Genomic DNA, 72,089 nt, shown 5'->3' with positions numbered 1-72,089 from the left:
GGTTTCTTTTGCCGTGCAGAAGCTTTTAAGTTTCATATAGTCCCATTTGTTTATTTTAGCTTTTACTTCCATTGCCTTTGGAGTCAAGTTCATAAAATGCTCTTTGAACCCAAGGTCCATAAGTTTATTACCTATGTTTTCTTCTATGCAGTTTATTGTGTCAGGTCTTATTCTTCAGTCTTTGATCTGTTTTGAATTAATTTTGGTACATGGTGACAGACAGCAGTCCAGTTTCATTCTTTTGCACTTGGCTAGCTAATTCTCCCAGCACCATTTATTGAAGAGACTGACTTTTTTTCCATTGTATGTTTTTTGCTTCTTTGTCAAAAATTGTCTGTCCTTATTTATGTGGTTTTATTTCTGGGTTCCCAATTCTATTCCATTGGTCTATGTGTCTGTTTTTCTGCCAATACCATGCTGTTTTGATTATTGTAGCCCTGTAGTACAAGCTAAAGTCAGGGAGTGTGATACCTCCAGCATTGTTCTTTTTTCTTAAGATTGCTTTTGCTATTCTGGGTCTTTTGTGGTTCCAAACAAATCTGATGATTTTTTGTTCTATTTATTTAAAAAAGGCCATTGGGATTTTGATGGGGATTGCATTAAATCTGTATATTGCTTTGGGTAATATGGCCATTTTAACTATGTTGATTCTTCCAATCCATGAGTACGGAATGTCTTTCCATTTCTTTGTGTGTTCTTCATTTTATTTTAAAAATGTCTTATAGTTTTCAGCATATGGGTCTTTCACATCCTTGGTTAAGTTTATTCCTAGGTATTTTATTCTTTTTGCTGCAATTGCAAGAGGAATTGTTTTTTTGTATTTCTTTTTCTGAAATTTCATTGTTAGTATATAGGAATGCAATGGACTTTTATATATTGATTTTGTAGCCGGCAACTTTACTGTATTCGTTGATTGTTTCTAATATCTTTTCGGTGGAGTCTTTACGGTTTTCTATATATAGCATCATGTCATCTGCAAAGGGTGACTATTTAAGTTCTTCATTCCCAATTTGGATGCCTTTTATTTCTTTGTCTTGCCTGATTGCTCTGGCAAGGACTTCCAACACTATGTTGAAAAGCAGAGGTGATAGGGGACAGCCCGGTTGTGTTCCTGAATGTAGAGCAAAGCGCTTCAGTTTTTCACCATTAATTATGAGATTAGCTGACGGCTTGTCATATGTGGCCTTTATTGTGTTAAGGTATTTTCCTTCTCTACCTATTTTATTAAGTGTTTTAATCATAAATGTATGTTGTATCTTGTCAAATGCTTTTTCTGCATCAATTGATACAATCATATGATTTTTGTCCTTTATTTTGTTTATGTGATGTATCACATTGATGGATTTGTGGATGTTGAACCATCCTTGTGCCCCAGGAATAACCCCACTTGGTCATGATGAATAATCTTTTTAATGCATTATTGTATTCGATTTGCTAGAATTTTGTTTAGGATTTTTGTGTCTGTATTCATCAGAGATATTGGTCTATAGTTTTCTTTTTTGGTGTCCATTACCAGGTATTGGTATCAGGGTAATGTTGGCCTCATAAAATGCATTAGGGAGTACTATTTCTTCTTCAATTTTTTGGAAGAGTTTGAGCAGGATTGGTATTAGATCCTCTTTGAAGGTTTGGTAGAATTCACTAGTGAAGCCATCTGGTCCTGGACTTTTGCTTTTGGGAAGGTTTTGCATAACTGATTCAATTTTGTTACTGGTGATCGGTCTGTTTAGATTTTCTAGTTCTTCATGGTTCAGCCTAGGAAAGCTATATGTTTCTAAGAACGTGTCCATTTCTTCTAGGTTTTTGAATTTGGTGGCATATAGTCCTTCATAGTATTCTTGGATGATCCTTTGTATTTCAGTGGTGTCCGTGATAACTTCCCCTTTTTCATTTTTGATTTTGTTTAATTAGTCTCTTCTCTCTTTTTATCTTAGTTGAGTCTAGCCAAGGGTTTGTCAATTTTGTTAATCTTTTCAAAAACCAGCTCTTTGTCACATTAGTTTTTTTCTGTTGTCTTTTTGTTCTCTATTTCATTTAGTTGTACTCTGCTTTTTGTTATTTCCTTTCTTCTGCTGACTTTGGGTTTCACTTGTTCTTCTTTTTCTAGTTCTTTAAGGTGTAACATGAGGTTATTTATTTGGGATTTTTCTTGTTTCTTGAAATAGGACTGTAATGAGATAAATTTCCCTCTTAAAACTGCTTTCGCTGCATCCCAAAAATTTTGGTAGGATGTATTTTCATCGTCATTTGTTTCTATGTATCTTTTGATCTCTCCTCTAATTTCTTCTTTGACCCGGTCGTTCTTTAAAAGTATGTTGTTTAATCTCCATATGTTTGTGTTTTTTCCTCTTTCTTTTTGCAGTTGATATCCAATTTCAAAGGCTTGTGATCAGAAAGTATGCTTGGTATGATTTCAATCTTCTTAAAATTGCTGAGGCTGATGATGTTTCCCAATATATGGTCTATCCTTGAGAATGTTCCATGTACACTAGAAAAAAATGTATAGTTTGATGTTTTAGGATGAAGTGTTCTATATATGTCAATTATGTGCATTTCATCTAATGTGTCATTTAGGGCTGCTATTTCGTGATTTATTTTATGTTTTGATGATCTAGCCATAGAGGTCAATGATGTATTTAAGTCTCCTAGTATAATTGTGTTTTGGTCAATTTCTCCCTTTAGTTCTGTTAGAAGTTGCTTGGTATATTTTGGTGCGCCCTTATTGGGGGCGTAAATATTGATGACTGTTATGTCTTCTAGTTGTATAGTCCCCTTCACCATTATGAAATGTCCATCTTTGTCTCTTGCTATCTTTTTCACCCTGAAGTCTGTTTCATCTGATATCAGTATGGCTACACCTGATTTTTCTCTAGATACCATTTGCTTGGAAGGTCAATTTCCACCCTTTCACTTTGAGACTACGCTTGTCCTTGTAGCTGAGATGTGTCTCTTGGAAACAGCATATGGTTGGGTTTAGTTTTTTGATCCAATATACTACTCTGTGTCTTTTTATTGGTGAGTTCAATCCATTTACATTTAGGGTGATTATTGATATGTGAGGATTTCCTGTCATTCTATCTTTAGTTTTCTGGTAAGGCTGTGTTTCCATTGTTTCTTTGCCTTTTTGTTGCTGTCTGTTATTTCTGTGTGGTGGTATTCTATGATGTTTCCCTCTGTTTCTTCTTTTATTACAGTATATATTTCAGTTCTGGATTTATTTTTGAGTGGTTACCCTTAAGTTTGTGTAAAATAAATTTTGATATTTAGAGTATTCCATTTTCTTCAGCATGCTTACTTTCTCCATTTCCATATTCTGATTCAGGCCTTTACTCTCCCCTTTTTTATGTTTTGGTTGCCACAAATTGTCCCTGTTGATGGTGGTCGAATAGCCTCCTTCAGTATTTCTTATAGTGCAGGTCGTGTGTTAGAAAATTCCCTCAGTTTCTCTATGCCTGGGAAGGTCTTCATTCCTCCTTCATATCTAAAGATTATGTTTGCTGGATATATTATTCTTGGCTCATGATTTCTCTCTTTCAATAGTTTGAATATTTGGTTCCACTCCATCCTGGCTTGTAGAGTTTCTGCTGAAAAATTTGATGATAATCTAATGGGCTTTCCTTTGTAGGTTACCGTCTTCTTTTCCCTGGCTGCCTTGAGGATTCTTTTTTTGTCGTTGATTTTTGACAGCTTCAATACAATGTGCCTTGGGGAAGGCCTGTTGGGATTGAGGTAATTAGGTGTTTTATTTGCTTCTTGTATTCGAGGGTCCAGTTCTTTCCACAAGTTTGGGAAGTTCTCATCAACAATTTGTTTTAATATGTTCTCTGTTCGCTTCTCTCTTTCTTCTCCTTTTGGTATGCCCATTCTTCTTATATTGCTCTTTCAGATAGAGTCAGAACGTTTTTGTAGAGTTCTTCCATTTCTTTTAAGTCTCAAGTCTCTTTCTTCTTCCATCCGTGTAATTTCCAGGTTTCTATCTTCGATGTCACTGATTCTTTCCTCCATCTGGTCAACTCTACTACCTAAGCCCTCTATTTCATTCTTAATTTCTTCTATTGAGTTTTTAATGTCCAGAAATTTTATTTGGTTCTTTTTTTTAAATTTCAATCTCTTTCGTGAAATGCTCATGTTGTTCTTTGATTGTGTTTCTGAGTTCATTAAAATGCCTTTCTGTGTTTTCTTGTATCTTGTTGAGTTTTTTCAGAACTGCAATCTTGAATTCTCTGTCATTCAAGTCACATATTTCCATATCTTCAAGTTCCTTTTCTGAACACTTTTCACTTTCTTTCTGAGCTGTCTTGTTGCCTTCATTATTCATGGCAATTACTGATTTATTATTTCTCTTCCTAGACATCTACAGGAGTGGCTTCTGCAACAGGTTGATAGGAAGAGGTCTTTCTCTTGTTTTCCAGTACTTATTGGTAGAATGTTTTACTTTCTCTCCGACTGCAGCCTTTTTTTCTCTCTCGCATGGTAGTGCTATGTTTTCTCTGCATTATTCCAGCTTCTCACACAATGGGGGGATTCCCTGGGAGACTGGCTTCTCCTCTGCTAATAGTTCACCTGGCTCACAGGGTGCAGTGTCCATGTGGGTATGCGGAGAGCTTTTGTAGTTCCAAAGCTCTTCCTGCACCAGATTCAGAGCCCATATGTTTCAGCAGTTCTGTTTACTCCTGCAGGGATCCACCCAGATAGGTGGGGCCAGGGGTGGGGTGAGTTGTGAGATGTGGCCCAGAGCAATGGCAGGCCCACCACCACAGCTGGTCCTGCTTCCACAGCTCACTCCCTTTTGCCGGAACTAGTTGGGCTGCGAATCTGTGTCTGCGGTCCACAGTTCTCAGAACAGCAAATATTCTGTTCTTTTGATCTGACACTGCTACTTTTCCTCTTTTAGCACCAGTCATGTGGGAGTGGGGTGAGCTCTGGGAGGGTTGGTGGCGCAGCTAGTCTCAGTGCCTATGGCTTCTGTTCTTTGCTTGGCAGTGAGGGCTTAAACCACCACTTTCAGCCTTCTTCCTTCCGTCTTTTATCTCAGGTCTCTGCCGTGAGCATTGGGTTCAGCCGTGTTATATGCTGCCCCCTCAGCCCTGTGGGCCATAAGCGGACCCCTAGCAGTCTGAGTTCTTCCCTCTCCCGCAGCTGCAGTAGTTCCGGGATGCAGTGAGCTGGGAGCACTGAGCTAGGTCCGTTTCCTGAGCCCCCGTGGCTCCATCTCCATACTTCTCCCTTCCCTCCTCCCCTGCTCGCGTGATTCGCCCACCTTTAGGTGAATTCAGTAGTGGGCTTCTTTGTCTTGCCTGTCTGCTGTGCAGGGAGTCCTTTGTGGAGTTATAGTTGTTCGATTAGTTGTAAATTCCAGGGGAGATTTACAGAGGCTCACCTCATACCGCCATTTTGATGACATATAATTGCTCACATTTTAACAAAACATCCTAAATGGGTTTTCCGTGTCACCCAGCTCCAGCTCTGCAAAAACATCCTTCACCTGTCTACTGGAGTGTTTCAAAATAAAAAATCTGATATTTCCACTTGCTTGTTTTGAATTCCTAGAAAATCTTTACTTTGGGTTGTTTTGAACATAGTCCTCTATTTTAAGGAATAAGGCTTTGAGAATACCAGAATTATTTTGTGAACAGGACATGGTGTTCTTAGAAATCAAACATCTAAAAGCAGATCCAAATGGCCAGAAACATCATTACAGGAGGGCAACTCTTCCCTAGCGATACCCCTGATAATACTTTGTGATGTCAAACCTCCCATCCCTAGTAGCAGTTCTGTCAAGAGAGAAGAGGGGGTGGGGAGAGAGGCAAATGGGAAAGCAGGCCCAGCAGACAACAGAACAGAAAACTACATGCCATCCCAATTCTTTCAGTAGCTAGAATTTATTTTCCAGAGTAAGTCTAAAAACCAATCACTAGACCCAACCAGGTGCTCACTCACTCAATTTTTCTCATCACCCTTCCACCCCTGTAGTTAACCACTCACTGTGAAAGCAGCAAGCCAGTGCTATTATCCCTGATTTTTAGAAAAAATAAAAAGGTTTTAAAAAATGAGACAGAGAATGACCATTTAACTAGACCAATTCTGCACATTTGTAGCCCAGCAAGATTTCTTCCCAGGGATTCTGGTTAACGGCTAATTTCTCCTCACACAGGGACTGACTCCTGCTGCTTGTCATTCGTTTGTGATGTGGACCTGTGAGTTTATAGAAAACTACTGCCAAGAAAAATATATTACTAAGCATTATTTTTATTAGTTCTCCTCTTATTCCTATGAGATTTTCTCTATGAAGGCCCAAGTTATATTTGGAAGACAGTAACATGTGAAAAAGGAATGTGAGTGGTGGTGGTACATTCTCCTAGCTGCTAAGCCCCCTGGGTCTCACCTGGAGCTGTATTTAAACTCTCATAGTTAAACCTAGAGCATAATTTCTAATGTTTGGTGCCCTGTGGGATCTACTATTATTTCCACCTTAGATATAAATAACCAAGTGACAGGCAAAAGAAAGGAAATTACTGCTGATACTGTCTCTGTAAATACTCTAGAAATTGCTAAGATTATATTTTCCTGAGGGAAAATTGTTTAATATAATAAAATAATATTAATAATTAGTTGATTATTGTTTTAAGGCAAATTCTCCAAAGATTGAAACACACTCAGATGCCTTAGGATTTCTTTTTCATTCTTATAATCTAATTTTTGAGTACTTATTTAAAAATTTCCAAAATTAGTAGCAATGAGGATTTTAGACATAATTTTTTTTTTTCAGAATTAATATTAAGAGCATAGATTTAAAATATAGAAGTCTCCACTGAAAATTTCCTTAAGGAAAAAAATTTTTTTTTTCCTCTCTAGTTCCTCCTCCCTCTGCACTTCTCGGTCTTCCCAACTAGTCCTTCCGCAGAAGCCTATATCTTGGTATGGGGTGTGGGGGGGCAGGATGGTTATTGGGGGAACCTTGCAGGGATTGGGTGAGGGGAAAGCATGGAGAGAGAATTGAAAAAGATTAAGAGCAAATCTACCAGGAAAAAATAATCTTCTAGAAAATCCTCTTCAGATGTGTCCCATTCCTCTGGGATAAGCAGAGTTAATGGAGGCCACCAGGGACACCTCTGCTGAAGTCCCCGGAGATGAAGCTACCAGGGTCCCAGACTCTGGTGCATACAACCAAAAGGCTTTGGCCTGGGAAGTACAGCTCTACACAACCCTAAGTGCTACCAGTGACACACTGTGCTTTAGAATCCTTTGTCATTTGCTTGTATGACAGACTACTCTCTGAGTGATGAATTGGGGACAAGCTTATATTAGAGCTAGAAGTAAAGTAAAACTTGTGTCCCGCTAATGTGTCTTCCTCTAATTCATTTTGCCTTTGAGCACTTGGAAAGTGATCACAGTGGCACCGGAGCTGAGTTCCATGTGCTACAGGAAACGGCACTCACACCCCTGCTCTCATCTCCAATCCAGCACTAAGTGCTCCTGTCTGAACACACACATGCTATTTTATGTGCAGCATTGGCTCTAGATGCTACTTTGGTGTCATTTTTTAAATTTATTTTTTAATCATGGTGTTGTTTCAGCCTTGGTTGGTTTCTCATGTATAGCTTTGGATGAAATACTAAGTAGAAACAAGTGGAAACTGGTAGCAGACAAAGATAGAGCTGTTTGGAAAATCTGGGCATGAGGCATTTAGAAATAATAATGAAGAGTATGGAGCAAAGGTAAGACATGACATGGAGAGAAGAGTGAATATCAAGGGACTCGGGGATTCCACAGGAGATACAACTCGAGTGCTGAACATGCTCTTGCTGCAACCCAAGCAGCCCCATCCTCCCTCCCCAACATCTCCTGTGGTCATGCCACCCTCTCCTATTGACCAGACTCTAGCCATACTAGCTTTCTTTCAGGTTTTCAAGATATGCCACATCTGTCTCACATCAGTGTCTTTGTACATAGTGTTCTCTGTGCTTGAATTGCCCTTGTCCCCACACTTATGTCATTTCCACCCACCTTTCAGGTCTTAGATTAAAAACCACTTTACCTGAGAGGTCTTCCTTAATCTGCCAGTCTAAACAAGATCCCCTAGTTACATCCTTTCATGGGTCCTAGACATTTTTACACTTGTCACAGCTTATGATGATACTAGGTGTATTCTTCACCACAACCACACAAGTATGCGGGTAATTTCTACCTTCTCAATATGCTCTCCACTTCATGAGTTGTAGAGCATTTATCTGTTTTGCTAATGAGTAAGGCTTTGTAAGAGCACAGGGCTTGGCACATGTTAGGGTGAGTCACGGTTGTTGAGTGAAGAAGGACGAACACTCAAGGGGGGAACTAACAGACTCGTCAAGCAAAAGGAGATTATATTGGTGAGAAAGAGTTATTTTAGGCAAAGATTATTTTAGATGATAGCTATAATAATAATCTTAGTTATGTGTTTACTCTTTTATACTTCTCAATAAGTTTAACCTCCTTTATTTCATGAAGGCCCCAGAAGAGGAGAAGCATAGTAGAGGAATACATGAAAGGCAATTGGCAGCTTATTGACCCAGCTCTAGAGATGCTTGTGTTTGTGGTAAGAAGTTATTTTTAGCAACAAAACCTTACATTTTTGTCATATATCAGGCTTTCCTACTTGCTTTTCTATGACCTTTCCTGGCATGCTTACACCTGAGACAGTTTCTGTACAGGTTGCAGCTGGATTTTCAATGTTTTAGCAATAAGTTTTGCAGATGCTTCCAAGGTTACTATCCATTAGACACAAAATCTTGTCTGCATGTTAGTTTTATCACTCAAATTTAGTCATTTCTGTTCTATTGATACTTAAAAACTTTTAACTCTGAATCTATTAAAACAACTTATCCAAAAAGAAGTAAGGCATGTGCATACCTTATTACACTAACATAAAACATAGATTTGATTCTGCTGTAATTCCCAATCTCATCTCACTAAGGGACTGCTGAATCTTAGTCTTGGTCACGGTCCTATGTGGATCAACCTAGACTAAGATTGCATAATTACTTACATCTAATCTTTTTTTTATTCAGCTCTAATATTTCTCGAACCTGATCCAAAATGTTGGTGCAGACTACCACAGCATTTAAGTCCAGTAATATTTAAGCCTTTCTCCTTTAACTGCTGCTGCCACTGCTGCCACTATTATTCATTTCCTTTTCATCCATCTCTGTCTCTTTGCTCTTGCACACCCATGCATTGTACTATATTATTGCAGAAAAGAGTAGTCTGTTTGACCAATCTGGAAAACCACCACATTGATTTTTATCTGATGTACTGTGTGCACTTGGCACCCAACATTCTTCTGTACTGGGCTCAGTTTTCTTGCCCTGCAATAACTGCTGAGGTATACCAACCTGTGCTTCCTTCAGAGTGTTCACTGTAGCCTCAAGAAGCTGACTGGCCAGGAGGTGCAGTTGTACTGTCTGCCCTGGCTTCACACCATCACTTTCTCTGGTCTGCAGAGATTCTTGAGTTTCAGTGATCACTCTGGTTTGGTTAATCCTTGGGTCCCAAAGATTTTTATGATTTGAGTTTGAGAAGGAAGGAACAACTCATGAGAAAGGCACATTGGGAAGATTACTATTTTCTCACCAAAAAGAATGACTCAGTAAGAAAAAGAATGTGATTACTGTTTCTCTCAAATACATACTGTACACATACATTCCAATGTCATAAGCATTTTACAGGTAGAGGCTTCTTGATATCTTGAGAACTGATGAAACTGAAATGGACTAATGAGCCAAAAACATGCACAGCATTCCTGGACTCCAGTGCTTACTTACTGTCACTAGACATGTCTTTCCATTCTACAATTTTCTATTTATAACAAAAAGAAAGACATTTTTGTCTTCCTCAGGAAATTTAGACATTAACAAAACGTTTTCAGCAAAGCCAGCAAGTCTGTAACATCACTGTTATATCAATGACTTACAACTAAGGCCAACAGCCATGAAACCATAAAATTATTCAACCTATCTTGCGTTCATCTCAAGAGAACATGTCACACACAAAGCCTGCGTTCCTGAAGAGCGTTTCTTTTAAAGTGGGTTGTACCAGTTATCTTTTCTCTTACAAGGCAATTTCCTTGAGAGAGAAAAAGAATGGCAATGGGAAAAGATTTCATTTGTTTGTTGGTTTTTTACTGTTTTGAGTTATTAAAATGATAATTATCACTGAAAAGGTATAAGAGGTATTGATTATAGGGGAAGTATAATAAATTTAAAAACTAACATAAGATTGTTTGAAACTGGGGTGGCCAGTTAGCTCAGTTGATTAGAGCATGTGCTCTTAACAATGAGGTTGCTGGTTGGATTTCCACATAGGATGGTGGGCTGTGCCCCCTGCAACCAAAGACTGAAAACAGCGACTAGACTTGGAGCTGAGCTGTACCCTCCACAACTAGATTGAAGGACAACGACTTGGAGCTGATAGGCCCTGGAAAATACACAGTTACCCCAATAAAATTTTAAAAAATGAATGAGAAATTAAGACACTCCCAGAGAAGCAAACACAGATTTCTCATTAGCAGACTTGCCCTACAAAAAATACTGAAGGGAATCCTTCCGTCTAAAATGAAAGGATACTAGATGGTAATTCAAACTCACATGAAGAAATAAAGAACATCGGTAAAGATGTCTATATAGGTAAATATTTTTTTAAAAGATGGAAAAATGTATTAAAAAAAAAAAAAGACTGTCTGAAACTACTTTCATCTTTATGAAAATGTTTTTCAAGAGCCCTCAAGAGAAGGGCAGATCAAGTATTAGCAAAGATCAAAGTCAGCCATCATCTTTCCTCCCATGAAACACTTTAAAAATAATCCTTACAGCATGTCACAAAAGCCAATAAACAGAGGTTTACAAACAGGAATGACACCATCAGTGTTTCTGATTCTTCACCTGTGGGATGAGGCACAGGCCAGCAGGTGATTCTAGAGCTGGTCATCAGAGCCACCCACAGGGAGAAACCACCCTGGACAGATAGCTTCTTTTGATGAGTTTCACTTTACAGTTCCTATTGTCCTGTATTGGCCACAAGTTGGGGCTTGTTATTGTCGATTCAGGGTGTGACTGTAAGCAAAAGAAGGAGCATTTGGGATTTATTAATGCTGATTTCATGTTGGGAGAGAGAGAGCCAAGAGGAGGTGTCAACTCACGTTTGTGTCTGTTCCATGACTGGATAAATGTATGTTATATTCTATTTACAGAAAATGGCACTTGTCCTGCTCTTGTGGTGCTAAAATGGATAAGGATGAATAGTGCAGACAGTTCTGTCAACTGTACTTTAAGCTGTCTAAATGGTTTCTACAAATTTCCACCTACAATGGACAAGGTCAAAAGCATCCAGGAGGTGCTACCTCATTAAGACTGAAATACACTTGGCACCAAGCCCCACACAACTATCCCTGATGCTAAAATTAGTTCTATAGATGCCTGCTTACTTTGTCTTTCCATCTCACATTTTGTCCTATTAAGCACAGAGGACAGATAATAAAGGAAGAAAAATTAGTCTAACCAAATTAATTGAGCTCTAGTAGGAGGGAGGGTGAACAATGCCATTCAGTCTAATTCTGAAAGAACAATAGGGCTTGTATTGCCCATAACGCTGAGTGCCTATGTTCTTATTTAATTCTTTCTTAGGCTTCAGGTGCCCTATAACCCCAGGGGACGGAGTTCAAAAGTATGTCTCTGCTACAATTCCTTCAGTAGAAAAGAGTGCTACATATACTCAAACAAAAGAAAACACACACACAAAATATCAATCACATGAATAGAACCAAGATAAACAATGATTCATGAAATGATATTAGTGAAACTTGCACGATGTCTTACTCAGTATTTTCTATAACTTTACCTCCCATATTTCAGTAAGCATAAGAATCATCTGAGATCTTTAATACAATTCTAGATTTTTAAAAAGATTCTATTAGGTTGGTGCAAAAGTAATTGCAGTTTAAAAGGTTAAAATTAATTGGAAAAACTGCAAGTATGCTTGCACCAACCTAATAGAGCCTCACCCCCCTCCAGATATTCTGATATAGTAAGAGATGCAAAAAAAAACATACGTATATGTGTATATATATATATATATATGTGTGTATATATACATATATATGTGTATATATATGTATATATGTATCTTAAATATATACATCTTAAATATATCTTAAATATGTATATCTTAAATATATATATATATATATATATATATATATATATATATATATATATATTTTAAAAATCAATTTTATTAGGCCCATGGATGGTTCTACTGTGGTTAGACCATGGAACATACTTTGAGAAACACTGTTCTACATGACTGACTACAGTACTGATAGATGAGTTGAGAAACAATAAGATTCTTTTTCCATTTTATGAAAAGCAATTTAAATAATTTCTCCCTGTTTTTACCTCACTACTTAAATAAAAGTAATTTTTATCTTCTCAGTAAAACCTATAATTATGAAGATTTCAAAGGGCTTCTGGTCCTATCACATCTGCTTCCTTCCAGATTCTATGACCTTGACTCCTGCCTAATTTTTTGGTTCAAGACCATCTTCTGGTGCTAAAAGGAAATTTAGGAATGATCAAAATATAAACATACACGAATCCAGAACTTTATTTTATCACTCTCTACGTCCCTTCCTTGAGTTAATTCAACTTCACATATAAACAGTAAGTTCAGGGCTCTGTGGCAGATTCCATGAGGGTTACTTACATAGAGACATAAAAAGTTGTCGTATGCGGAGCTTTGTATGACACTTATATCTCTTATGACACTTAACACTCTTAACTTTGCGAGGGAGCAGCAAAACCAATACAGATATGTGGAAATTCAGAGAGGAGAGAATACTTTCAGCTCAGGGAAACAACACAAGGCATATAAACAGACATAGTGAGCTGAGAACAAGTCAGGAAAGGCAAAAAGGGAGTGGCATTTATTGAATGCTTCAATGTACCAGCTATTTTATGTACATAGCAGAGAAAGAAAAACAAAAATGGCAGCAATATTCCTCTAGGAAGAAACAACAGATCTTTGTTTAGTTATACTGTGTGATTGATGGATACCTTAGATAGTGTGAAAATAGTCCACTTGCACAGGGTTGAAATAAGCTAGGTGTGAGCTGTCAGGAAAAACTATAAAAAACTTTTATTTAAACAGAAAATAAAAAAAATCATGGATTCCTGTCTGCATATCTTTCCAGGTTCTTCCCTCCTTTTATTGTCTTTGAACTCTTTTAAAATTCTGTAAATTACAGAATATTGATAGTAATGCAAATGATTCTAGTCCCTAGACATGTAAATTGTCCAGAGAAGATATAGTTTCGTATTGCTCTGTGAATATTGACCAATTTAGCCAATATATATTTTTGTGATTCTTTAAATTTTCCTTTGAACCAGCTGTAAGGTCTTATTAGTCTTTTCATTAAATAAGTTAAATTTTAAAAACATCTTTAAAGAAAACCAAAGAAAGAAAATTGATCTGCATACGAAAGTAAGCCTTTTTTTTTTTTTTTTTTTCAGCATTTCCAGGTAGACTTGTAAAGAAAAGAGAACAAGAACAAAGTGGTAGATGTAAGGGTCAGTAAACCATGACAAGATGATAAAACTTATGTGGGAGGAACCAGTGAAATGACCCAATGGCAGGGGTAAAATACAGACTTTTAGAATGGGAGAGCTAACACTTTTTTATTGGCTGTGTTTCCTTCCTACCCCCCACATTCATTACTCCCAAACTTTTAATACATTCTTCTACTCACACTGTACTGGTCAGTGCAATTGAACTGGTCAGTGCAATACAATGAGGAACAGAGCAGGCAGATACTGAGGTTGGCGATGCAGCAGAAGAAGAACTTAAAGCCAGAAGAGCCTAGGTAAGCAAGAGAATGCTCCGAATCCTTCAAGATATCTGGTGTGATGCTGGACTATCTAATGTATGATGAATAAGTGATCCAACTAATATTTATTAAATTGCTAAATTAATAAAAGTTACTTTTTAGAGCAGTCTTAGTCTCACATCAAAATGGAGCAGAGAGTGCAGTCTCCATATCCCTCTGGGCAAACACTTGCAAGCTCCTCCACCACGGGCATCCTGCACCAAGGTGATACATTTGTTACAATCAATGACCTACATTGACGCATCACCATCACCCGAAGCCGTACATTAGGGTTCATTCTTTTTGTTTGTGTTCTGTAGGTTTTGACAAATGCAGAATAGTATTATCTACTATTGTAGTATTTGATGCTACATTTTTAAGGACGAATTAATACTAGCTGAATGACTTAGCGATATCCCAGTGTCTGTCACCCAGGTACCACATTCCACATCTTCTTTTAATCAATCAGACAAGGTAGGTCTTATTGCTCTATTTTGTTCAAGAGGAAACTGAGTTTCAGGGAGGTACACTAACCTCTTCAAGTTCAAACAGCTGGTAAGTGATGGAGCTATATAAATTGATGTAACTTCAACATCCCCATTCTTGCCATTATTTTGTGCCACTTCCTGAAGTATTTGTAATGTGGAAATAGTACGAGATGGAATATTTTGCTTGGCTTTATTGAGGTACTAAGTAAGCAAAGCTGTACCCAAAACATTACAAAGGTCAAGAGGACCAGAGAGAAAACACACCAGAAGTCGGTTTAAACCTTAGTTAGCAGAGTTGAGCCCACAGTGACTCTGAGGGCAAGTACACAGGCACATTTGAAGCACTTTTTGGAGCCTCTCGAGAAAAAGAAACGGGTTTATAACTGCAGTGCCCAGGGTCTGAGTTCCTTAAGACCTCAGGATTAAGTCCTCACATCTTTTAGGATGAATGATAATTTACCAGTAAAGAGAGACATATTAGACCTGTCATAGGCAGATTTTGTAATAATCAGAGCTGCATTTGCAAGAGAATCAAAGTTCCACATTGTCAGTTTCAGCTTTTCTAGTTAAATTAACTTCTTCTCCAATAATACATTCTTCTGGGAAGAAATGAAGGAAGCGTAGGGGAAAGGATATATTCAGATGCAGGAAATATGCTATTAAATTTATCTGGCTTTATTTGTTATGAGTTAGAAAAAAAACACTGAGATCAAAACACATCTACACATACTTGAGAATCCATGGTCCTCTCTGTGTTTCTTGTGTAAATTGGTTGCCACTTCTGTCTACCTCTCTTATGCAATAATGGCTCTGGAATTGTCACACTCTTCTCCAAAAGCAGACTCACTCTCCCTTCTGCCTCTTCTTCCTTTTCTTCCCAGAGTATCTGTTCCCATAGCAGCTGCCACATCGTCAAAGAAATCTTCCCTAACTACACTAGCTTAATCTTGACATCCACTTTGTTTCCTAAGCCACTTCTCATCAACTGTTATCTGGCTCCTTCTTTACCCATCTTTATTTTTCTTCAAAATACTTATCGTGAGCTAAAATTATACTACATCTTGATATGTCTGTTTATTATCTATTCCCTACCCACCCAACCACAAAAATACAAGTGCCATGAGAACAGGGACATTTTCTGATTGTTCACTGATATATTCTCAGCATCTAGAATAGCTTCTGGGACACAGGTAATGCTTGATAAATATTTGTTGAATCAATAAATGAATAAAATATATAAGGAGATGGCTAGGGAAGGAAGGAACCACATGCAGAGCTGTCTCCAAATTTTTCCTGTTTCCTGAACTCAGTTATCTCTCTGGACTAAGAAGACAGTCTCAGGCCTGCCATCACCATACCAGTCCCTATAGGGACATATGAAATTGTGTGTTTTTAATGTCCTATTATGCTAACTGAGACTTGGCAATACTTTTTTTTTTTTTTTTCTCTCTTTGACAAACCTATAAGCTACTTGTACATCTGATCAGATAACTTTGCTTAGAAACCCCTGGCAAACAAAGAAAACACAATGGTACCCAAAAGGGTAGGAGAAATGGATGGATTTATAAGCAAGGGAAAGCTTTTTCATTGCAATCTTTATAAAATAGAATTCGGAGTTACAAAATTGAATTTAGACTACTCAGAATTGGTCTGGCCACAGTCTGTCTTGTCTGAGGTATTTCTGTTTCCAACCCTTCAAGATACAGAGAAATTTCTCTCCCTCCCAAAACCTGTATCTAGCCTTCAGTCTGCATGTGGTATCCTGATTAGTCCTATGTCAACCCTGGGGAACATTGTGTGTTGCACTTTTGTGGGTTATTTTTATGGCCTTTACAGATTTACAGCATCTTGGCACCTTAGAAAGGGAGGGTTGGGATGGAGTCTACTGGCAGATATTAGAGAATATCTTGACCATCTTGACCTTTCCAATAGTTCTCTCTTGACTGAGTTATCCATCATATTACCTTTCTTGATCCTTCTTTCAGTCCTATGTCAAAGCATACAAGCAGATGCGGGAGGCAGTATTACAGAGTAGAAAGTTCATGACTTGACAATTACAGTCTAGAAATTAAATTATGACTTTGGAACTTTCTAGATATGCAGCCTTGGAAAAATTAAAACTTTCAAGTTTTAGGAAATTAACCTCCAAAGTTGAAGTAATGACAATTATATGACAAGACTGTGAAAATGCAGTGATATATAAAGCAACAAATTATACTTGGTAGTAACTGAATAAAAACATTTTCTTCATAACTCCTTTTCCCAGGTGGTTGAAGTTATATGTGCCCATTTATGAAACCCGACCCCTATACCCTGCCCCCAATATTGCTTTTGATGGGGAAACTGACCTTAAAATGGTTCCCTGCTGTGTGGAGCTGAGCTAAAATGGTGGCCCCAGCGGAGAGAGAAGTCCCCAGCCTAAGCCCCAGCCCACTTCCACATAACCCCCTCCAAGCCACACCTTGAGCCAATCACCAGACGACACCTACCTCTTCCCCAACTCAAGGAAGTCCCCAACCCATAAAAACCTGCTCAAAATCTTGCTAGGGGCTCAGTATTTTGGAAAGGATCCTGCTGGGCCAGCTGGCGTAATAAAGCTGTGTTCTCCCTGATCTCCATGTGCCGCTTGGATTTCTCAGTCCTTGCCATTTTTCTAAAACATTTTTAAGTTAGTATTTTGACATCCTTTTTCCATGTATTGTCTCTTAGTAGGCACCATCTTTCCTAGTCAGTGGATGCAGATGGAGTTTCCTTGCCCCGCCACTCTACTCACCCGCAATCCCAATTTACTTACCAGATTATGTACAAACACTGTATCATGTATGAATATTTCTGCCTATCAACTAGTTTCCTAAACAGAACATTAAAATTTCCTGTAGCAAATGAATAGTTAAGATACATAAATCCCCAAAAAGCTCACTTTTCACATTAACACTTTATATGCACTCTCTCGTATAAGCCTCACAACCCTGTGATGTAATTATGTTAGTATAGGAATTGAGAATTTCTACAGTTCAAATCATTTACTTGACCCTGTTAGTAAATGGCAGAGTTGGCCTCAAAACAGGTCTGTCTGACACAAAAGCCCTAATTTGAAGCTCTCGCTATATTGCTTTCTTTGATAACTCATTATTCCCATGAAAGAATAGCATATATTCTCAAGATACCTTAATAGCACTCATACAGAACACACTATGTTAAATACTGTATGAAACACTATGGATTACTAGGTACTTATGTGTTATATAGCGTAAATAAGATGAGACTATACTAAGACAAGTAATCTCAATAGAATCATTGACTCAAAATTTAGAAGTGGGCATGACATACTGAGACTGTCATGTAGGCACAATATTAAAAACCTAATGAAACACCAGTTGCCTCATGAACAAAACAGGGATTTGACTTTCTCATTTGACTTACTCAGCTAATCACTTGTGGGTATTAAGTGGGTCATGGACAAATAAGTTCTACTTCCTAGTACATAAAACTGGAACACCTGCCTGACCTTGGAAAAACATACATTGAATACCTAGAGGGACTTCTCATGTCATTTCTGTTCCAGGGATGTTGAAGCTCTGAAATGCCTCCATACTTGGTGCGTGGGCATGTTAATGCTTATATCTCTGCAGCAAATATCTCTGCTGGTATTTAATCCCTGTTTGTCTATATATCCAGAAGTCTATTCAGAAAAGGCAGAGCGATGCTATTAATATTTAGAAGATACTAGTCAGACGGTAGGAATTTTTTGGATATTCTGCTGGCTGACCACAATTTCAGAGGTTGAGTTCTGGGAGAACTGCAATCTCGGGAGCATCTATAAACTAATGGAAGAATTTTCCTATTTCTAAACTTCAGAAACTAAAATCTGCAAGTCAGAATGCAAGCAACTTGGAAGAACTATAACTTTCACTATAAAATAACATATGCTCATTTAAACTCTATTGGAAAAGAGTTTAAATAATTATAATAATTGTACTCATAGCATTATAGTATACTAGCTAAACTAATAACCCCTATGTTTTTAAAGGAAGCAATAATATGCCATATATGTGACATAAAAGAAATTAATTTTCAAAATGATAGCTGTAAAAACTTCCTTCTTTTAATATTGGAGAGGGAAGACATTTCTCTCTCAAGGCAGAGCATGAAACAATATGTTTGGCAAAGTCAGTCTTCAACTAAGGAAAGGACTGATGGTAAGAGTCAGCAAAAATTTCAGGTATGAATACTGACCTATGGAAGTACTTATAGCATTCTATCCCAGGCTTGAGTCAAGTCTGAACATAGACTAAAATTAGACTCACCTAGGCCCACAGGCTTCTCACATTCCCACCCTGTGTGAGGTCCCTCAGGAGTTAAGCAACTCTATGCCGTGAGACAGCCATAGGAATTTGCAGAATACTTATAGAATTTGAATTATTTATCTTCTCCTTGGACTGAAGGCTTGTAATGGCCTCAGACTGTGCCTTTTCCTCATTAAATGTTGATGGAGATTAATTTTTTTTTAAACTTAGATGCTATATAATCATAGGGAAGTGAATGTTTCTGTTTTTTCCGCCAGTTTCCTGTAGATGAAATGAAGATAATCATCCAATAAGCTTAAATGCTCTCATTCATATTGCAAGCTGTAATCTCTCTCTTGAGCTCCAGAACAAGTTTTCTAACTGTTTTTCATACATCTCTAAAACTCTGTTTTAGTAAACTTGAAGACTTCATCATCCCATTCCTATAACCTGTTCCTCTGCTGAGCTTCTCTGGTTTGGTTAATAATACAATTATAACCTAATTACATCTGCAAATTTTGGAGTTATCTTCATCAGCTTTCTCTTTCTCATCAGCTACATATAGGCACTCAACAAATCCTGGTAATTTTGTTCTTTGCAATACTTCTGTTCTTGACTATATTCTTGGGTTTGTTTTTGTTTCAGGCTAGACAAATTCAATAGTTTTCAAATTAGCCTCACAGACTCTAAACATTTGCCTGTCTTGCCCATCATATTCCCGTCTTTTATCAACAAAATGTATAAATCAGGTTAGTTCATTACCCCTTCTCAAAAACTGTATGGCTTCCTCATTGTCTCCAGAATAAAACCCCAAATTCTTATTGTGGATTTTTAAATATCCATTTGCAAATTATCAGTCTAATTGTGTTCCTCTCTGTATAACACTGGGTGCCCCATATCCTAACCAATTTCAAAATGCACCCTGAGCTGTGTGTCTTAATGTATTTGCTCCTGCTGCTCCCTCAGTTCTCAAGTCTTTATTAAAATCTTTCTCATCCTTCAAGACTCAATTCAGTTGCCACTATGCCTTTGGATTATCTAACCCCATGGCAGAAAAAAATGCCTCTTTGGATGCTTATAATTTATTTGTACATTTACTTAGCACTTATTTCATTCTCCTCCCATGGTATCTTAAAAGACAACATACAGGATTTTAAGAGCGAGCGTGATAATAATATTAGAAAGACAAGACTTGCAATTACAGCTTTATGCCTTATTAGCTGTGTGACCTTGGGCAACATAGTTTAAATTGTCTCACCTCTTTTCATTATCTCAAAAATCTGGATAATAATAGCTATTCTACATAATCATTACAAGGATTAGAGAAATCCATATGCTTATAAATATCTGCTATAGTCTGAATAATAGGTGTCAGGAAGAAATGTTTTCTCTAGATGGCTTTCACTAAATAAACTCCTCCTCTGATATTCCTCTAGAGAAATAAAAAGCAGCAACTTAGAAAATCTGAGATAACAACAACACATCTGACTTTCATAGATGAATTGTATAACTTCCACAGATTGTTTTATCTTTCATACACCCAGAAGGACACAGGAAATACCCTCAGGATACAGAGGAGGACATGTGGTATATCATCTAGTAGGGACTGGTGTAATTGTCACAGTAGTTGTTAATATGTCTGGTTACTCATGCCCACTGCTGCCCTCTAGATAGTAAGCTCCTTGAGGATATAAATCGCTTTATTCACTCCTGGATAACCTTAGTGCCTCAGTGGAATATATTGAAGTTAATAATGTTCAATTGAGTTAAATTAAATTTAACTGAATTGAAGCTAATCAAATCTATGCTAACTAAATGTGTATACCAAAAAGAGAGAAATATGCTATTTAATATTCATTTTCTTCCCACTGTATTCTATCTCCTTGACCTGCTGTTCTTTGTTTATATTAGCACAAGAAGCATCTCACAGCCTCCCTTTTCCTTTTCTTCTATTAGCTGCCATCTGTTGCTTCTGTTCTATTATATCCTTCCTAGGAAGAGTTGCTTTCCCTAATTATTTCACTTTGGTTTATTTTCCCTTTCATGATGGACATGTTATTTGTACAATCTGCAGAGTGTTTCATTAGCAAAAATGTGTACACTAGGAAGGGTGTGTGTTTATTATTCATATTTGTCATTATGCTGGAACTGCAATCGTTTTTCTTATTTTGGCTCTTCTGCGCCTCCTCAATTTGTCTTTCTTTTTCTCATCTCCCTTCAAAAACAGCCTGACTCCAGTTCTAATTGTTTGGATTTGTAACAGATCAGTTGGGCCTTCTGATGTCTGTGTAACTTCACCAGAAAGGGAAAATGTGCACCAAAGCCTCTCAGCCAGTGGACTTTCAATTGTTTTCCTCTGCTCCCATCACCAGATAACACCAGGCAGTTCCCAAAATGAGTGCACAGTATGTTTGCTGACCTATTACCCACCTCTTGAAAGCAATCATTGAACTCATCCATCTGCTCTGTCAGTACACATTCCTCTCCTTCCCCCAGTGAAATTAAGAAGATTGAAACCAAGGGTAATTGTTATCTTGTTATCAATAACAGCTCTTTCATAACATATTAAAGTCAAAGTATTACTTCTATCAGCTTGAAAGTTGGTCATTAATAGCAGGATTTAAAAAAATCCTTTCTCTTAAATCAGTGTCTAAGAACCACCTGTAGTCTAATCAGCACACAAAATTATGATCTCCACCCCCATAAATTCTGATTCAGTGGGTCTGGAATGGGGTCAGGAATCTGCATTTTTACAAAACATTCTCCAGGTGATCTTAAGGCAGATAGTCTGCATACAATATATTGAATACCACTGCTCAGGAGTGTGATACATTTCCATAAGATGTCAAAACAACTGTAACATTTAGAAAAAAAAGAAAAAGAAAGAAATTCATCCCAATGGTAATTATGGTAAGACAGTGGGTAAAATGAATGGATTTGTTTGTTAGATTATGAAGACTAGAGTCAGAGTATAAAGTTCAAGGTTGTGTGAGTGTCTGAGACAAACCTTCATTCCTGCATTTTGATGCTTTCACCAGAAGTAATAAACAATGACTCTAGTGTGAATATCTATTGCTGGGTAACAAATTAACCCAAATTTAACGGCTTAAAATAACAATGATTATTTCACAGTTTCTATGGGTCAAGAATTCAAGAAAGGTCAGGGTGACAAACCATTCAAGTTTGCCTGGGACTCAGGGTATTCCTGGGACATGGGGCTTTCAGTGCTAAAACCAGGAAAGTTCTAGGCAAACCAGATGATTTGATCCCCTCAGACTTAGCTGGGTGGTTCTGGCATGAGGCGCCTCAGGCGGTTGTATCGAGGATGTCAGCAGGGTCTATTGTCACCTGATGGCTTCACTGGGGCTGACAGATCTGCTTCTAAGATGGCACACTTACTTGGTCACTGGTCAGATGCCTCCATTCCTTGCTGCCTATCAGCAGGAGACTTCAGTTCTTCACTCCATGGCTCTCTCAATGAATGGACACAGGCATGGCCTCACAAAATGGAAGCTAATTTTACCCAGACTGAGCAGTACAAGAGAAGGGTCAGGGAGAATGCTGCAATGCCCTTTTTATGACCTAGCCTCCAAAGTCACACATCACTGCTTCTGCTTTATTTTATTTGTTAGAAGACACCCACTAAACCCATCTCACAAGGGAGGACAATTAGGCCCCACCTCTTGAAGGACGAAATGTCAAAGAATTTGTGGATATATTTTAAACTACCACAGCTCCCAAGGTTTTCTTCTAATTCAAACCTTCTTAGGAGATGATTTAGTAGCTACTCCTGTTCTCTAACACTGAAAAGAGCGTCAAGTTAGAATAAAATAATCTCCTCTTGACTTTTCCTTTGGTAGCTACACTATAGCTGACCTCTCTGACTTTTAGGAATTATGTTCTCCTTGCTTTAATAAAAAAGAACAACCTTTAATGCTGTTTTCCTCAAAGAAAGTTCATATTTCTAAGGTAAATGCCAGTAGGTTCCTTCATAGCTGAGAGTAAGGTGGAAACTTGGCAAGTTCATAATTAACCAGATCAACATGTTCAGTCAAACCAGAAAAATGCTGTACCAAATTTAATGTTATTTTCTTTTTCCTTTTCTGTTGAATTAGTAGCTAAACAGAGACTGGAAGCCAGACTTCAAAAAATTATCAATGTCACCATACAAGAGCTTTTCTGGCTAGTTTTTATGCATATAAAATAAAGAAATTTGTCTAAAAGTTCTTTAAGATCTGTTCTGTTTTTAATATTGAAAGATTATCTGAATCACTAGGAAATTTGCCTGACCTTAAAACAGAATGGGCCTAGCCTATTTCCTTCAAATTTGTTGACTCTTGAAGAGTGGAGCATATATTGGTATACAGTCCATTCCACTGATGAGTTAGTATAATATAATACTGCAGTCTCTCCTTAAGGGTAATATAGTATGTGAGAGATAATACAATATCTGATGACCTGGATGATTAACACATCCTCAAAACATATCACTCAAAAAAGCAGACCATGTTTAAAAACAAAAGGTTCCTGAGAAGTGTGACATTTTGACACATGCTAGAAGTTTACCTGGCTATTCAAATCCCAGAGGCTACAGAAAAGCATGCAATGTACAGTCCCTTTTATTCATCACCCATTTTCCAAGCCACGTGTTACAAACTGATACGTCATACATATCAGCTCAATTCCTTAATCAGCTTCCCTCTGCATCATCCAACAGAGTCATAATCTTTACTTAACAGTAAGCACGAACAGCCTTAAATATTATTTAAATTTCTTCTTCCATATTTATTTTCCTTCTTGTTTGTGTTTATAAAATTTAATTAATTTAGTGGAGTCTAATACAGTTATTTGGGTTTCTTTTGTCTGTTAGGTGATTCCCCTGAAAATGCAATGACTTTCATAGAGAGAAATATCAATAAATAGTTCAAAATAGTATCTTAAAATCCTAAAACTTGGATATTTGTAATAGGAAATCATCACATTTTAGCAACTACACTTAATTTGACAAAATGCTCTCCCATGCATTGCTTTATTTAATTCTCTCAGCAAATCTGAAATTGATGAGGCAAGTTTTTTTAATCTCCATTTACAAATAAAGAATTTGAGGCTGAAAGAATTTCTGCTGTCTCCAAGCTCACATTATCTAGAGTTAAGAAAATATGGGCACTTATTCTGCACCCACACTTGAATATGCAGTTCTTCTATATCTTGGGTTCCTCCCAAATGCTAGGCATACAGTGTTTATACCTCATACACAAACACAATTCTTCATAAAAGCAGGGGAACATAAATTCCCTCACCACAGATAAAGAACAAACAACTGTGAAAGAAGTTTACTAGGCAGAGTAACATGAGTCAACAGTTAATGACAGAACATGACATATTCTTTTACCTAATGCACAACCACTGATGTTCAGAGGAGTCTAATGTAAGAGTTGTCCAAGTTGTGAAACGTTCTTAGATTCAAATCCCTCCCTACGTGTGACTTCCTTGGCAGTACACAGTGGCCTAACTTTTGTGCCTTAATCACAGACTAACTAAACATGCTAATGTCAGTTCTCTTCAGCATATGGCATACACACAGGTGCCATATGGCACAGGTACAACGTGATGACATTTAACTTATGCAAATTTAAATATGCAAGGTCATATGAAACTAATACTTTTTTTTTGATAAACAGGTTTAGACCACATGGTTCTAAACACAAGCCAACTACTTCATCTGGTATAAAAGCCAATGAAACAGAAATTTCTTTCAACACTGAAGCGAAAAACTGGCTGTGCAGCATATAGGAACTCATAGAGTGTGTTCTTCATGGGGAATTTGAGAGATTTTTCTAGAGCAATTGTGACTATGTCCAAGATTTGACATACATCATGATTTTGGAGCCTGACTTTGGAGCCTAACTTTAGAGGAAGAGAACAGGTAGAGGGTAAGGAGATAGGCAAAAAGTAGTCAAGGACAGTGTCTGTGCTCTTCAGCTTGACTCTAGGAAACAAACTTAACCTGGCCTCATAAACAGATAATGGTGTCTATCACTCCAGTTGGATGGATTATCATAAAGACCTGACCCTGTACTAATACACACACACACTGAAGCTGATGCAAAAGGAGACTAGTCAGCTAGTCTCCTCTTTATTGGTTACAGTATGAGAAAGGAACATATTGAATCACACAGGAAGGCTCCAAAAACACTGCAAAGATCAAGGAGTCATGTTTTCAAAGAGTTTCCAATAAGGTATCTGGCAGTCTCTTCTTGTCTCTGTACCCCCTCCTCCATCCTATTCCCTTTTGCTTGCTTGAAAGGACAATCATTGAATTAAGTGATTAAGTGCTTCCTTTCTTCTGACTCGTGGCTCCTAAGACCACAGCATGAATTTCAATTAGTTTTTCTTACTATGTAAAGGGAAAAAAAGAAAAATCAAACCTAGGAGAACATGGTTGTCAGGAAGCATTTTCAATGTCTACATGCCGTTTTTCCCCCCATTGGGGCAAAACTACAATAAGGTGGTGAATGGGCCCAAGATTCAAATGCGCCTTAAATGAGCAGTTGCTATATTAATTCCTTGTTTGGTACCTTCTGTCAAACTGGATAAATGTGCAACACGGAAAGATTATTTGTAGTTAGAAACTTTAGTTTCAAGTTCCAGTTGGGTGGCTATTAGCTGTGAAACTTTGGTACATTGCAAAAATTTTCTAAAACCCTGTTTTCTTATCTATAAAATGGAGAAAGATTAATAGTTGCCTCACTAGCTGGCTATAAGAATTAAATGAAGCCATATATATATGAAACTGCTTTATAAACTATAAAACACTATGAAGGAAAGACAATAATGCCCAGTGGTAAAGACTGGAGACCCTAGAGCTTGGCTGCCTGGTGAGAAACGTGGCACCACCACCTCTAGCTGTGTGATTGAGGAATTCTCAACCTCTTGATGCCTCAATTTCCCTTCTGTAAAATGCAGATGTCATGATACTGTGATGATTCACTAAGCACTTAGACTAGTGCCTGACACCCTGCAAGCACAACTTAAATGTCAGCTACTATTACTATGTAACTGTTATTGATGTTTTTGTTGAGTAATAATAATGACAGCAATGTGAATAAAAGGAGAAGCAATAGCAATAGAAAGAAAATGATGGCGCTACCCAAAGTAAAGTCTCTCTGAAGAGAGGAAATAAAATACTGTATATAAACAATCCTGCAGACTCAGAATTTAGAAGTAAAAGTCCAATTATTTATAGGAACTGCTTTTCAAGAAGGAAAGAAGGAAGGAATATTCTCCAGTTAGAGCACAACCTAGTTCCTTAACAAGGCACTCAATCATTCAGTATCTTTTTCTCAGGAGTACATCTCAGTACTCACATTGAGAATTGCCTTTTGTCAGCAGGGGACGAAGGACCATACAACACCTTATGATACATAGGTTGGGTTGAGGAGACCACTTAATAGTCAGGTAAGGGTGCCTCATGATACTTAGCAAGGATGGGAGGACTGGCCTTCTATTGATGAGTTAGCAATCTCCAAGAAATAAAGCACTACTCAAATGAGTGAAGATAACATACATATAAATAACTCCACAGTATTTGTTCAGTAAGCACTTGCGAAGTATGAACGGGTCACAGTGTTTGCCTTAGAGGATGAAGAGTTTAACCTCTCACTAATGAAAATAGTGCTGAGGGGTGATTTCCCCAGCTATTCCTCTTCTGTCTTTTGGAATCTGCCGTTTAATATCAATCTTAACCCCAAAGGAAGAGAACAACCGATGAGGGATCAGGAGGAAAGTAACAATAACAATAATAGTTGCAGTGTTTTCATCTATTGTGCTCCTACCATACGCCGCACTGTGATAAGTACTCTTTACATGCATAATTTCACTGAATTCTCTTAAATATCCTATGTAAATAGGACTACAGAAAGAAACTAAGGTTTGCAGAACTAAGCAACTTGTCCACAGTCATACAGCTAAAAAATATTAAATCTGGGATTCAAGCCCAGTTCTACCTGACTCTAGAAAAAGTATTATATATATATATATATAATACTTTTTCTAGAGTCAGGTAGAACTGTATATATATATGTATATATATATATGTATATATATATATGTATATATATATATATATATATATATATATATATATATATGCATGCCAGGGGTGCAAAAAAATTGTATATAAGTGGACACTTTGGTCAACATTGTTCAAGCAGTATTTTGCCATAATCAGAACGGTCTGGATGCTGATGGTAACCACTTTGAGCATCTCGTGTAATTGCAGAAGTCAAATGTGATTTGTATTCATCATTTGTTATTGGTATATAGCGAGTACTACAATTTTAATACAGTTGTTCTTTTCTTAAAATGTGTATACTTTTTTCTGGCACCCTCTGTGTGTGTGTGTGTGTGTGTGTGTGTGTGTGTGTGTGTGTGTGTATATATATATATATATCATATGTTATATCAATGTTAGGAAAGTCCTTATTTCTCACATAAAAGAGGCTGTTTTGTAAGGACTATTCTAGTCAGTGAATCAATAACATCTGTTTCCCACCCACTGTCCATACCCCAATGTTGAATGACTGAGTACACGTGGGAATCTGCTTTTGTTGTTGTTGCTGGTGTTGTTTTTAAATGGATACCATGAAAAAATAACAATCATAAATAGGAAAACAAGCCCCTTCTCTGAAGGAACTTAAAATCCAAAGATGCAGAACAAATACTCAAAGAAGACAAGCCACATGAAAAACAAAAGCTAAGGCTCTGCTTGCTGCAGGCAGGAGTTATTCAAAATTGGTGCACTGACCCCCCAGTAGCAGGACAGTCAAATACACAGGTCCTTTTAGCAGTGGCCAAGGCCCAAACTGTGCAGAGGCGGTTGCTGTTTCTTCCCCTTGCGATCTATCAGAATGCAGGGAGAGAGTGTCATTAATAATCATTAGCCCAAGGCTTACAGGTGCTACAGCAGATGTTGCCTGGCAGGAAAATTGGCAGCATCTGAGAACACAAACCAGGAGTTATTTGCATCATGGGACAATTCTGAGGAGATGACCAGCTTAATTCAAACTGTGTTCACTCTCCCAGGCTTCACATGTGAGGGAATCATCACCTCATCTGACTCCCCCAGGAGTTAGATTCCCTGCATACGTGCTCTCAATACCCCATAATTTACCCGTATCAAAACCTCTATTCTGTTGTATTACATTTGTTTGTTTACATGTATTCCTTTTTCACTAGATTGTCAGTTCTTTGAGGACAGAAGACATGCCTTATTCAAGTTTGTATCTCTAGCATCCAACACATGATAGTTTCTCAGTTATTGTTGAATAAATGAGGGAGTGACTGAATGAATGAACCAACCAATGGATAGATGGATGGATGGATGGATGGATGGATGGATGGATGGATGGATGGAAAGAGTTTCTTACAAGAATAATTCTACAATCAACTTTCACCCTCAGAACCAACACCCTCCAATATGACTTTGGGAGCCATCTGTTTTCACAAGAATATCACCTTACCTTTGGAAAACATTTTATTATTTTACAATGTGTCTGTATACCTACAAGTCAATATAATCTTCAAAACAGTCTTTTGTGGCATACAGGGGAAAATGTGATTCACCCATTTCAAAAATTAGGGAAACAGCCCACAAAGATAAGTGACTTTTCCAAAGTCAAACAGGGAATATGTAGCAGTGGACAATTATATGCCTTTTGAACAAACAGCTTTTGAAATGTTGCTGGGCCCTCAGAGAGATGGAATACTTAACCATGAAATACAAAGTAAACGTGCAGCCAATACTGTCCATCATAAGCTAGATCTCTGACCCACTAAGTAACAAAGGCCATTCCAAGGGAACTAGAAGGAACAGAAAGCACAGACAAGCTGTGAGTTAGCACCAACTCCCATGTCATCCATCACACTTACATCATCACATGAATCTCAGCTTATACAGAAGGCCACATGGGAAGTCCTATAAGATGAGCTGAAGAAGAAAGAAAAAACCCAAGCCTGGTTTATAAAAGGACAGTCTTAGTAAGAGAGTCTAAATAAAAAATGGATGAGAGTTGCACTACAGTCTCACTAGAGGGCAGCCTAGAGAGAGCGAGGGGAGAGAAAACATTGTCCCAGTGGATGGTTTGGGTGGTACATTGATCATCTGTTTTGGGTGGAAGAAAAAGAGGCCATAGTTTAATATATAGATGAACTCATGGGCAATGGCTAATGTCTTGGATGATGGTCAGGGCCTAAAAGGTAAAAGATTAGTGAGACAAGGAGCTGTGGAGTAGAACCATGTAGGTGACGAAATAGGTACAAGTCTAAAGTGTGATGATATTTGCATTACCCTTTAACACCCATCAGAAAGCATGCACCACAGAAGAGGCAGCAAATTATCAAGTAGATCAATTGAATCAGTCAGTTGATATTAGCCATCCTATGTCAGCTGCCATCCCGAGTGCTAAAAAAAAACAGGCTTATAAACAAAGTGGCAAAGATAGAGCCATGCATAAGACAAACAGCAGAGACTCCCATTTACCATGGTTGATCCAGCCACTGTCACCTCTAAATGTCTAACCTGCAAGCAACAAAGACTAAAGCTGGGATTGGCCCTATTCCTTAAGGAAACCAACTGGCCAAACAATGGCACATTGGCTACAATGGGCCCCCTTCAACCTGGAAGAATCCGTGATACCTTTTCACAAAAATACTTTTTCTGGATATGGGTTTGCTTTTCTTGCTGGCAGAGCCTCAGTTAGTACCACCATTCAGAGCCAATAGAATTCCTGATTTAGTCATAGAATCACACGCAATGTAGCATTTGACTAACAGACCCACTTCATTCCGAAGGAGGTGCTGGGGTATTGGGCCCATGACCATGGGATCTTCTGGTTGTGTCACATACTGAACCATCCAGAAGCAGCTGGCTTGACAAAGTGTTGCAATGTTCTGCCTCCCTACTTCCTCTCTCCCTGGTTATAAGCCTGACATATACTGATGATAGCAAGGAACGCTTTGGATGAAATATGACAGTAAAGTTTAAAAGGAATAGTCTTGTAATAAGTAAAAGTATCTGGGAAATTATGGAATCTGACCAAATGAATTAAGGGATCTTCTCCCAGGGGGAAGGGAGATTTGGCATAGAAAGTTTTGGGGCAGTAATTGAAAAATAAAATCGTTTATGTTTGTATCTTTCTTAATTGAAAGTGCTTAATAAACTGGTTGCATTTGTTGTTTTCTACCCATTATCAGCAAAGCCCATTCTGGGAAGGCGCAGATGTTGCACCCATACTGTACAATTTGGTGTCCACAGATTGACATTCTCCAAAGGTTTCCTTTTCTCTAATGGCTGCTGAATTATTCACATCCCCAAGTGCTTTCTGAGCCTGGACTGTAATTATTAACCGTCCTTTCTGCAATACCCACCTCCTCTCCTTCCATAAAAGAACCTTCTTCCCTATTGTCTTCCTCATTTACAATTCAGTCTCCTAATCATCACAGCTTTGTCTGGACTAAAGAGTGCCCTGGACACTTTCTATATAATTCTCTCACTTCAATCATAGGAGAGAGAAGCAGCAGCTGACTCACTTCAAAGATTCACTCTTTAAAGAAAAAAAAAATCATTGTTTCCTGATTGGAAAACACTTTAAATAAAGTGTCCTAAATATACTTAACTGCTCTTTCATTTTAATTTAATACTGGGACAGTATTAAAAAGAGCTAATTGAGCTTTAATAATATGCCTTTGAAAGGCTGGAAATTTTTAAGTGGCTTTATATTGCTAAAGAGTTTGGAAGTCTCACTGAAGGAGAATTCATTTGTTTGTTATTGTTTTCCACCTTACAGAGAATATCACTACATATGTATGTATATGTGTGCATGTATGCATACACACACATATATATCCCAAATGAACAATGTTTATATTGTATTATATATACATAGACATGTATATTTATAATACACATACATACAACTCTCACAGGAAAAAATATGTATGTGTATATATACACACACACACATACACACACACACACACACACACACACACACACACACAGAGGGTGCCTAAACAATGTCTACACATTTTAAGAAAGGAAAACACTATTTAAATTGTAATACTCAATGTATACCATTAACAAAAGATAAATACAAGTCACGTTTGACTTCTGCAATTATAAGAGGTGCTCAAAGTAGTTACCATCAGCATACCATAAAGTCACCATACAGTTTTTCCCTTTCTTAATATGTGTGTACATTTTTTTAGCACCCTCTGTATATAATGTCTGACAATTAAGTTTGTGAACTTATCCTAGAAAAAGTGCTACATACCTCATTGCTGAATATCACTATGGTCACCTTTGAACTACTCCCCTTGGGAAGCTATGCACTGATACCAGTGCCTAGTCCACCCATCAAAGCAATTTTGGAACTCTTTGTCTGGAATGGCCATCAGAGCTGTCATCATATTACCCTTGATGTCCTGAATGTCATCAAAATGTCCTCCTTTCAGTATTTCCTTTATCTTTGGGTAAAGGAAGAAGTCATTTGGGACCAGATCAGGTGAGTTGGGAAGGTGTTCCGATACGGTTGTTTACTGGCTAGAAACTCCCTCACAGCAGTGCCCTGTGAGCTGGTTCATTATTGTGATGCAAGTGCCATGAATTGTTGGTGAAAAGTTCAAGTCGTCTAAATTTTTTTTTTTTATGTTTTAGGTGTACAAAACAATGTAATTGTTAGACATTTATACCCCTCACAAAGTGATAACCTCCCTTCCCCAGGTCGTCTAACTTTTTCACACAGCCTTTTCAGCATTTCCAAATAGTAAAGTTCATTAACTGTTCCATTGGTACAAATTTATAATTAATAATCCCTGTGATATCAAAAAAGATGAGCAACATCATTGCAACAAGTTTGAAACGTAATTGTCAGGTCTTGTATACATATTATGAAATAAACAATCTTTGAACTTTCTGATCAAAGAAGCCTGGAAGAATCAGTGCAAATACATTCTGACTTCCCTCCTGTTGCTAGGAACAAAGTGCTCACAGAACCAACTCTTCCACATTGTCATACGATTCTAACTCCCCCTCCTTTAAGGATATATATTCTGTCTCTCTCTTACATCATCTGTTTTTCATCTCTACTGTATGTTTCCTATCAACATGAAGCACTTTATTACTTCTCCAACCTATCTCATAATAAGTGTTTGATAAAAACTTGCTGGGTAAATTAAAGATTGGGTTCAATAATCCTTTACTGAGTCCTTATTTCATTCAAAGCATGCGCCAGGCACTGATGAGAAGATACTGGAATGAGTAGAACAAGATCCTTGCCCTCAAAAAGCATATTATAATGAAGTATGAATAGAGTTAGCACTGCAAAAAGTGCCCATAAGGCATGATTGTTGGAACCCTAAAGAGGTTTCTTTTCCCCCAATTTACCTCACGTCCAAACTTACTGATACTTGAAATTCCACAATTAAAGAATAAACGCGGCAGTTCTGTGTCCTTGAGCAAATTATTTAACATTTCTAAGTCTCAGATTTTTTTATTTGTAAAATAAATGGGATAATAGTGCCCATCTCATAGAGTTGTTGTGAGAACTAAATGAGATAATCCTTGTAAAAAGGCGAAGTATAGTCTCTAACACGTAGTAAACATGTATGGAAGTTAGCTATTATATCCATTCTCTTGATAAAAGATCCTGATCGTTATTAAAAAGTCAAAACTTTTAATAGAAGTACTGGATTGTTTTGAAAAACCAAATAGAGCAATTGCTGAAACCATGATACACAGTTGTTTTTTCAGGCAAGAAGATAGAGAAATAATAGTTTTTATCACATACATCACCATCCATATAAGGAAGGATGTTTGTTCATGACTAAGTTCCATATCAAGGGATTCACCAAGGACCAGAAAAATTGAAAGAAATGACCAATCCTCTGTATGCAGAAGTACTGGCTATTTCACATACATCCTCAGTGATTGCTATTTCTTACTCCTCTTTTTAAAGTCAGGATTTAACAGAAATAAAAAATATATATGATAAATATGCTATTATTAAATAAAAAACAGATTCTAAAAAGAGTTTTTAAGCCCATAATATGTGCTGGCTCCTTTCACATATTTTATATAATTTCATTCTCAAAACACCTCTGAGAGTTATGTATTATCCTTATTTTATAGTCAAGGAAATAAAGGTTCAGTGATATTAAATTATCCAAAATTATGAAGTCAGTAACAATGATTTTTGGACATAGTTGTAAAGGATTCAAATCTAAGCTGATGCCATGAGCAAAGGAATGAAACCAGACTGCTGTCTATCACAATGTACCAAAATTAACTCAAAATGGATCAAAGACCTAAATGTAAGACCTGAAACAATATACTGCATAGAAGAAACATAGGTACCAAACTTAGGGACCTTGGGATCAAAGAGCATTTTACAAATTTGACCTGAAAGACAAGGGAAGTAAAAGCTAAAATAAATCGATGGGACTATATCAAACTAAAAAGCTTCTGCACAGCAAAAAAAACAAACAAACAAACAAAAAAAACCCACAATGAGATATCATCTCACACTGGTTAGAATGGCTATCCTCAACAACACAAATAGTAACAAGTGTTGGAGAGGCTGTGGAGAAAAAGGAACCCTCATACACTGTTGGTGGGAATGCAGACTGGTGCAGCCGTTATGGAAGGCAGTGTGGAGGTTCCTCAAAAAATTACGAATAGAATTACCATATGACCCAGCAATCCCTCTCCTGGGTATATACCCAAAAAAATCTGAAAACATTTATATGTGAAGATATATGTGCTCCAATGTTCACTGCAGCTTTATTTAGAGTGGCCAAGACATGGAAACAACAAAAGTGTCCTTCGATGGATGATTGAATAAAGAAGATGTGGTATATATACACAATGGAATACTACTCTGCCATAAGAAAAGATGAAATAGTGCCATTTGTGACAAAATGGATGGATATTGAGATTATTACGCTAAGTAAAATAAGTCAGACAGAAAAGTCGAGAACCATATGATTTCACTGATATGTGGGATATAAAACTGAAAGCAACAAAGGAACAAGACAAACAAATGAAGAAACAAAAACTCATAGACATAGACAATAGTTTAGTGGTTACCAGAGGGTAAGGGGGGGAGGGAGGTGGTAGATAAGGGTAAACAGGGTCAAATATATGGTGATGGAAAGAGAACTGATACTGGGTGGTAAACACAATGTGATATGTAGATGATGTATTACAAAATTGTACACTTGAAACCTACGTTATTTTACTAACCATTGTCACCCCAATAAATTTTAATTTAAAAAAATCTAAGCATTTCAGTCTAAACCTTAACACCACTCTTATTTCTAATAAAATCAGAGAGTTACAAAAACAAAACAAAAAATGCAAAATCCACACTGGACAAATCTCCAAAAAGAGTGAGGAACTGACTCATAGTGGTTCAGAAAAGCCAATCGTACACATCTCTTTTCAACTTCATGTTTAGTACTTTTACATCAGTAGCTTGAAATCAGCCATTATGGGAATAGTTATGCCACCAAACACAGCAAAAGCTACAAATCAGGGCTTTCTTTTCTCAGAGACCCAATTTTCCAGCACACACAGCAGAGTCCTTAGGCATTTTTCCTTGAAATCTAAGAAGGCCTGATACCAGTGTCTGAGAGCCAGTCAGAGATTTTAAGTGATCAGACAGATCCACCCAAGCACTATGTAAGGTGTGCCAGTTTCCTATTCACCATTGAAGATTCCTGCCATCAACAGCACATCAAGAACAAATCCATCAGATCCCTTCCTGAGATTTGGTCTCAGTGGGGAGAAGGGAGAGAGAACAGAGGACTCTGGCTACTGAAAGAATGAATGAGGGGACACTCATGTCTGCAGCGAATAGCCTTAAAAGGGGACCCTAGGGGCCTGAGGATCCATTTCTCCTGCCTCAATGCTGCCTATGACTGGCTCTGGCCATCCAAGAAGCCAGTATGGGTAGTCACAGCCCGGTGTGACTTGAGAGGGAGGCATGCCTTATACATACCATACCTTTATCCAGTTATGCTTTTAATCACACCTTCATTTTTTTCCTATTTTATCAGTAGAAATACTGAAGGATGAGCACGCATATTCACTGAGGCTGATTTAAACAAATACAGATGGAGATTTAGTCAGAAAATGTGGTGTGGTGTTCCAAAATGTTGGAAGGTTCTGGAAAAATGGAGCCCCTTTCTCCTCTGGTAAAGAAAGGAAGTGTCCCTCCCCAATCTCGTAGGAACTTTCTGGCTTTTGCTACATACATAATAAGAGAATCTTTCTAGAGAGACTATCCAACCCAGCCTGAAATATAGACAGGACTCGGGGAAGGAGAGGGTTGTAGTTTCCCAAGTTGCTGCTTCTTCGTGTACTGAGGTGCGAGTATCAAAAGAGTTTGCCCAGTTAAAAGTGGCTAGGGACGTATTTCTTCCTGACACCTAGTATTATTCAAATGACAGCAGATATGACTGAAAGCATTTATCACACTCCCTGACTCGCTTTAATCTCCCACAAAGGGAAGCTATGCTCAGCACACTGGGCAGGGGGGGATAATGAGGCAGCCGACCAGGCTGGCAGAGTGGGACATTGATTTTTAGGTGCCAGAAATAGAACCAGCTAGTTTCCAGCCGGCTGCCCCATGTCTAGAAGTGGATTATCAACTGAACAGTGCAAACACAGGGAGATGTTTCCAGGCAATCAAATTGGCTTATACACAAGGCATTAATTCTCAGCAATATGCCATGTTGACCAAGAAAAATGGCTTCCTTTTAAAATAAAGCCCATAGTCTCTAAGGTAGCATTCACAGTTTCAAATAGCAATAATGACCCTGCTTGCAGGGCATTTTCCAGGAATTAGCACCTAGCTTGGGTTAATGGCATAAAGCACAGCTTCTCCTAACTGGTCATTAATCCCAAGTAAATACCCAGCAACTCAATTTCTGTGACTTTAGGATAAACCTGAGATCAAATGGCCTGGTCAGACCAAGGAGATTTAATGCAAGAAAAGCTAATGACGACAATAGCCTCCCATTCTGGGTACATTGGGGGAGAACCTAATCTAAAAAGCATTTTTCCTTTCATGATGCTCAAAATGCTGATTTCCAAGTAAGAGCTTGCTTCCCTGACTAAGTGGTAACAAATCACCAACCCACAGTGAGGAATTAGTGGAGAGTTGTCTTTCTAGTTAATGACGATGGATTTTGAACTGATTTGTTCACATCCTCTGACCTCTCCTCACCCTCACCACATGAACAAATAACATGTTTACAAGGTGGTTAGTTCTGCTTAGGCTGCTGTCTGACTCGGTAGTCAGACAAGCTAACCAGGAATAGAAGGCTCGGCTGGGCTCTGCTCTGTGTTAATGAGGCCAGCATAGCTACCCAACTGAAGCTCAAACAGATACACTTGATCAGTATAGAATGCATTTCTTTTAGTTCTATAATTCTCTGCAATCATCACACCTGATCATTGTCAAGCTGCATTCTGTGACCTTTAGGGTTTCAGAGAGACACATTATGGGCTTTGGAGGGATGTGGAGACAGATTGGGGAGGAGTGTCCAGTGATCTGACTCTGGGTTTATGCTTCAATGAATCTATACTTTTACCTACTTTATAGATTGAAGGTCTTTGTAAAATTTCATTAATAAAAATACTTCTGCTATTAAACTACAGTTCAAAAATATCCTATTCTAGTCAGCTTTCTCATCTTACAGGTGAGGAAATGTCTTCCCTACACTGCATAGTTTTGGCAGCCCTCCAAGCATGTAAAATTCAGTCATGCCCCTTCCGTTCATTCCAACAACTTTTATTACCTGTTCCTCTCTGTTGGAAATTTACAGCACTGCCTTATTTTGCAAATTACCATTTTCTAAAAAAAAAAAAAAAAAAAAAAAAGAGCTGTATCCTCCTCAAGGGCAAGGTAATAACAAACATTTTCTATTCATTTTAGCACCTAGCACAATATTTTATACAGAATAAACACCGATTTCTTGGCAGAAATGGCAACAGTATAGAAGACTTTGGTCAAAGAAATATAAAATCTACGTAACAGTTGTTTAAACAGTTTGTTTTTCAGTTTTTGTTGGTTTGGGGATTTGTTCTCTGCTCCACGCCCCCAACATCATCAAGACATATTGAGATGGTAAACTGCTGACATTTCTTAAATGAGATCAAAATTCATCTTTACCTAATGATCTCAAGGTAGCTCTCACTGCTCCAGACTTCACATCCAGGCTTATAATGGGCAATAGGCAAGAAGAAAAGTGAGAAGTTGTGCCAAAAGCTGATCCTTTAAAAATAAAAAGTGCTATTTCTTTTCCAGAAGCATCATAGAATAACTTCTTGTAAATCTCTCTGAAGAACAGTAAAGAGTCTGAGAATTTACCCTACTTGAAAGCTAACACATTAGCCTATCACATGTTTATGGATGTTGGCAGAAAACATGAGACTCCTGGGTCAGAGATTAAGGACTTTATTATCCATGGCTAAGAAAACAGCATGAGCATCAGCATATTTGTGTCAGACCCTCTTTCTCCCAAATCACACAAGGGTGACATCAATGGGCCCAGATAGATGCCTACACAAGGAGTGAGTTTCATTATAAAAGAAATCTTGAAGTTAGGGAACCCCAATCTTTTATAATCGGCAGTAGGCATACCTGCCATTTGCTCCAGAAGGAGACATTATATCTATCTTCCAAGGCTGGTTACTATACATTCTTGAAAAACACTCTAGAAAAAAAGGGCAATCAATACCTCTCTTACTAAGACATGTAGAATCATGAGAAACCCATGAAGACTTGTCTCTTAACACAATAGAAAGATAACAAATATCATCAACCAAAATGCTTCTGGAATAGTATAGTAAGCTGATGCAGAGATATACATATACCATAACTTCAAACAAATTGAGAAATTTGAATAAAATATAACAATTTAAGTTTTTGGAAACATAACCAAACTTGAGAGAAAGAAAGGAAAATCCCCGCATGCTAGAAACAAAAGGATCTGAAAGTCACAACAGTGACTATGAACTGAAACCAAAAAACCTCCCAGTATTTTGGAAACTAAAAAGGGCCTTAAAAAAAAATGATGAAATGGGATACAGTCTTACTCCTGTAGAGTCCAAGCCACTACCTTGAAGAGCATAAGAATTATCTTCACTACTTTACCTAAAACTAAGAGTCACAGAGACTTAGCTTATCTGTAAAACAGGGACTAGAAGAACCCTATTTCACTAAGGGATATAACAAGGAAGACTTCCATCCATTCAGGCCTATGTTTGGAAAAAGAGTCTCTATCCAGGCCAATGCCTTTTGTAGGAGTGGGATTTGAATTCATATACTCAAAGGATAAATGAATTCCAAGTGAATAAATTCACATTAAAAACTGATCCAGATTTTATCAGAGGCCAGTATAAAACCACATTGTAAGGATGCTTCTATATTCATAGACAAAATGTATAGCTACAACTTCCAAGGAAAATGGGCATCACTGAACTTGGGTTCATAACCAAATATTATAAATAGCATGAAGAAATGATTTATAATTATAAATAATTGGGAAATGCAAGTGGATTGAAGAATGTGTGACCTAAAAATTAAAAATAGTAAACCAACATAAAAGAAGCTTTAAAAGTATTAAGTTTAAAATGTCTAAAGAGGTAGAGAACAAAGAGAAAACTAAGGTAAGTATAAGACAGTATGAAAAATTGGGACGTCATAAAAATGGTGGCGTGAGGTGAGTCTCTTGAAATCTCCCCTAGAATTTACAACAAATTGAACAACTATAACTCAGCACAGAAGACAGGCAAGACTAAGAGGCACACAACTGAAATCACCTAAAGGTGGCCAAATTGTGTGAACGGGGAAGGAGGAAAGAGAGAAGTGAGACGGGGACCGCACAGGCACAGGAAACAGACCTAGCTTGGTGCTCCGAGCTCGCTGCATCCCGGAACTACCACAGCTGCGGGAAAGGGAAGAACTCGGACTGCTAGGGCTCCGCTTATGGCCCACAGGGCTGAGGGGACAGTATATAACATGGCTGAACCCTATGCTCAGGGCAGAGACCTCGGAGAAAAGACTGAGGGAAGAAGGCTGAAAATGGTGGTTTAAGCCCTCACTGCTGAGCAGAGAACAGAAGCCATAGGCACTAAGACTAGCCGCCCCCTCTCTACCCTCCCAGAGCTCGTCCCGCCCCCACCTGACCAGTGCTAGAAGTGGAACAGTAGCAGTATCAGATCAAAAGAACAGAATATTTGCTGTTCTGAGAACTGTGGTCCACAGACATGGACTCACAGACCAATGAGTTTCAGCAAAGGGGACGGAGCTGTGGAAGCAGGACCGGCTATGGTGATGGTCGCTGCCATTGCTCTGGGCCACCTTCCACAACCCAACCCACACTGGTCCACACCTATCTGGGGGGATCCCTGCAGGAGTAAACAGAACTGCTGAAACACACAGGCTCTGAATCCGGTGTAGGAAGAGCTTTGGAACTTCAGAAGCTCTCCACATCCCCCCATGGAGACTGTGCTGTATGACCCAGACAAACTATTCATAGAGGAGAAACCCACCTTCTAGGGAATTCCCCCATTGTGTGAGAAGCTGGAATAGTGCACAGAAAACATAACACTACAATGTGAGAGAGAAAAAAAGGCTGCAGTAAGAGAGAAAATAAAACTCTACCAACACACACTGGGAAACAAAAGAAAGACATCTTTCTATCAACCAGTTGCAGAACCCACTCATATAGATGTCTAGAAAGATAAATAATAAATCATTAATTGCCATGTATAACCAAGGCAACAAGAAAGCTGAGAAAGAAAATTAAAAGTCTCCAGAAAATGAACTTAAAGATATGCAAATATGTGACTTAAATGACAGAAAATTCAAGATTGCAGTTCTTAAAAAACTCAATGAGATGCTAGAAAACACAGACGGACAGTTTAATGGAACCAGAAACACAGTCAAAGAACAAAATGAACATTTTACCAAAGAGATTGAAATTTTAAAAAAGAACCAAATAGAATTTCTGGAGATTAAGAACTCAACAAAAGAAATGAAGAATGAAATAGCCAGCTTAGGTAGTAGAGTTGAACAGATAGAGGAAAGAATCAGTGATATTGAAGATAGAAATTTGGAAATGACATGGATGGAAGAAGAAAGAGACTTGAGACTTAAATGAAATGAAAAGACTATAAGAACTTTCTGACACCATCAGAAAGAGCAATAATGGGCATACCAGAAGTACAAAAGAGGGAAGGGAACAGAGAGTATATTCAAACAAATAGTTGTTGAGAACTTCCCAAACTTGTGGAAAGAAATGGATCCTTGAATCCAACAAGAAATAGAACACCTAATTAACTCAACCTCAATACGCCTTCTCCAAGGCACATTGTATTGAAGCTGTCAAAAATCAACGACAAAGAAAGAATCCTCAAGGCAGCCAGGGAAAAGAAGACGGTAACCTACAAAGGAAAGCCCATTAGATTATCATCAGATTTTCAGCAGAAACTACACAAGCCAGGAGGGAGTGGAAGCAAATATTCAAACAATTGAAAGAGAGAAATAATGAGCCAAGAATAATATATCCAGCAAACATAATCTTTAGATATGAAGGAGGAATGAAGACCTTTCCAGGCATAGAAAAACTGAGGGAATTTTCTAACACACGACCTGCACTATAAGAAATACTGAAGGAGGCTATTCAACCAGGGGATAATTTGTGGCAACCAAAACATAAAAGAAGAGAGAGTAAAGGCCTGAATCGGAATATGGGAATGGAGAAAGTCAGCATGCTGAAGAAACTGAAATACTCTAAATATCAAACTTTCTTTTACATAAACTTAATGGTAACCACTCAAAAAAAAAAATTAAAAAAATCCAGAACTGAAATATATAAATAATAAAAGAAGAAACAGAGAGAAAAATCATAGAGTACCACCACATAGAAAGAAATAATAGACAACAACAAAAAGGCCAAGAAACAATGGAGACACAATCTTACCAGAAAACTGAAGATAGAATGATAGGAAATCCTCACATATCAATAATCATCCTAAATGTAAATGGACTGAACTCACCAATAAAAAGTCACGGAGTAGCAGATACTAAACCCAACCATATGATGCTTCCAAGAGACTCATCTCAGCTACAAGGACAAAAATAGACTCAAAGTGAAAGGGTGGAAATTGACACTCCAAGCAAATGGTATCCAGAGAAAATCAGGTGTAGCCATACTGATATAAGATAAAACAGACTTCAGGATAAAAAAAGTAACAAGAGACAAAGACGGACATTTTATAGTGATAAAGGGGACTATACAGCAAGAAGACATAACAGTCATCAATATTTATGCCCCCAATCAGGGAACACAAAAATATACCAAGCAACTTCTAACAGAACTAAAGGGAGAAATTGACCAAAACACAATTATAGTAGGGAACCTAAATACATCATTGACAGCTATGGATACATCATCCAAGCAGAAAATAAATAACGAAATAGCAGCCCTAAATGACACATTACATGGAATGGATGTAATTGACATTTATAGAGCACTTCATCCTAGAACATCGGACTATACATTTTTTTTTGTATTGTACATGGATCATTCTCAAGGATAGACCATATATTGAGACATAAACTAGCCTCAGCAAATTTAGGAAGACTGAAATCATACCAAGCATAGTCTCTGATCATAAGATTTTGATATTGGATATGAACTGCAAAAAGAAAGCAGGAAAACCCACAAACACATGGAGATTAAACAACATAAAAAGGATCATCCAAGAATACTATAAAGAACTATATGCCATCAAATTCAATAACCTAGAAGAAATGGACAAGTTCTTAGAAACATATAGCCTTCCTAGGCTGAAACATGAAAAATTGGGAAACTCTGAATAGACCAATCACCAGTAAGGAATTGAGTCAGTCACCCAAAACCTTCCCAAAAGCAAAAGTCCGGGATCAGGTGGCTTCACTAGTGAATCCTACCAAACCTTCAAAGAGGATCTAATACCTGTCCTACTCAAACGCTTCCAAAAAATTGAAGAAGAGACAATACTCCCTAACTCAATTGATGAGGCCAACATTACCCTGATACCAAAACCTGGTGAAGATAACACAAAGAAAGAAAACTACAGACCAATATCTCTTAATAAAATAGGTAAACAAGGAAAATACCTCAACATAATAAAGGCCATATATGACAAACGCTCAGCTAATATCATAATTAATGGTGAAAAACTGAAGCCCTTTGCTCTACATTCAGGAACACGACAGGGCTGTCCCCTATCACATCTACTTTTCAACATAGTGTTGGAAGTCCTTGCCAGAGCAATCAGGCAAGACAAAGAAATAAAAGGCACCCAAATTGAGAATGAAGAAGTTAAATGGTCACTCTTTGCAGATGACATGATGCTATATATAGAAAACCCTAAAGACTCCACCAAAACGCTTTTAGAAACAATAAACGAATACAGTAAAGATGCCGGCTACAAAATCAACGTACAAAAGTCCATTGTATTCCTATATACTGACAATGAAATTGCAGAAAAAGAAATACAAAAAAACAATTCCTTTTGCAATTGCAGCAAAAAGAATAAAATACCTAGGAATAAACTTAACCAAGGATGTGAAAGACCCATATGCTGAAAACTATAAGACATTTTTAAAAGAAATTGAAGGAGACAGAAAGAAATGGAAAGACATCCCATGCTCATGGATTGGAAGAATCAACATAGTTAAAATGGCCCTATTACCCAAAGCCATAGACAGATTTAACGTAATCTCCATCAAAATCCCAATGGCATTTTTTAAAGAAGTAGAAAAAAAAAGCATCAGATTTGTATGGAACCACAAAAGACCCCACATGGCCAAAGCAATCTTAAGAAAAAAGAACAGTGCTGGAGGAGGTATCACGCTCCCTGACTTTAGCTTGTACTACAGGGCTACAATAATCAAAACAGCATGGTATTGGCAGAAAAACAGACACGTAGACAAATGGAATAGAATTGAGAACCCAGAAATAAACCCACATAAATATGGAGAGATAATTTTTGAGAAAGAAGCAAAAAATACACAACAGAGAAAAGACAGCCTCTTCAATAAATGGTGCTGGCAGAATTGGAAAGCCACAGGCAAAAGAATGAAACTGGACTGCTATCTGTGACCATGTACCAAAATTAATTCAAAATGGATCAAAGACTTAAGCATAAGACCTGAAACAATAAACTGCATAGAAGAAAACATAGGTACTATACTTATGGACTTTGGGTTCAAAGAGCATTTTATGAATTTGACTCCAAAGGCAATGGAAGTAAAAGCTAAAATAAATGAATGGGACTATATCAAACTTAAAAGCTTCTGCACAGCAAAAGAAACCATCAACAAACAAAGAGGCAACCAACTGAATAGGAGAAGATTTTTGCAAACAACGCTTCCATTAAGGGGCTAATATCCAAAATATACAAGGAACTTATACAGTTCAACAACAATACAAAAAACCCAATTGAAAAATGGGCAGAGAACCTGATAGAGACATTTCTCCAAAGAGGACATACAAATGGCAAATAGATATATGAAAAAATGCTCAATATCACTAATCATCAGAGAAATGCAAATAAAAACCACAATGAGATATCACCTCACCCCAGTTAGAATGGCTATCATCAACAAGACAAATAGTAACAAGTGTTGGAGACACCGTGGAGAAAAAGGAACCCTCATACACTGTTGGTGGGAATGCAGACTGCTATGGAAGCTGCTATGGAAGGGAGTGTGGAGGTTCCTCTAAAAATTAAGAATAGAATTACCATATAAGCCAGCAACCCTTCTCCTGGGTATCTATCCAAAAATTCTGAAAACATTTATCCATAAAGACAAGTGTGCTCCAACATTCATTGCAGCTTTATTTATGGTGGCCAAGACATGGAAACAACCAAAATGTTCTTCAATAGATGAATGGATAAAGAAGTTGTGGTATATATACACAATGGAATACTATTCGGCGGTAAGAAAAGATGATATAGGAACATTTGTGACAACATGGATGGATCTTGAGATTATAATGCTAAGCGAAGTAAGTCAGACAGAAAAAGCAGGGAACCATACGATTTCACTGATGTGTGGTATATAAACCAAAAACAACAAAAGAAAAAGACAAACAACTGAAAGAACAAAACTCATAGACATAACAATAATTTAGGGGTTCTCAGAGGGTGAGGGGGGAGAGCAGATTAGGGCTCTAGAAGAAGGTAAATGGGGTCTAATATATGGTGATGGAAATAGAACTGACTCTGGGTGGTGAACACACAATGTGAGATACAGATAATGTATTACAGAATTGTACACCTGAAATCTATGTAACTTTACTAACAATTGTCACCCCAATAAACTTTAATTTAAAGAAAAAACAAAGAAAGAAAAATTGGCAGTGTTTTAAGACTCAAAGGGAATTCCATAAATGAATAAAGCAGTCAGTGAAATTAAAATATCATGGAAGGATTTAGCAGTACCGACAAAAATAAAGTTAATGAATTGGAAGGAAAATTTGAGAAAATCATCCATAATTCAGCACATAGAAAAAGAGATGGAAAATGATAAAGACAACTGAGAGACATGTAGGCTAGAGAAAAAAAAGAAAAAAGAGGTGCAGCACACATTAAATAAGCATTCCTAATGGGAAAAAAAAGAGAGAGAGAAAGGGAGACGTGTTAGTCAAAGAGCCAATGAAAAAGAATTTTCCAGAAGGTAAGAAATATACATTAGAAGAAGCACACCAAATCACCTGCAGAAAAATAAAAATAAATCTACCCTTACTTGTATTATAGTTAAACTGTAGAACATCAATCACAAAGAAAAAAATCATAAAAACAGCTGCATTTGTTTTGGTATAGGCTTAATTACAAAATAACATTTTTTAAATGCAATGGCTTCAAAAATATTGGAATTCATTTTCTTTTCTCATGTAATGGTCTAAAGCATCTCTGTTCAAAAGAAATAATATGCAAGTCATATATATAATTTTAAATATTCTAATAACCACATTTCAAACAGTAAAGAAAATGTTATGTTAACTTTAATATTCTACTCTAATGCAACATATTTAAAATTATTTCAATATATAATCAACATAAAAATAATTAGCTATTTTACTTTTTTAACTAAATCTTTGAAATTCTTTACATTTACAGCAGATCTCAATTTATACACTACATTTTCATTGGAAATACTTGACCTGTGTTTAGATTTTGGAAAATTTACTGTCGAAAAGTAGATTTACATTCTCAAACTGTTCTAAACATTTAAGCAAGTTTTCAAGTCCTAACTTAAATATAAATGTTTAAATGTATTAATTAAAATTAAATAAAATTTAAAACTTATTTCCTTATAGGCGTTAGCCACATTTCAAGCATGCACGGTCACATGTGGCTAGGGGATACCATTTTGGACAGCATATTTCTGTGGGTAAGTGTCCTAGAACTAGTTGCAAGTCTGGTCCAGAACAGCTTCTGTAATTCTTCACATCCCTGCAAGTGAGGAGGGGGAAAGTGGCTAGAAATCCATGTACACGTAAGACCTAGTACTGGAAGAGGTATACTCACATCCCTTTGGCCAGTGCTTACAAGAGTGTCTGTACATAGCAAGTGCTCACATACTTGTTTAAAAAAAAAAAAAAAGCATCTTGTTACCCACCACTAAATTATAGTCAGATTTTTAAATTCTATTTTCTTATCTATAAAAGTAAGCAATTTCTGAATTATCTCATACCTAGTAGGGTTAGACAATTTTCTTATGTTCAAAATATGTAATGGGTCCATTAGGTAAGCAGATAAAGTACAAATTATTTAATATCTCTTTTCATACTATCATCGATACAGCCTGTAACTATTTTCTGTAACAGGAAACAGCCTGCAATCAGATTTGTATATATCATTTGGAAAGATGTTTCTTTAAAGGGGTAGGAAATGCCCTCCTTTAGTAAAAAAAATTCCAAAGAGTAGTTGCATATGTAGACTTTTGATATTAAATGTTGTCAGTAGCATAAACACAATGTAGTATGTAATCAACATAAAAAATGTTTAATTCCTATAGGAGTCAAAATTTCATACAAACAATTCCAAGTAACTCTGTTGAGTATTATTGATTTGATTTTTAGAAGGAGACTGCATAACCGATTGTGCCAACTCAGATCCACACGTGAATCTCATTATACACACTGAATAGCAGTTTTTATCTAACTGAAAATAGAATACAATACAAGAGGAAAATTTCCACACTACTTTTAACTTTCTTTCCCTCCAATCACTCCCTCTTCCACTGGCCAGAAACCCTCCTTCCGCAGTAAATCTAACCTATTTCTTTCATGCATATTTTTAAAACTTGTCTTTTCCTCATAGTTTATAATTTCTGCCTTCCTCTCTAGATTATAAATTCTAGGAATTCAGGTGGTATATCTTGACAGTCCCTCTGCCTACATAAAGTGCAGATAATAATGCCTGTATTATCTGCACCCTTAAAAAGTGATAAAGATCAAAAGGCCATGAAGATTCAACTGTGTTTTAGAAACTGTGGAGTGTTCTAAACATGTGGATTAGGTTATTATGAGTACAATGTGGAGGATAAATTATATGCACCAAAATTTCCCATAGGAAGTGAATTATATCTGCTTAGAAATGTGCTGAGTGTGTAAGGTACCACTCCAAGAGGATCTGAGGAGAGAATTGAGTTGAGCAAAATGGAGGGGAAGAAATTGCTGGTAACTTAGAAGGAGGGAAGAGGAGAAGAGGAGGGAGTGGATTTTGTCTGATGTCAGAAAGTTGCACATTTCTTTGTGTGATCCCTCCTTGTGACCCTCTCTTCCCATCATTAGTCCCCATATCATCAACAAAATTACTAAACCAATGAAATGATTGGAAGTGAGATGATGGAGACAGGTGCGGTGGAATCCAAAGTGATAGAATATTTTGCCCAGATATGAAGGGCAAGGGGACACCGATAGGACCCTTTGGTTGCCTTAATGTTGGTTTAAATAGTGGGCATGATTGTAGTAATACCTGCTCAGAAACTAGCTTAGTGCTAACCACATAACAGACTCATATTTTATTACATAAGGAATAGTCATTTAACTGGAAACATGGAGAAATTCCTAAACAAAGTGGTTTCACTTATGTAGTCATTTTTCAATCTTTTTAGCAGTGTAACACTTTACAAATAAAATTTCTGCTGATCCCCATTATATTAAAAAGTTACAAATAATGAACTGCTCCCTCAGAGGGATTAAATCTTTACAGTATGGTGGATATCAACTTATTGTTTGTGTAATAGAATGTAAATGCTGAAGTTTCAACTAAAGCATCACTGTGAGAGAAATCAGAGTCCAGCGTGAATATGGGACAATTGCCATGTGCAAACATGTATAAGGGATGATTGAGACCAGGTTCCATAAATCTTGAACACTTAAGAAGGATCAAGGATATAAACAACATCAAAAAGCAGAGAAAGAAAAGGGATCTGTGACTTTTCCTTAGAGGGAGATATTGAAATGCTGAGTCCTCTCCTAAAAAGAAGGAGGAACGGTGCTAGTGAGAAAAACCCTAGCATTTAACCCAAGAAATAAGTAAGATGAAGCTTTAAAAGAGCTTTCTGTGTGTTCCATGAAATCTTGAAGCTAAAGTAACTATCTTATGGCACCAGGACAAGAAAGGTTGGCTTCATTAGTATCCGTCTATACCTTTGAGGTCTTTTAAGAAAAGAGGTTTACAAAAATGTGTCCTTGAACCAAATGTGAACTATTCACAAGGAAGAAATTGGGACCATAGCCCTTTGAAATCCTTCCCATAAAGTTTCAGTGGGAACACAAGAGAACAGCAATTGGGGTAAACCACCAGAAAATCAGGCGCTGGGGGGTATGTGGCAGCTTGAGAAATAAAATATACCACCAATGTTTTAGGAGTTGCCAATTACTGAAGGCTCTAAAGAATCCATTAAAATACTAAGAGAGTCAACTCTAATCACTGGCCAGGCCCAGGAAGCTTGAAATAGCCCAGCTAAGTAAAGCCTGCCTTATCCCTTCTCAATCCCCTAGTCCCCCAACCAGGGGCCCAAAATAGCATAAATTGCTAGTGTGTGAAGGAGGGAAATGAAAATAAAAGAAACCACACTAAAGGTAGGTTGCAACCAACTACACAACCAAGGAAAGGAAAGGAGGAGTTTGAGTATATGACTGAAGAAAACTGATTAGTATCTTGGATTGGATGCATTCCAGTTACCAAGAAAAAGCAGTGTTCGTGCTTTTTGACTCATAATCATTTGACTGCCAGTTACTTAAGAATGAGCATAAAAATTGTAGGATATATGAAATTTTCCATAAATAGACAAAGAAAAATAACTTATCCATTGAAAAACAATGTTAATGGGTCAGGGTTGGTAAAAAATAGAATTACATTTTGATTACATCCTGGAAGTTCCACATTCACCACACCAGTTACATTTGCTAAAGCCCTAGAGCATCTCTGTGAAGCCCCTAAAAGATTAAACCAGAATATCAGAGTTTCAATTGATGCCAATCAATAGTCATTTATTTAATAACCATTTATGGAATGTCTACTTTGAGCTGAGTACTGTACTAGAAGCTTTCACCTACATTATGTCCCTTGTACTCATGGTGATACACACTCTCCGGTGATGTAAGAGGTCAAGGCCCTTTTACATACTCAATCTCACTTAATCCGCTCAAACACACTGTGATGTAATCAGGGCAGGGCTGTTATCTCCATTTTTTCTCCAAGGAAGACAAAGCTGAAGGAGTTAGACTTACCAAAGACCACAGCTGGTTAATGTTGTAGCTTTTCCTTGTCAGGCCACCTGATTCTCTCTCCTGCGCTCTGTCCAATACAAGCAACACTCAACTTTGTCATGTGTCACTCCACAAGCTTTTTGCAGATAGTCTGTGTAACATGTATTTATAACTGACTGCATTCATTCATTCTACCTTGATAGATCTTCATTTATAAAACTCATCCCTCATTCTCCTTCTCTTTCTAATCTATTAGAGTAGCACTAGTATAGAACTTTTGGTTCTCATCTGCAAAGTAATTGTGATTAAAAATAAAAGTTTGAAGGCTATATTTTCTCTTTGGTTGGTTATAGAAGTGTTTCCTTTGTTGTTTTCTTCTAACCCACATTTGGATATTAATTATTTCAAAGGACTCCTTTAAAAAGAGGTAAGCATCTAACACAATGCAAATTTTTAGAAAGTAATCATTTCAATTCTAGGATGTGTCAGTCACTTTTGAGCCAGTAAACTCTTCACTCCTCCATTTTCCAGTATATTATCTGAAATAGGTAATGCATTAGTCTGCTTGGGCTGCCATAACAGAATATCATACACTGAATGGCTTAAACAATAGAAATTTGTTTTCTCAGTTCTAAAGGCTAGAAGTCCAAGATCAAGGTGTCACTCTCAGGATTGGATTTTGGTGAGGCCATTTTTTCTGGCATGTAGATGTCTACCTTCTCGCTGTGTCCTCACATGGCTTTTCTTCTGTGTACATGGAGAGAGAGAGAGAGAGAGAGAGAGAGAGAGAGAGAGCTCTTTCATGTCTCTCCCTCTTCTTATAAGGACATCAGCCCTATCAGATTAAGGCTCCATGTTTATGACCTCATTTAACCTAAACTACCTCTTTATAGGCCCTATCTTCAAACACAGTTGTTTTGGGAGTTAAGACATCAATATATGAATTTGGTGGGGAAACAAATCAGTTCTTAACAGGTAGCACCTGATCCCCAGTGTTATCCCCAGAATCTAGTAAATCCACATAAATGTCCCAAACACCCAAGCTGAATTCAGAAAGGAAGCTGATCAAGGAGAAAAGAGGGGCTTCTGTTTTCAGGCATGAGAGAGAAAGAGAAAGAAGACCCACATTGTGCAGATGTAGTCTCACTATAACTGTAATACAGCAAATCCCTTCTATCATTTTCATGAAAGCAAAGTAGGCAGAAAAAGTTATTCTTCCCTCTGCATCTCTTGGACCAAAATAACTGTAATTGGAAGATTGCATTACCTCATCGATAAGCAGGTAAGCTCTGGATACAGACTTGCTATGTTCAAGTTTCAGTCTACCATTTACTAGCTGCATAAACAGGACTAGTCACTTAATGTCTCTCAGTCTCAGTTTTTGCCTCTTAACGGGGATATCAAGGGTACGTATTTGACAGAGCTGCTGTACAGATTGAGAGTCAGTATGATTTTCTCTAATCATCTTTCCCATCTCACCCAGAAATGGCTCTAGAATCAAGTACTCCTAGAATCACTCTACACAAGTACTTGATTGACCTGCCTGGTGACTATTCTGAAATAACCCTCTCCAGATTCATTTCTACTAAGATGTTGACTCTAAAAACAGTTAGAAGAGGAAGGAGTGACTCATTATGTGTATCACTCATCTCCAGTAGAGGGCTGCTTTGCAGAAGACAGACAGAAAGGCAGGATCCCCTTTCCAATTGTGATTAGTAATGAAAACTGGAAAACCTAGTTCTGCAGGAGCAAGGGCTCTCCATATATTTTCTGGCATTGTACCAAGTGCCTATCTCAAATTGGAAATATGTTAAAGAAAAATTTGTTAAGGAAGGAAGAAAGGGAGAGACGGAGGGAAGGAGGAAGACAGAGGTCTTTTTATTTTAGACACTTAATATCTAAGGTAAAATCAAATGAGACACAAAACTGTCAACCCTGAGTCCCGCATCTAGCTCCCCAAATTTTCACCAAATTGGAGCCATTTTACAAAGTAAAGTAAGACTTCCAGTTCCTGGTCCAGCCTGTAAAGAACTTGGAAGTTGTCACTTTTGTTCTCACAACAAGGAAAGTTCTGAACAACCTGAAAGTCAACAACTCTTCTTCAATTCATCAGAAAATTGAAGTCTCAGGGAAAACTGCTACCCCAAAAATTGGAGACAGACTGGCTAATACAGAGAATGACAGCTTAACAGAGCAGAGGCCAAAGGGCAGAAGCCACAGCAGAAACCACCATTGGTAGGAACACTTTAAAGTGTAATTGGCAATTTACTGGAGGCTTAGTTTGGACTACAGAAGTTCCCCAACTCGACTTATGATTTCTTAAATTCACAATCGTGTAAAAGTCATACCCATGCATTAGACACCACACTTCTAATTTTGATCTTTTCCTGGGCTATATGACGCTGGGCAGTGGCAGTGAGCTGCAGCTCTCAGTCAGGCATGCAATCACCAGGGTAAACAACCGATACTCTACAATGTACTGTGTTGCCAGCGTTTTTTGGATGCTGTGTTTTATGTTTTTGCATCCCATCCTATCTACCAAATACCATCTGTGTCTCCTGCTTCTGCTGAAGAGAGAAAGACAATTACTCTTCAGATGAAACTCAAGATAGTTGCCCAAGTATAGGCTAATCTAAGTGTTCTGAGCACTTTTAAGGCAGGCTAGATTAAGCTATGATGTTCATTAGCTTAGCTGTACTAAAATCATTTCCAACTTATGATATTTTCAAATTGCAATGGGATAAAAACCCATCATAAGTCAAGAAGCATCTGTAGTTTGAGAGTTAGAAACTCCAGGGGACAAGGTGGGTGGAACCCAGTCGGGGTAGGGGCGGGGGGGGGGGGGCAACACTTTTGTGAGTTTTACCTCTAGGAGCTCTGCCATGTATTCAGTGATTATAGTGTCTGGATAAGTGAAATGAATGACAGGAATGTTATGACAGGAGGGACAGGCTAAGAAAGGGAAGAAAATGGAATCATGCAAAATACTTGATTAAAATCAAGGCCAAAAGAGAGTGGAAGGAAAAAATAAACAAAGATCAAAGGCAACAAATAGAACACAGTTACAAATATGGTAGATATTACACTAACTATAACGTCTCACTTTAAATATGAATGGACTAAATACATCAATTAAAAGACAGAGAAAGCCAACATACATAGAAAAACAAGACCTAGCTATATATTGTCTACAAGAAACCCATTTTAACTATAAAGACACAGACAGATTAAAAGTAAAGACATGGAGAAAGATGTACCATTCTAACACTAATCAAAAGAAAGCTGGAGTAAATATATTAATTTCACACAAAGTGTGATACTATGAGTAAAGGCCTTCACCAGTTCCTGCAAGACTATCTTATAGGCCTACTTAGATTGCAGAATATTTAGAGTTCTAACAATTAGAAAAAATTCTAGAGGATTTTATATTAAGATTGTTCTCTTAACCCTACCTTGTCCTAATGGCATCCCCCCGCCCCCGCTTGCATAAAAGTAGTACATTTTAGATTCAAAATGCCAAAACAAAGGTCCTGCATAATCTATACTGATTCTCCAGTATGTACGTCACGGTTTAATTTCCAAGCCAGTCAGGATTATAATTTCCAGAAATTTTCCAAAATATTTTGATCCTTCTCCTTTCTGCTGAGTAGCTAACCGAGAATCAACAAGAAGGAGCATGCTGCCCCAGGTTGTAGCTCACACACTGTCTGGAGTTCCCTACCCAGATCTGAAGTGTGCTCAGAATTTTTAACCTTATGCAACCACCAGACACCTCAGTCAGTCACACACATCTGATGGATAAGATGTGTGGCTCTGACTCCCGAGAAGTCAGATCAAGAATGGAACCAGGTGTTGTGGGGCCTGAACTTTTTACAACTTTGAAAGACCCCTTTAAGAAAAAGAATATAAATTTTAGAAAACAAACAGGGTACATGAGTAAATGAGAAAATAAATCATAACAAATTACAAATTTTTAAAAGCTGGAAGATGCCACAAACATCACAAAGATCCAGAAAATAACATAATTGTTTTCATTAATTAACCTTGTGACTCACATCTATATCTTTCCCACAATTTTAACTGTTTACTCTTTGATCACCTCTTCATATGATAGTAACGTTATAAAAATAATTTTCTATAAAGAGAATAGAAAAAATATTTCAATCTTTCATACAGCTTTGGATGCTTAAAATTTCCTTTTATTATCAATAGTTTAGAAAAGTTTTAGTGTTTCAACTCAGTATTAGTGATATCATACGTATTTTTAGAATTGCTAAGTATGAAAAAACCTCTTTCAAGTTTCTTTCATACTGAATTTGTAAGATTTCAGGGCATTTTAAATTTTCTTAGACAGTGAATAACTTAAATCCTCTTTTAAATGACAACCCATTAATTAACCAGTCTGCCCTGGAGGTGGCACAGTCAGGGGTAGTATTTCTAGAAGCCATGCCTACACTGGGAAGGTTGACAGTAACTTAACTCTGCATGGAAGGATTAGATAATCACATAGATGCAGCACATTAAATCCAAACTAAATGTGTCCTCAACTCCACTTCACTTAGGGAGATCGTCATTGGGGAAAAGTGGATTACTGGGAAAACTGCAATGGAAAAAGACCAATTGCAGTTTAAAATACCTTGTTTTTGCAAATTTTCCAGACCATATAACTATGTGAACACATTGCTGGGACCTCTCTCAGAGCCTTGGATAGGCTTTAGTAGCTTCGTGGTATATCGTCCTCTAGATCAGAATTCAGGCTACTGTTGTTTTTATGGAAACAGAGTGACATGGGTATGTGTTTCTCCTGTGGCCAAAGGGCTGAAGATGGGGTCAGGGATGTCTTTATTCTACATCAGCTTACAAGGAAATATCTTTATATCCTTTAAAATATCCAGATCTACATTTTTTCCTCTCTATTCATAATCCCTCCCAAACACTTCCCTGTGGAATCTTTTAAAAATCCTTCTTTACTCTGTTTCACCTTTTATAACTGAATGGAGCAATGAGTTTTGTTTTAAAATGCAGACTGTTGATTTCCAACTGAGGGGGGAAGAAAGTGAAAACAATGGAAATAAAAGGTCAAAGAATCCCTCAGGTGAGTCACAAAGCTATTAATGTATTTTTTAAACTTCATGTCTAAGAATTGGCTGAAAAGTGACAATTCAGAATGGTTAGTGGGAGAGAATGAAAAGTCACAATTCTGTGACATGACTGGGGCTCCACACTCTGCCTGTCAATGATTTTCAGAATTAGATAGCAAACCGTGACACTGAAAAAAAAGGCAAGATTGCAGCAGTGGTAGGAAATGACAAATAGGACCAGTGAGGTGGAAGGATTTGCAGAGCCAGTTATAAATCATGGCCCCTCGGCTATGGTCACTGGGCTGGTCCTGGATGAACTGCAGGAGGAGAGGGGCAGAAAAAGGACAGTTGGAACTCTCCATGGTGCGAAACAATGGGGAGAAACTCCTGGCACAAGAACAAGCAGACTGTGCCCTAACTCCCATGTGGGAATGGTGCTTTCGTGGGAAAAGAGAGGCAGCAAAGCAAGAAAGCAATCTCCTTTCAAAAGTGATGACATTAACATCCTGCACAAAAACAAGCACCCTGGCTACTAAAAATAAAAAACAAAAACTAACTAAAATCCAACAACAACATCAAAAAATGTCCATCTTTTCACTGTTACATTCTTCTAAATTTTGGTAAATAAACTTACCTTTCCCAGCCTCTGTTTTCATAAATGCTTAATAGCCTTACAGAGGTCTGAACTTATATTCAGTAGAGGCTCCCCACAGACACACAATGTATAATTCAGAAAATTTATCTTAATAACTTTTAAAGCTAGATTTAAATGTGGTGGTGATAAATGTTCTGTGTTTTTTCTTTTCTTCCCTCCAAGCTTTGTTGGAAGTATGGAGATTCACATTCTAAATAGAAAATTGTTTCAAGGGATAATTTTGGGGGCTCTAATGTGAGACATGAAATTACTTAAAAAGCCTGATATCAGCATAGTTAAAACCTGCTAGGGAAGGCAATTCAGGTTTCCCAGTCACCAAATGCCACGCTGACCCAGATTCAGAGTGGAGTGAACGCCTAAGTGTCACCAGGCAGTTTGAATGCTGATTGAACAGGGATTCTATTTTAATTTTTTAAAACTGCCATTTCTTTTAAAAAGCCCCAGGGCATGCAAAGAGTAAAATATACCAATCATTAAAATATTTAAATTCACCAGCAGCGGTGATTAATAAAACATCCAAATGAAACAGTTTATAAAAAGTGGTCTCAACTTGTCTGGTCTAAAATAGCACACTCAACCCAGCTCGCTCCTTTCTCTCAAGCTCTTTCAGTCCTCACCCTACAAAAGTTTCCTGCAATTCAACAAAAACATACTAAAGCACCCATTGCAGAAAATGCCCTCTTCGGTTGGAAAGATGATCACTTGTAGTTCTCACTCTCAGTGTATTGATAATTAATGATCGAGACATTGTGTTCTGACTTGTATCATTTATTTGTCCCCGAAGTCTATAGGGTAGGGACATAATCCAGGGCCATTGGCCAAACATAGCCTTCAGGCAGATTTGAACTATTTGTCAATGGTTTTAAAACCAAGTGAGTGTGTGTGCGATATGCCCAGAAGTGAGTAATGACTGTCTACCTATTAAATGAGGAGCTCAGGGGCTCACCACAGTCTTCATAGTTTCCATTGTTTTACACTCAATAACCTCTTTATTTAAAGTGCCAGGCTGGCTCATGCACGCATTTGAGTTTACAACCTGTGCTGTAACGATGCAAACAAAATGCAGTGGGTATAATGGACAGGCATTTGGTGGACAGGAGGAAAGAGGGGCCATATGGGAAGACACAGTATACGTGTCAGATATGGACCGATCGGCAGAATTATGCTGCTGGAAATGAGGAAAAGGGCATTCCTAAAGGAATGAACACATCAGTCACGTGACAAAGGTAGGAATGGGCAAAGAATATGTCTGGTAGCCTGGTCGGGCTGTGTGACCTGTATATATAATGGGAAATAAAAAGGCTGGAAGGGTAGGCATCAGGCAGACAGTAGAATGAATGCCTCAGCCACACTTTGGTAGCCTAAATTTTAGAGTAGAAAATCTATGAAATCAGAACTGTGCTTTCAGATTACTTTCCTATGAAACTGTAATAACCCATAAGAATCCCTTGAGTTACTGTGACAAATATCCCCCAATAGCAGAGTGCTTGTCCTTAATTGTATTCTATGTCCTTTCTGCAGTATGAACTCATCAAGAACATCACATTCAACCGACAGTTTAGAACACCAAGAAACCACTTTTCTCCAGGGTACGCATGGAATATGGATGCAGTGGGGGGATACTGAACTTCCTGTCAGAAGACTAGGGCTGTCTTATCCAAGCTCCGCCACTTACTATGTGCTCTTGAGCAAGCAGTTGACCTTCCGTGACATTTCCTATAAAATGTTGATGATAGCAACCTTATTCATAAGGCCGTTGTTCAAATTAAATGAAACAAACAGTGTAGTATTTGAAAGTACCCTGCAAACAATACAATACACTGCAAATAAAAGTTATTATATTATTAATATAAATATTGGGTGGGTCAAATTCCCATCCTTTCCTAGAGAAGGTCTTTGCCTTTTGTGCTCCCCAAGAAGACTGTCCATCTCTTATGCTTTCAGTCTAAGCCTTGGCTCCTTTATTTTATTCAGGTGGCCTTTAAAGTATCCTACTGAGTTGGTTCACTTGATGATATCCCAGGGTGTGGATCTAACTGCTGGCCTCAGCTGATTTCCAATAATCTGACCCTCCCAATGACCTCCATAGCTAGCTAGTCAAATTCGTTCTTTACAAATTTCTTGTATAACTTAAAATGCAAAGCTCTCCAATTCTTGATTCTGCTTTTATCAAGATAATTCTTATTCTTGTTAATAATACTCAAATTTCTTTAACTTATTTTCAGATACCCAAGATAAAAATTATTCAAATAAATAAATAAATAAATAAAATAAAAGCACAAGGGGATACTTCAGGCCAGTTTGGGGGAATATGCAAAGAGATAAGATGTTGCATCTCCTCAGAGGGAACTTGCTGATACCACAAAGTTTGTGCCCAGGTAGATAGGGTTGGCCACACATGGAGCTTTAGAGCTCAGGGGGGCTTTGTGAGACAGTCTTCATACATAGGTGGGGCCTCAGGTGGCACTCTATCAAGTTAAGGGTAACCTGGATCTAAGTTGTTTCTCTTCTTCCCCCAACCAATGGAAAATCAGTGAGAGCTGCCCTGGTAGTAAGCCTGAAGGAGAGAGGAAAAGGGAAAGGCAAAAGAAAACAAAGCCATTTCTGGTGTCTGCCACTGGCCCCCAAGAAGCAAATGATGATCCTGAATATCATATACATGGGCTGGGGGTGGGGGTGCAGAGACTCGCCATCCCTGAACTTGTTCCACGGGAGTTCGGTCTGGAGGTGCCTATTGATGCCTGGCAGGAACAAACACAAAGCCTCTCTATTCCCACAAATAATTTTTCAAGAATAATAAGCAGCAAGCAGTCATAGATTACTATCCATATAAGAAAACAAGACTACACAAGCGAGAACGAAACCACAGACAGAAGAAACAGACTTAACAATTCCATCTGTTTAAACTCTCAGTTTAGTAGGGGAGGACGTGTATGAACATGACTCAAAATAGGGCAACTTTCAATTTGAGAGAAGTATAGGATGTCACTTAGGATGGGGAAGTATTGCCTTCTCTGCAAAGAGGCTTTGCAGCATAATCACAACTCTACCATCGGCAGTGTTCCAGAACAAAGAATGCTAAGAGGTCAAATGACAACAGAGAAGAAACGAGCACTGAGCATATGGAGCCAAGGGGGAGGGTTATTCCCTAGCACTTGCTGGTGCACTTAATGTTTCTGGCCTCAGTCTCCACATCTGTAAAAGGGACAGTGACTACTATTTCAAGGGGAATTTTGAAAATTAAATGAATGGGCTTATATAAATGCCTGACATATTACCAGTGCTTAATAATGTCAGCTGCTTCTGTTAGAATTTTTTATGCAAGAGCAAAATTAATCATTTTATTTCTATTAACATAGGGTGCTGTCTTAGAAAGTCAGGTGAAATATGTTTTCTTGTTCCAACCATAAAATTTCCCCCAATTCCTCAACTTCTGGAATCTAAAACAGGACAAACCCAAGCTGGCAACCAAGTTATGCATAAAACTACCACACAATAAATTTAAGCTCACGAATTCCAATCTCACAAACTATTAACAAACCAGTTTCCTGCTGGAGAGCTTTATACCCAAAGGAAATGCCTGTAGTAAGGACAGTCAGGAACAATCCTAGAAACATTTGAAATCCCTTGCCATTTTAAGTGTCCAGGACACTGCCAGAGCACTGGGAGAAAAGTAATCCAAAGGGATTAGCCCAATGGCCTCTGTTCCATTGGAGGCCAAACCTTCATTCCAACTGTAGCAAACAGTCAAGTGATCACAGAGTCGCTGTGATTGCCAGGTTCTCTCCACCTGTGATCACCATCACTGTCTGTATGAGAAGAAAGAGTGAGCAGCAATTGAGATAATGCAACCTGAGTCATTTCTAGCTGGTGCCCTTATAAATATGCTTCAGTTGTCCAGAATAATTGCTTCCAATAAAGGCCAAACATACAATTCTGACAGGGATGTCTGTATGAGTTTGTGCTGCTTGTAAACCTGTCAAAATAGATGCCTCCTTGTATTTCCATCTTTAAACCAAGCTAACAAGTCAGGTTATTTTTCAAGAAATCATTCCATGTGTTCCATTCACAGCCAAGTTTGAAAGCTTGATGAGCCCCCAGGGACTTACAGTTTTAATTAATCTAGCTTCAGGTTTTCCTTCAATAAGGTAGGGATTCAGTGTCTTCCACCACTCTCTCTCTCTCACCCAAATCTGCTCCTCCTTTTGTATTCCCTGTCTTGGTAAAATCTACTACTATTTATCTGGTAATGCTGGAACCTCTTAGTCATCCTCTAATAGTCCCTGTTCTGAAACACCCACAACTAACTGGCTTTCTCTCCTATCAACACTAGATTCTAAAGATCTCTAAGCTCTTCATTTGCATGGCCACTGACGATTCAGACCCTCAGCACATCTCACTTGGGCTAAATACAAAAGTCTCCTCACCAGTGTCCCATCCTTTAGTCTCACTCCTTTAGGACCACCTTCTCCCAACAGGTTGATCATTAGAAAACAGAGATTTGACCAAGTCACCATCTTATGTAAAGTCATTCACTGGATGCCATCACCTTCAAGAAGAGATCCAAGCTCTTCAGCATTTATATAAGACCTTTCACTGCATCATTTTGTCCTTGAACCACCTCTGCCCATAAAGATCCTACAGGTGCTCTGACTATACAGAATTACTTTCCAATCAGTCGTGATGCCAGACTCTGTCATCCTGCAAGTCTGTATGGTTCCTCTCCTTGGAAAACTTTTCTTCATAGCTTCCCCCCCATTCTCCACTAATTCATCTGGTTAATTTCTGTTTATCCACCATGACTCAACCAAAACATCAAATCACCGGGATGCTTTTTGCCACTTTCCCTATACACTCTTGGAATTAGTTTGAAAGCTAGATGAGCTTCCAGGGACCTGTGGTTTTCGTTAGGCTGGCTGTATATTTTTGTTCCTCAGCTGTAGCACTACTGACATTTTAGGCTGGATAACTCTTTGTTGTGGGGACTGTCTTATACAATATAAGATCCCCGGCCTCTACCGACTAGATACCAGTAGCACCCTCTCTAGCAACTTAGGAGACCCGACAATTAAGTTCATGAACTTGCCACGATGTTGCTAACCTTTTTTGATATCAGAGGGATTATTTATTATTAATTTGTACCAACTACACAAACAGTTAACCAAGTTTACTATTTGGAATTGCTGAAAAGGCTGTGTGAAAAAATTAGATGACCTGAACTTTTCACCAACAATTCATGGCTCTTGCATCCTGACAATGAACCAACTCACACAACACTGTCTATGAGGGAGTTTTTAGCCAGTAAACAAATAACTACTGGAACACCCTCCCTACTCACCTGATCTGGTCCCCAATGACTTCTTTCTTTACCCAAAGATAAAGGAACTATTGAAAGAAAGACATTTTGATGACATTCAGGACATCAAGAGTAATACAATGACAGCTCTGATGGCCATTACAGAAAAAGAGTTCCAAAATTGCTTTGAAGGGTGGACAAGGCACTGGTGTTGGTACAGAGCTCCCCAAGGGGAGTACTTCAAAGGTGACCGTAGTGATATTCAGCAATGAGGTATGTAGCACTTTTCGTAGGATTAGTTCATGAACTTAATTGTCAGACCTCGTATAACCAAAATGTCTCCAGACACTGCCAAATATCCCCTAGAGTGAAAAATAATTTCCATGGAAAACAAAGGCTATAATATCATATAGACATCATTCCAAGGCTTCATTGGAAGTGTTGCTTATTTGACCATTTTCCGCACTGAGGAGGATCTCTTTATTAGCAAATATTATCTTTTTCTCATCAGAGTAACCCCAGTGCCTACACCAGTGTCCATCACATAATAGGTGCTTGATAAATACTTTTCAAATAAATGAAAATAAATGAATAAGCAAATGTTAAGTAATCATCAGATGGTACTGCTCTACAGGTCAGATTTACCTCGCAGAAATCCCAAGATGGAAAGCATGCAGTCATGGGCCAAGAAAACAGTTCTGTCCCTGAGAATTCTGTGCTCTTAAAGTCATAGAAGGAATGAAAAGGAATTTTAGAGGTCAATTAGTTCCACCACCAATATCTTTGATTTGAAAAAACAGAGGCACAAACAGATAAAGTAGCTTAGAGTATGCCATGCAGGTTGTATGCAACAGAATCCCATCCTGAATCTCCCACTGACCTTGGCAATATTACTTGCTTTTCTGTATACACAAATGGGAGAACTTGTCATACAAACTTCATGTTGCCAGTGTATACAAACCATCTTTTAGCAGGTTTCTTTGCATCTATCCCGACAGTGCAGCTGAGATTTTTCTTTCTGTGATAATTTTGAGATGCAATGGAAACCTTGCGTAAAACTTTAGCTGCATAGGGGCCTATCCCTTTGCATTAGTAACCATCTAAATTATTTATGGTATTCCCATTTCAAACCATTTTGATCTGAATTCCTTACCCCAACAGCATATCCTAGTTTAAGCAAGATGCTCCAGGATACTGATGATAAGAGGCAAGCACTGAATGTGACACTTCTCAAGACACTAATGCTCGGCGAGACACTAAACCAATCAAAACAAAGGTGTAAAATGTCAGTTAGACTGGAGATCTCCATCCCCACAATCTTAACAACGGTATTCTGCCTTGAGCAGCTCACTCATCCCTACAAACTGAGAGAAAAGCTCAGTTTCTGCCCTTCCAGTACCCAACACTGCAGACCAAAGCCAAGTCGTAAGAGTGATATACTTTTACACTTAAAATGAACAGGTAGCACTATGAGGGCATTTTCAAGGCCATACAATTCATATTCCGGTAGCCATGGGGATGAGGTAACTTTAGCATTCATAAAGTGCTGAGAACAGAGCTGCTTAACCAACAGAACAGTCCACTGAATGGTGACCTCTTTTATTTCATCTCCTCTGGTATAAAAGCTTCCTCTCATTTGTGCTAGTGAAAAAAGACAGAGATTGTCTTTCATTTTTGCTTATACAAGCTCCTTGAAATGGGAAAAGAGGGGGTTTTGTTACCTCGAGGGCTTGACTGAGATGAGATAATATATTTCCTGTTGTTCATTTCTGAGAGAGAGAAAAAAAGTTAGAAGATTATGGCTATAGAATCCCGAGTGCTTTCTGAAAGAAAATAACATAAAGAAGTGTGAAACTAAGGGAAACTTCCAGACTCTGCATGGTTTAGTGATGATGAAGATGAAACAGGTGAGGCAGAACACTTCAAATTGCCTAGGTTTTGTACAAGTCCTGAAATGGGCTTTATGACCCAGTTGTGGCAAGGCCAGCTCAGTCAGAACTCCAGAAAAATGTCTGGAAAGAATTCATTAATTTCCATTGCAATTAGGAATAGAGAATAAAACTGACCTTGGAAACATCCATGGTGTCAGTATTTTCTAAACACCTCAAGTTTTAAAAACCATTTGCCATCCTTCTAACATTAATTCTTGCAATTCTAAAGCTGGCTCTAGTTAAAAGGAGAGCCCCACCTATGATGTATTAGTACATGATGCATTTTTATACTCTTGTATTCGAAAACCTTGGAACTGCCTGGCATTACAGCCAATCTTACTGAGGCAGGAAATTAACACCTAGGAAGATAGAAACTGAAATATAGCCATCTCCTGATAGATGAGAGAGAGAGAAAGAGAGAGAGAGAGAGAGAGAGAGAGAGAGAGAGAGAGAGAGAGAGAGAGAGAGAGAGAGAGAGAGAGATCTGTTAGAAGTTTGTTTTCCTTCTTTGGATTTGTCATTGTATTCATTATTATATTTTCAGCTCTTTTCGGTTTCTTGATGGACTTCGCCTGATACCTAGTTATTCTTGTACAAATGATGACAAATAAATTGAGATATGAGCTGGTTGTATGATAGATTATATAAGATTCTTCCGTAGCATAGCTGATTTAAGCTCAGACTTCAAGTAATTACAAAGCTCAGGTAATTACATTTCATAATACCTATGAGAAAGGAGTCACTAACCTGGTTCTAAGGTTTGATTTCTGAAGAGTAGCAATTATTTATTTGCATGCTTATGAGATTTTTATTATTATTTATGTCCTAACATTGTATATATAGTTGTAATTACAATTTTCCTCTTATCTTCAGCAACATTATTTCATTTTTTCCAAGGTTATCCTAAGCATTATTTCAATAGCTGGGAGTTCATGTTATCAACATCTTTAAATGATATTTATGATATTAACTTATCATGGATATTCAACACCTTAATAATTCATTTGTATCCAAGGTAATGGGCTCATTGCCTTTCAGAGATCTCCATTATAGAACATGTTTGCTATGTTTGCTTTATTATAGAATTTAAAATCTTAGCTACAGATGTGGGCATAATAAATGAAGTTTTGAGACAGATCAAGGAGTTCAATTTAGCATTAAATGCCTCCTCGCTCACCTTGCTTCCTTATTGAGCACTCTTCTCTTCCAACTCCTCATATTCCCCGGGACCTCAGTTATTATCTGTACACAGATCAATGCCAAATGTGTATCTCAAGCCCAGATCTCTTGCTTTTATGTACATACTTCTCCATCCCACTTGGATAACCAATGGGCACCTCAAACTCAACATGTATAAAACTAAACTCATCTCCCTGTTGGCTTCTGTAACTGCCCATGCTCTGTAGCTCAGGGAATGACATGTGAATCCACCTAGCTGTCCAAAGCAGAAAAGGAGTCATCTTTGACTCATTCTTCTCCCTAACCCCAAATCCAACCCATCACAAGTCCTGTCAATGCTTCCTCTTCGATGTGTCTCAAATCTGTCCTCTCTGTTTATGCTCATTAAGTTCACACCACCATCACCTCCTTCACTGCCTGACCACCTGACCATTTCCATCACCTTTCACAATACAACTAGGACAACCTCCCTAAAAAGCAAATCAAATCTTTCCATTCTGCTTTGAATTCTCCTATTACCTCTATTGCTCTCTGGATAAAATCCCTTAACAATTCACCACCTGCTTTCCCTCACTGCCTCAAACATCGCCATTCTTTACCTTTAACTCTGTGCCTTAAACATATTGTACCACTTGTAGCTCAACAAAAGGCAATACTTTTTTCTTTTCTTAGGATCCACAGACAGCTGTTCTTTTCACCTAGAAAATATTCTCTGCCCCATTCTCCCTTACCTAGGTAATTAAAAATCATCCCTCAGGTGTCAGATCAAGCATAACTCTATTTAAAAAGCCATTCCTGGACAACCAATTGTCCTTGACTCCCTCATCTCCAAAGCTGGACTATCTGGTCTTCCTATGAGGCCTACTCCATCATACTATTTTTTTCACTCTCTAATAATAACTTATGGAAATCTCATTATAGGCTAGACATTGTGCTAAATGACTACGTGAATTATGTTAGAGATTCTCACCTAAAGGCTTATGGACCAAAATTTAATATATAGGTATTTTGTCTGACCTAATAGGACTTAATATTTTATTAATTACATGTCAGTATTCTTTAAAATCAGGATATTTCACATGAAAAATCCAGATTTATAGCTTCCTTTGAAAAATTATTAAATCTGGCAAAACTGGATCCACATTTCTGGATATGGCAAAAGTAAGCCATACTTGAATTGTGGCTATGCTCCTTAGTGGCTGTGTTAGTCTGGTAGGGCTGCCATAACTAACTATTGCGCACTGGGTGGCTTAAATATCAAAAATTATTTCCTCACAGTTCTGGGCATTGAAAAATCCAAGATCAAAATGTCATCAGGTGCGGTTCCTTCTGAGACCTGTCTCCTTGGCTTGCAGACAGGACAGCCACCTTATTTTCATGTGGCCACATGGTCTTTTCTCTGTGTACATCTATCCCTGCTGTTTCCCTGTCTGTGACCAAATTGCCTCCTCTTATAATGACACCAATCAGATTGGATTAAGGCCTACCTTAACAACCTCACAAATTTGCTGCTGTCTCCAATATAGTCACATTCTAAGGTACTGGGAGTTATGACTTCAACATATGAACTTAGTGAGGACCACAATTCAGCCCCTACCAATGGCCTCATACTGTCAGGTGTACACAGTCCCCACCTTACTCTAATGTAAATCAGACGAGTACTCATATACCCAGCCCAATTCACTCATTTGAGGTTATCTTCCTGGTCCTTAGAGTTGAGTTCATGAGCTGATGTTATCCTCTCTTATGTGAAATTTTTGTGAAATTAATCCTCTCACTGTTTTCTGAGATAGTTCTCTGACTCTGGGTCTCAAGTTCTTAACTAATACTCTACACTACCTTTATCATGCAATACTAATGTGCTTATCTTTTTCTCCTGGGGTGTGAGTATCTTAAAAACAAGTACTTGTTTTTATTCACCACAAGGTAACTTCGTAATAAAGAGAGCAAGCTCTTGAGCCACGGTGTTGGAGTTTGAATAATAACTCTCCTCCATCCTAGCTGTGTGACTTTGGACAACTTATTTAGTTTTCCTATATCTAATCTCAAAAAATGGGGATAATAATAGTGCCTATTTTCTAGGTTTTTTGAGAGAATTAAAGGAGTTAATACATGTAAGGTACTCACAACACTACCTGACACATAGTAGTTGCCCAATAAATGTTGGCAATATTATTAATCTTTAAAAACTTTTTCTGGTATCCGCTTTCATTTATTCAATAAATATTTATTGAGCACACATTATATTCCAGGCACTTTACTGAGAATAAAAATTATTTTTAAAAAATAAGAGAGATTGAAAGAGAGACAGAGAGAGAGAGAGAGAGAATATTAAACATGAACTCTGAACTCAAATGACTCTAATTACAAGTTTGAGATCAAAAGGCTATTTGAATATCCAATGAAGCTCCCAAAACCTATATTTCATATACCCAATGGCCTTTAAACATATTCCATTATTCAATCAAAATAACACTAGCATTTCAAAAAAATAAGTAGGAGAGAATTTCACTAAAAAGTCTCCTAAATTTTCCTCTTCCCATGGATACACCAAATATATAGCTACAATTTCCTCTGTGGGAAATCCAGAAACTAGTTGACTAAGCAAAATACCCACGTTGGAATCGATAGGAAAGGCTGAAACATACTGTTACCATAAATCCCATCCCCAGCATAGTGCCTTACAATTGAAAGGGAAACCCCAACTCCCAGCTTCTCCCTGAGGAATAAAGAGTTCAAACCACACAACTAGTGCCACAGCTTTGAAGGCTGCCACTGAGGGATGGGCTCTTAAATCACTTAACTCTAATAGCCAAAAGGGCTTGCATTCATGAGCCCCACAAGATTATAGCAAACAAAAAAGCAGTTTTAAATGGATGTAAGAGCACCCCACTACATATACAACTATACACCCTAGATCAGCACAGAGGGAACAAGCAAAAATGTCCATCTCCAGTTTCTCCCTGGAAGGGGTTTGACTGCATACCTTCCCAACTGCTGCCTGAGGGTTCAGCTTCAAATCTTCCTCTAATCTAGGTTCTGACTGCAATCCTCTCTGGAGTCCAAAAGAGTCTGTGGGCACTTCCCCTGCATTCTCTTTCTACATCACTCCAACAATAAACCCAAGTTGCTAGCACCTGCCTGGAAGGAACTTGTCCATACATCTATTGCCCCAACATTTATAGCTGCCACCTAAGGGTATCACCTACTTCTGATATCACCTCCTTCTGATAGCCAAGAGGGCTCAGAATTCATGAGTCCCAAAGGAACATATTAAACAACAGAAAGGAAAGAAAGAAAGAAAGAAAGAAAGAAAGAAAGAAAGAAAGAAAGAAAGAAAGAAAGAAAGAAAGAAAGAAAGAGAGAAGCAGTTTTCAAATATGTGTGCAAGAACGACCTGCAGCTATCTTCCCCAGGCTCAGCACAGATGAAGCAGGCAAAAACACCCATCTCCCAGTACCTCCCTAGAAGGGAGCTGACTGCATATTTTTTCATCTTGTGCCTGAGGTTCCTTTTTCTAACAAGCATGTATGTGGAAGTTGATTAGGGTCCTCCTGGGAGCCTGACAGAGCTGGTGGTCACATCCCCCACTGTCTCTCCTGAGCTCACTCCAATAAGAAAATCAAGCTTCCAGTTTCTTCCTGAAAGAAACTTGTCAAAACATCTCTCACCCCAACTGCTATGATTGTCACCCAAGGGACTGGCTCCCAAATCACCTAATTCTGGAAGCTGACAGGGCTTGGCAATTATGAATCACCCAGGACCACACAAAACAAAGAAACAGTTCTATTTAGGTGCACAAACACTCTTAGTGACTATTCAATCAGCACAGAGTGAGAAAGAAAAGAAAAAAAAGTCAAAACAGAAAAACAGCTCCTGTTTTTTTCCTGATAGGGCTAGACCTTAAATCTAGTATCCTGACTTTCCCAGATGCAGCCTGAAAGCTGGGCTTCCAATTAGCCTACATCATGGAAGTAAAGAAACATGAAATTATTAGTCCTCTAGGAACCTAGACAGCAACATATGAGTATTTCCCATGCCTTTGAGACACTAATGGATTTTGGGACACCTTTAACTACTGGGAGCCACTGAGAACAAAGATGGCAGCTCAGACAATCACAAAAGTTTGAGAGGCAACAAGAAGTTTGGGTCAGGAATATTCAGGAGGTTCAACCCCTACGTGAAACCAGTCCCTCAATACTGGGAGAGATGGCTTTTTTGTCTAATGTGCAGAAACCGATGCAGAAAGTCAAGGAAAATAAAGAAACAGAAATATGTTCAAAAAAAAAAAAGAAAGAAGAAGAAGAAGAAGAAGAAGAAGAAGAAGAAGAAGAAGAAGAAGAAGAAGGAGAAGGAGAAGGAGAAGGAGAAGAAGAAGAAGAAGAAGAAGAACAAGATAAATCTCTTAAACCAAACTTAATGAAGTAGAGGTTAGTGATTTATTCAACAGAGAGTTCAAAATAACAGTCATAAAGATGTTCACCAAGGTTCGGAAAACAATGCATGAACAAAGTGACAATTTCAACAAAGAAATAGAAAACAGTTTTTAAAATACCAAACAAAACCATAAATTAGAAGAATACAATAATAAAACTGGGGGAAAAAATCTATAAAGCAGACTAGATCAAACAGAAGAAAGGATTAGCAAACTGTAGGACATAAAAGTGGAATTTATCCAATGGGGGGCAGGGGTTGGGGAGTATGAAAAAGAGCAAAAATAACTGAAGGGACTTAATGATCAATATGCATTATATGGATCCCAGAAGGAAAAAAGAGAAAGGGGCAGAATACTTATTCAAAGAAATAATGGCAAAAAAATCTCCTTAACTTGGTTAGAGAAACAGTCATCTAGATCCAAGAACACCAAAATGAACCAAATAAGATAAATTCAAAGAGACCTTCACTGAGAAACATTATAATTAAATGTTCAGAAATTGAAGATAATTAAAAATCTTAAAAGCTGCAAGAGAAAAACAGCTTGTTAAGTACAAAGGAACCTTCATAAGACTAGCAACAAAATTTTCAGCAGAAATTTTGCAGTCCTAAAGGGAGTGAGATGATATATTCAAAGTGCTGAAAGAAAAATACTGACAGCCAAAAATACTCTAACCAACAAAGTTGTCCTTCAGAATAAAGACATAGTTTCCCAGACAAAAGAAAAACTGAAGCAGTTTATCGCCACTAGCCTAGCCTTATAAGAAGAGTTAAAGGGAGTTCGTCAAGTTGAAATTAAAGGCAGCTAATTAATAATATGAAAACATATGAACGTATAAAACTCACTAGCAAAGGCATATGTATAGTTAAATTCAAAGTTGTCTAATACTCTAATGGTGGTTGGTAAATCTCTTATAACTCCAGTATAAAGGTTAAAAAACAAAAGTATGAAAAATAAATATAACTACAATAATTTGTTAATGGATACATGTACAAAAGATCTGCATTGTGACACCAGAAACATAAAATGGGGATGTGGGGGGAGATAAAAATATAGCTTTGTATGTGTTCAAAGTTAAGTGGTTATCAGCTTAAAATAGAATATTATAACTATAAGAAGTTTTATGTTACCCTCATGGTAACTGCAAAGTAAAAACATACAGTAAATATGCAAAAGATAAAGAGAAAAGAATCAAAGCATATCACTATAGAAAATCATCAAATCACAAATGAAGAAAGCAACAAGGGAAAAGGGAACAAAAGAACTACAGAACAGCCAGAAAATAATAAAGAAAAAGTCAATAGTAAGTCTACACCCATCATTAATTATTTTAAATGTAAATGGACTCATTTCTCAACTTACAAGACAGCTTTTATCTAAATTAACTAAGAAAAAACAAAAGAGAAGGCTCAAATAAATAAAATCAGAAATAAAACTGATGATACAACTACTAAGGACAATAAGAAACTACTATAAACAATTATATGCCTCCCCAAAATGGACAATCCAAAAGAAATGGATAAATTCCTAGAAACGTACAACCTACCAAGACAGAATCAGTGAAGAAATAGGTAATCTTAACAGACCAACTACTACTAAGGAGGTTGAATACATAATCAATCACCTCCCAACAAAGAAAAGCCCAGGAGTAGATGACTTTACTGATGTCTTCTACCAAACATTTAAAGAATTTATACAAATCCTTCTCAAACTTTTCCAAAAAATAGAAAAGGAGGGAACACTTTCATTTCCCTGACCTGCGTCATCCTAATACCAAAGTTAGACATGGACACTACAGGAAAAGAATATTATAAGTAAATATCCCTGATGAACATAGATGCAAAATCTTCAACAAAATATTGGTAAAACAAATGGATTAATTCATATACTATGACCAAATGGAATTTATTCCAGGGATGCAAGGATGGTTCAACATTCACAAATCAATCAATGTGATAAACCACGTTAACAAAATAAAAGAAAAAACAAATGACCATCTAAACAGTTGCAGAAAAATCGTTTGACAAAATTCAATATCCATTCATGATTAAAAAAAACAAAAAAAACCTCAACAAATTAGGTATAGATGGAAGGTAGCTCAGTATAATAAAGAACAATATGATAAGCCCACAGCTAACATTATACTAAGAGTGAAAACTGGATGCTTTTCCTCTAACATTAGAAACAAGACAAGGATTTCCCCTACTCATTATTGACTACTGGGATTCATAGCCAGAGTAATTAGGAAATAAATAAATAAATAAATAAATAAATAAATAAATAAATAAATAAAAGACCTCCAAATCAGAAAGAAAGATGATATGATCTTATGTAGATAAAATTCTAAAGATTCTACCCAAAAACTGTTAGAACCAATAAATGAGTTCAGTAAAGCTGCAGAATAAAAAAATCAATATGCACAAATTAGCTGCATTTCTATACACTAACAACAAACTATCAGAAAGAGAAATTAAGAAAACAATCACATTTACAAAAGCATCAAAATAGAAATAAAGCATTTTAGAATACATTTAACAAAGGAGGTGAAAGAGCAGTACATTGAAAACTGTAAAACACTGATGAAACAAATTGAAGACACACATAAATGGAAAGATATTCCATGTCCATGCTTTGACAGAATTAATATTATTGAAATGTTCATACTATTCAAAGTGATCTACAGGTTCAATGAAATTTCTATCAAATTTTCAATGGCTTTTTGCATTGAAATGAAAAAAAAAATCCTAAAATTCATATGGAACCACAAAAGACCCCAAATAGCCAAAGCAATCTTGAGAAAAAAAGAACAAAGCTGAAGGCATTACACTTACTGATTTCAAACTGCATTACAAAGCTATAGTAATCAGCACTATTATATTGGCCTAAAAATTGACATTGTAGGTTAATGGAACAGAACAGAGAGACCAGAAGTGAGCCCATGTGTATAAGGCCAATTCATTTTTGACAAAGGAGCCAAAAATGTACAATTGGGAAAGGACATTTTTTTCAATAAGTGGTGCTAGGAAAACTGGATATCCATATTTAAAAGAATGAAATTGAAACTGGGCCCCTACCTTATACCATACACAAAAGTCAACTCAAAAACATATTAAAGATTTGAATATAAAACTTGAAACCATAAAACTCCTGAAAGAAAATATAGTCAGTGCGCTACTTGACATCAGTCTGCAATGATTTTTTTGGGTTTGACATCTAAAGAAAAAGGAACAAAGCAAAAATAAACAAGTGGGACAACTTCAAACTAAAAAGCTTCTGCACAGCAAAGGAAACTATCAATAAAAAAAGCTATGGAATGGGAGAAAATATTTGCAAACCACATGTTCAATAAGGGATTGCTATCTAAAATATAACAAGGAACTCATACACCTCAGTAGCAATAAATAAATAAATATGTGTGTGTGTGTGTGTGTGTGTGTATATATATAGATATAGATATAGATATAGATATAGATATAGATATATATATATATATATATATATATATATCCAGTAAAAATATGCACAGAACCTGAACAGACATGTTCCCAAGGAAAACATATAAATGGTCAAAAGATACATGAAAAAGTGATCAACATTATTAATCATCAGAGAAATGCAAATCAAAACCACAGAGACCTTACACCTGTTGGGATGTGTATTATCAAAAAGAGATCACAAATGCTGGTGAGGATGTGGATAAAAGGGAAATCTTGTACACTGCTGGCAGGAATGTAAATTGGTGCAGCCACTATGGAAAACAGTATGGAGGTTCCTCAAGAACTTAGATACAATGTACATATATACAATGGAATATTACTCAGCCATAAAATAAAATTTTTTAAAGGAATAAAATCTTCTCATTTTTGCAGCAACATGGATGAACCTAGAGGGTATTGTACTGATTGTAGTAAGTCAGATAGCCAAAGACAAATGTCATATGATTTCACTTACAGGTAGAATCTAAAGAACAAAATAAATGAACTAACGAAACAGGAACAAACTCATAGATACAGAGAACATTTTGATGGCTGCCAGATAGGAGGGGAGTTGGGAGGATGGGTGAAAAGGAGGGAGGGATTAAGAAGTACAAATGGGAAGTTATAAAATAGTCATGGGGATATAAAGTATAGCATAAGGAATATAAACATTAATATTATACTAACTTTGTATGGTGTCAGAGGGGTACTAGATTTAGTGGAATGATCACTTCATAAGTTATATAAATGCCTAAATTACAATTTTACATACCTGAAACTAATATAATATAGTAATTGAAATATAAAGCAATTATTATTTAAAAAGGAAAAATCACTTAAAAATAGAACTACCATATGATCCAGCAATCCCACTCTGGGGATATAACCAAAGGATCGTTATCTTGAAAAGATATTTGTACTTCATGTTCATTGCACCATTATTCACAACAGTCAAGACATGGAAACGTAAGTGCTCATTGAAGGATAAATTGATAAAGAAAATGTGATATATATTGGAATATCATTCAGTCTTTAAAAAAAAAGGAAATCCTAACATTTGAGATAACATGGATGAACCTGGAAGACGTTATACAAAGTGAAATGAGTCACACAGGAAGGAAAGACAAATACTTCATGATATCACTTACATGTGTAATGTATTTTTAAAAAATCAGACTCAAAGTAACACAGAGTAGAATGGTGTTTGCCAGGTGCTGAGAGGTGGGGGAAATAGAGAAAGGCAAAATGGTACAAACTTCCAGGTATAAGACAAATAAGGGCTGAAGATCTAATGTATAACATGGTGACTATAGTGGGTAACACTTATTATATAATTTAAATTTTCTAAGAGGGTCGAACCTAAGTGTTATCTCCAACACACACACGTAACTGCATGAGGTGATGGATGTGCTAATTAACTCAATGGTGGGAATCCTTTCACAACGTATACGTATGTCAAATCATCATATGTATACTTTAAATATATTACAATTATATTTGTCAATTATACTTCAGTAA

The sequence above is a fragment of the Rhinolophus sinicus genome, chromosome 16 (genome assembly GCF_057876585.1).
Source record: "Rhinolophus sinicus isolate RSI-liver-muscle chromosome 16, RSI-T2T, whole genome shotgun sequence".
Classification (NCBI taxonomy): Eukaryota; Metazoa; Chordata; class Mammalia; order Chiroptera; family Rhinolophidae; genus Rhinolophus; species Rhinolophus sinicus.
The sequence above is the reverse complement of the archived record's forward strand: the minus strand, read 5'-3'. Positions refer to the sequence as shown.